The 66,021-nt window shown below is 33.1% G+C and overlaps 4 protein-coding genes across 5 annotated transcripts; 3 read left to right on the top strand and 1 right to left on the bottom strand.

Moving 5' to 3' along the window:
• Positions 1–22,023: 22,023 nt before the first annotated feature.
• LOC105331326 (AFG1-like ATPase) lies at positions 22,024–30,247 on the bottom strand. Its single transcript, XM_034477066.2, has 13 exons — positions 30,094–30,247; positions 29,598–29,833; positions 28,796–28,862; positions 28,260–28,361; positions 27,707–27,837; positions 27,253–27,352; positions 26,962–27,020; positions 26,525–26,607; positions 26,316–26,389; positions 25,796–25,896; positions 24,249–24,389; positions 23,655–23,771; positions 22,024–22,492 (listed from the first exon to the last, which is right to left on the bottom strand). Exons 1-13 carry the CDS (start codon positions 30,179–30,181, stop codon positions 22,352–22,354), a joined length of 1,440 nt encoding a protein of 479 aa, XP_034332957.2. The 5' UTR covers positions 30,182–30,247; the 3' UTR covers positions 22,024–22,351.
• A 203-nt stretch (positions 30,248–30,450) lies between these two features.
• Positions 30,451–35,605, top strand: LOC136271284 (sorting nexin-12-like). The gene is made up of 4 exons (XM_066070966.1): positions 30,451–30,678; positions 30,940–31,035; positions 32,468–32,592; positions 33,834–35,605. Exons 1-4 carry the CDS (start codon positions 30,508–30,510, stop codon positions 33,937–33,939), a joined length of 498 nt encoding a protein of 165 aa, XP_065927038.1. The 5' UTR covers positions 30,451–30,507; the 3' UTR covers positions 33,940–35,605.
• Positions 35,606–37,759: 2,154 nt separating this feature from the next.
• On the top strand, positions 37,760–51,732 carry LOC105331341 (recQ-mediated genome instability protein 1). Its single transcript, XM_011433485.4, has 14 exons — positions 37,760–37,966; positions 38,405–38,551; positions 38,767–38,871; positions 39,131–39,250; positions 39,779–39,912; positions 42,103–42,257; positions 42,537–42,598; positions 46,991–47,243; positions 47,428–48,072; positions 48,286–48,374; positions 48,826–48,939; positions 49,647–49,688; positions 51,058–51,108; positions 51,461–51,732. The coding sequence occupies exons 1-14, from the start codon at positions 37,856–37,858 to the stop codon at positions 51,629–51,631; spliced, it is 2,199 nt and encodes a 732-aa protein (XP_011431787.4). The 5' UTR covers positions 37,760–37,855; the 3' UTR covers positions 51,632–51,732.
• Positions 51,733–54,868: 3,136 nt separating this feature from the next.
• On the top strand, positions 54,869–63,073 carry LOC105331349 (pyruvate dehydrogenase E1 component subunit alpha, mitochondrial). Of its 2 annotated transcripts, none has more exons than XM_066072189.1 (9): positions 54,869–55,009; positions 55,727–55,789; positions 56,533–56,706; positions 58,789–58,915; positions 59,506–59,597; positions 60,172–60,420; positions 60,772–60,908; positions 61,397–61,505; positions 62,394–63,073. In XM_066072189.1, the coding sequence occupies exons 1-9, from the start codon at positions 54,959–54,961 to the stop codon at positions 62,556–62,558; spliced, it is 1,167 nt and encodes a 388-aa protein (XP_065928261.1). In that variant the 5' UTR covers positions 54,869–54,958; the 3' UTR covers positions 62,559–63,073. The 2 variants fall into 2 exon arrangements, with proteins under 2 accessions (XP_065928261.1, XP_065928260.1); XM_066072188.1 differs by lacking the exon at positions 58,789–58,915 and adding an exon at positions 57,944–58,070.
• The last annotated feature ends 2,948 nt before the right edge of the window (positions 63,074–66,021 follow it).

Raw genomic sequence — 66,021 nt, 5'->3', positions numbered from 1 at the left:
GTATCAGCCATTAGCTAATATTAATAGCCTGTATCAGCCCCGGGGGCTGACACAAGCTTTGTGATGTCTTCTTAATCATATATGCAAAAAACCTGTATTCATTACTAAGTATGTAATAAAGTATCATATAATACTATATTGTATTATATATTAAAATTTAGATATTATTATATCGTATTATGTGATTAAATACAATAATGTATAACACGATACAAAGTCATATTACATGTATATGTTGCAATATCATATTGCATAATTATATTATACAAACATTGACTGGGGTTGAGGGCAACATTGATTATCTCAGCTCCCGAGGGACAAAATACTTCCCGACGCGAAGCGGACGGCAATATATTCGTCCCAATAGGCTAGTATAATCAATTTTGCCCGAAATTACAGTCAACATTTGTTTTGTTATATGAAGAAACAAACCAATACACAAAACTGAATTTGAAAACAGATATTCGTAATTTTCTCAGCTCAACGTAAAATTCACGAATTTATTTAATTTTGCACAAAGTCCATTTCCAAAACATTGTCGTCATTAAATGGTCACTGTTGATCTTCCGCCGCCTATGAGCATTAAGCCACAGATGTTCTAGCTGATTTTCTTCACTAAATTTCAAAATCCTTATAATTATCCGTTATGAAAGCAAACCGTCGCATTGCGCGTCCGCTGTTTAGTTACCTTGACTGATGTCACATTGTTTTGAAGTCTCGAACATGTATTAACGTCACCGTGTACGAACCAACAAATCAGAAGCGATTAATTGAAATAGAAGGAATATTCCCTACACATTATTCCTAGCCAGTCAATATCAAAAAAATATTGACCGGTCAATATTTTCGGACGAGCTAATATTACAATTATTGACTATTCGTATATAAAGAATTATATAGTAAGAATAAACTACTAATTATTACAAATTAAAATATTATATTATACTACCGGTAAATGATATATATTGCTAGTATCATACGATGCAATACCATATTATACAGTTGTTGACTGGGGTCGAGGGCAACAGTTGATCTGTCGGACCGGCTCGCAAACAGGTCTAGGGCAACAGTTTGTGAGCCGGTCCGACAGATCAACTGTTGCCCGAGTCACATTCAACAACTGTTTTGTTATACCCCTTCTAATCAATAACTCGTTTTTTTCGGAATGTGACGTCACCGGTCAACAGTCTTTTTTAACAGTTCCAATCCAACAGTTCCAGTCCAACAGTCAAAATGCTGGACTTCTTTTCGTATAGAGTTATATAGTAAATGTTTTACAAGGGTATAACAATTTAAATTATTGTATTCATAAACATTGTATCTTATAATATTGTATGAAATGAACATATTATTATCATGGAATTTTTAAAATATGATATACGATATTGTGTTAAAACCTTATCAATGAATATCCAAGATAATCAACTATGAATTTTATATGATATGATAAAGGTTGTCTTATTAAGGTAATGCCTCATAAAGTTGATGCCTCGTCTCTGTGAGCTTTGTATTCTGTGATAACCTATGTTTTAGATAAAAGGAAATAGGACTTAGTGTTAATTGGTAATTTGCAGGGGGGAAAAATAACCAGCTACATTTTAATCCTCCAGAGCTACATGTAATTTGCCAAATCATTTTAGAAGTTGCTTAATTAGACTTATTATTGGTTACAAGTTCTGTGTATTCAATAAATAGGCAATACTGTGTTGTACACATTCAAATAACACTATTAATGAAATGAAAAGATTTGGATAAGAAGTAACTTTGATTTTTACAGGCGGCCTTGATCATGCAAGTGTTACAGTTGACTGCTCAGCAGATCGCCCTGTTACCAACAGACCTAGAGCGAGCATCCTTATTTTTAAGGAACTAATCTCAAAGAGTGCCGCTCAGTGAATCATGGCTTGGGGGAACTGTGGCATGACTTTCTTAAAACTAAAATTGTAATTGTCTATCATTTATGATTTAGTTAAAATTATTGGAGGTAACACCATTTATCATTTCATGTATTGTTGTTTTTCATTCAGGAATAAAACATTTATGTAGGACTGGTGTTCCTTCCTTAAAGCTATACACGCTATAAATTGCGTAAATTTTAAATGACAGTGAAAACGCATGTGTTTGTCTATTTATAAAAGTTATCCTTAATCTGTAAATTACAAGGGTGAATTCCATCTCGTTACAAAGATATCGATTTTTAATTGTTTATTTTCCTGCCAGGAAAATATACCTTTTCATGAATATTGATGAAGGAAGAGCAAACCGACCTCATTGCCCATGTCCGCGGAGAACTAGGTGGTCGTTATTGTTTGCCTAATTAAATATCCAATTTGATTTTTAATATGCTTAACAGTTGTTAATTTGAAATACATACATGTATAATGAGTAAAATACGCTTGCCATTCACGATACCCTTACTTCTGCATTAACACTTATAGGATCTATAAATAGCACATATGGGAAAAACACAGGTCTACGTCATTTTTTTTAAAGGAAGTATTCATATCTACTCACAGGCTTGTATTTTTTTCTTTTGTTTGTACTCGTATATCGGACAAATTTATGCTTTACTGAAAATATCCTTTCCTTTGTGAAACTATCACAATTATGAAGATGTTGACCCTTCACCAGTTTTGGTATGATAGGCTAAATTTAGCTGTCGATATCACGTGATAGATTGATATTCACGAGGAGGCATTACTTTCCTGGCAGGAAAATAAATATTTTTTATTGTTTAATATTTGATATATTTGTTACGTGATCGAATTGAGCATTATAATTAACAGAATAAAGGTAACTTTTATTAGTAATCAAACACATACATTTTCCCCTTTATTCAAAATTGACGCAAATTATAGCGTGTATAGCTTTAACATAATCGTTGATGCGTCAATATTGCTCAAATTGTACATTAGCAAACTAGTGAAAAAGATGAACAAAATGAAAACAATATTTTATTAATATGATTGGAAAAAGGCTAACAAAAGACTTTGTAGTCTGTCTTAAGATATCATCTATTCAAATGTTGCTTAGTTACTTGATATTTTTATATACCTCAGGGTTCAAACGATTTCCATTCAAATGTATGAAGAAAAAAAAAAATTATGTTCAATTGCCCCTTTTTGCTGATCAAGTTTCGATACCCGGCTAAACATTTTCATGCCTACAAGGATTTTGTATTGAAGCAGATCCGGATGATAACGTTGAAAAAAAATGTAAACATTCCCCATTATAAATCTCCATGGCAAATTTGTTTTCGTTCCTGTACTTTTTTTCGAGTGAAAAATGATAATATGTCGATAAAGATATTTAGGAATTTGATTTCAATTGCACTTTTTTCACAGGTATGTGTATTTTAATTAAAAATCTGCCAAATGCACTGCATAAATATATTTGGACAGACTATAATTTAAGATTGATTTTGGAATTAAAGATTGAGAACTTTGTTATTTTTTTTAGCATTGTTATTGTTATAATTTATAACAAATGTAAATATAAGTAGTAAGGTATCGTTTTTGGGTGTATATCGGGATATAAATAGGGGTTGGTCACGTAATCAAATCCCATAAAGCCTGAAGGGCTTTAAGGACGATTTGTACAAATTATAACTCAATAGCAATGGTCCATACTTCCTCTTGATTAAGATGACGTAACAAAAAATATTACAACAATGTTGCGAGTATTTGATTATGATGATAAATTAATAAGACACTACCTTTGGCAAGACAACACTTTTTTTTGAGAAAGTGCAACTGAAAAGAAAACTCACTAGTACAATTAAAAAAACGATTGAAGCCTGGCGGAATAGTAACACTTCTGTAGAAGTCGCAGAGCGGTTGGACATTTTAAAACAAAGCTATTGAAAGTTGAGTTAGTATCTACTTAGGCATTTTCAGGGGAAACTCTATCGCAAAATCGGATTCAAGAGCATACTGATTTTCCTCCAACATTAAAGAGGAAATTATAATTGATTTTAACTTCTAGTTTCTTTTTACGGAACAAAACGGACAGAGAAGCACAATTTAAGGAGTTAAATTTGACCGTGATCCGTGAATGGACTAAACACGAAAGGTCTGGGATATTGCGTTTGCGATTTTGATCGAGGCTTGTAATAAAGTCAGAAATGAATCGGTTACGATGTCGATCCATAAACATTATTCTGTTTACAGGCCTACTGTATCTTACATGAATCATTTATCACCCGCAATTAATGTTACATTTTGTAAGAAGATGAATGAATAAAACATTGTATAATAAAATACAGATACATTGTACGTTTATTTATTATGCCTAAATTATGTTTTCAGTACGATATCTAACAGGTGTGTAACAGCACAAGTCGGTTAGTTGGAGCACATAGAAAAGAAGGGACCTAGATTATTAATGCGCTACTTTGACCTCTTGACCCATAATAATGCTCAGTAGGAATAACAGCGGATTGCGAAAAACAGTGTTATATATGAGAAAACATTTGCAAGAGTAAATATTGGTGTATAAAGTGCATTCTTTTTTTATTTTATTTTTTTCTAATTTTAAACAACCATTGAACTGAATAAAATTTCCAATTCCATTTTTTTAAATCAATGATATTCAAATAATGTTTTTTTATCAAAAGCTTTGAGACTTTGTTTTTATGATTAATATATTTCATTATACTAATAGAACAGGACGACCATGATAAATAAAGCAATAACATAATGTGTCATATCAAAAATCACATTCACAATTCATCAGAGAAGATATAACAGTGTTTAGCATCCAAGCAAATTTAAATGTCTTCTATTATACATTCTCCTTATTTTTCTGTTTTCCTAAATATCTGTCTCGTCTGGATGTCGTTTTAAAATATTCGTAATTTGCAAAATGTATCGATCCATCTTGACAACCCAACCACAACCATCCAAAGGTATCCATAGCAATTCTACTTATTCCACTTAGTTCATCTTCTGCAGACATGATGATTCGTAAAAACTCTCCCTTAGGATCCAGAAGGTGGACTGTGTTGTCATGAGAATCAATGACGATAAAGTTACTATCAGGATCTGTGCATACATCCGCAGGAGAAAACGTCCCGGGGGGATAATCTCCTCTCCTTCCAGAATAAGAAAAAAAATCATTAAATGTAAACCCTTTCTTTACCGAAATCCTACGGCAATCAATTTCCACAAATGATGACAAACAAATCTTAAAACGACCAACATTTAAAAAAGGTGTTGAACAAGTTGGTTTTGAGAGGCATCCCATTTCATCAATAAAACGAATTGAACAGCTGTTAAAATCTGGAAGGGATTCTGTTTTAAATGAATCCCATGATTCACCAGGACGTGGTAGACTAGATCTGGTGAGAATGGTAAGATAATTTGCAGTGTCGTTTCCTATGCACAGAGGTTTTTCATTTCCACAGCTAAATAACAGCGTTCTTGTCCCATCTGTGGATGCTGGTTGTCTATATATCTTCAAGTCCTTATTATTATTATCAATTCTATCGGTATATATAATTTCATCAGTTTCGGCTACATATGTAAAATGTTTGGTGCGCATATCCAACCTGTTAACTTTTGTTTTGGATAGATGATAAAGATGACCTTTACAACCAATGATTTTTTTCTCGGGAGACATTAAAACAATGTTATTAAACTTTGACTTTGCAAACTTCTTTTTGTGCTGATGAGGTAAACTTTTATCGTTGATGTTTGTCTCATGCAGAATTGGAAATATTTCAATGTGTTCAGAATCTTCGTCAGATGATGAATGGTCATTAGATGATGAATGGTCATCAGATGATGAGTGGTCATAAGATGATGAGTGGTCATCAGTCAAGACGGATCCAACAAGTTCAGTAATTTTCTCAACCGTTAGATCGCAGGATTCGAATGAAAGTGGCACACAGTTATGGCCTCGTGCAACATATTTTCCTTGAAGTAATGTAAGTTCATAGTATAAGTAAACACTTTTAATAGATTCCTTATCGTTCTTTGTTTGGAATTTTTCACAAGCCTTAAAACTGTTTAGGATTTCTTCGTCAATCTTCATTGGGTTTTCGTTTTCAGTAGCAAGATGTTTTATTTTTTCAATCGTCTGTTTGCAAACATTTTTTACTTCCCTCATTATCTCACCTTCTCTTTCTGTGACACGTTGTATCATCTCCTCTACTTGACATTTTAATCTGTCTTGGTTATATTGTAGGTTTTCTTCAATTTTCTTCAAATCAAAACGCGCAGACTCATTACCCTCCATAGCATCGTTGAGCTGGTTGATTTTATCCTCTATGCACTCAGAAATTTTACACAGTTTATGTCCAGCATGGCTAGTGGTCACACAATCTACGCAAACTGGACAATCACAATCCTTACAAAGTAAAGGCAGCAATTTTTCTGCATGTACACGGCATCTGTACGTGATTTTTTCATCTCGACCTTTTTCCGTCGCCATTCTGGAAAGTCTATTCGTCTTCTTTTTAAACTTTGTCTTGACAAATCTTTAAACGTCCCTCTGGCGGACTTAAAAAAATTAAACTGATTTGAGTAGAATGAAAACTGCATAAGGAAACGTTAAGGTATGACACTGCAATTTAAATTATTGATTTTTACAACTTGCCCCTCATATTAGATTTTCAAAAGCTTTCATTTTTGTCCTTCAATTCATTTTTCGTCATGTGAAGTGTTTACTTAATATTTTCTTTGCAGTATAAATTCATTTCGTATATAGTCGTGAACTCATTTTAATAGACCAGAGAGCTTTCTTTTCATGTCCTTTAATTAATTCTCAATACATACATTTTTGAATGACTGTATAGATATTCAATGTGTGGATGTTTAAAAACGACATGTGTTTCACCGTTGGGATCCACGGGATTCTTTCCGTTACATTGCATATACTTAATACATTTTTATCACTTGATACGCAATTGTCCCTCGAAATTGTAATATTACCGTAGCATTGAGACATGATAGAGATAAAATGCTTAATTTTGTGTCAGAACCCTTCAAATTCATTACAATTAAAATGCAGAACGACAAAGGGCCGAAAAGATCAGAAAATTGTTACATTGTAAATTATGAATAAACTGGGTGGATGTAAACAAAAAATTTACAATTTGACACTTAAAGTTGTAATGTAGGCGTCTTTTTACAATTATCAAATCTTAAATATTTTAAGTGAAATTAATGCAAGAATTGTGAGCTAATGCAAGAAGTCTTGCTACCCTATAATTGACTTTCAATGTTTGGTTAATCATTATAAATGCATCCAAATCTCTGTAAATAGTAAAAATACAAATTAAAAATAAAATTTGACTTATATCGTGATAATGCATGTATTCCTTTAACCACAACATTTTCTTTTTCCTGCATGCAACGAAATTCAATCTATGGACTTCATTCAAGCATTGAAAAAAAGAGGAGCTTCATTTTTTATAAAGTTGTTTTCTTTTAATGTTTCTCCTTATCTTTAAATCTCTCTAAATATCTATCTCGTCTTGTTGTACTTTTGAATTGTTGGTTATTTACAAAATGAATCGTGCCATCATTACATCCCATACACAACAACTCTAAACTGTCAATGACGATGCGGTCAATGCCACCTAGCCCATCTTCAGCAGACATGAACATTGGTAGAAACGTATTTCCTTGTGGATCTAGAAGTGTACAGTGTTGTCATGAGAATCAGCGACGGGGAAGTTACCATGTGGGACTGTGCATACATTGGCACGAGAAAACGTCAAAGAAGGATCTCATCCTAAGCTTCCAGAATACAAAAAAACAATGCATCAAATTCATCAAATTCTAATCCATTTGTAAATAGGATGAAAGTATTGTCATGTATTCCCACAAAACTTTGATACAATAAACTGTCCTGTGTTCTCCTACTTTTTACGATAAACGTTTTTTAGTGTCAACAATTTTCACTATTGTGTGCAATACACAAAGCATTTTATCATTTAATAAGTAACACGTTTGGTTCATCCATTGACACTGCTCGTTTTTATATTGGCATTAAGTATAATAAAACATGTTTAAAGTCACATACCACAACATATAATTACGACAAAGCAAGACACATGTATATGAAGCATTAATCCCTGCAGCAATTTTATTAGTGTATTATATCATAAACCTTATTTTTCTGTTCCTCCAGATATCTGTTTCGTCTGGTTGTACTTTTAAAATGTTGGTAATTCGCAAAATGCACCCTGCCATTCTTGCACCCTATCCACAACCATCCAAATGTGTCTATAGCTATGTATTTAATGTCTCTCAGTCCATCATCAGTGGACATGATAATCCGTAGAAACTCTCCCTTCGGATTCAAAAGGTGTACCGTGTCGTCGTTAGAATCAATTACAAGAAAGTTACCGTCAACATCTGCGCAAACATCAGCAGGGCAAAATGGAAAAGAACGGTCATATCCATTTCTTCCAGAATACCGAAACCATTCATTAAATGTAAATCCCTTGTAAAAGGTACATTGTAATATTATGTGTACTTATTAGCACAAATGACGATCGGCAAATCTTGATACGATCATGCAAATATGGCTTGATGTTGTCTTTTCTATATGAACATATTGGCTTAGTAAGACATCCGATTTCATAAAAAATACGGACCTTACGTTCGATTTTAATATTATGTTTGTATCTAGGCCGAGTTTCAGAGAGTAAAACCAAATAATTTTCAGCATTGTGCTCTATACATAAAGCTTTTTCATCTCTAAGCTTGATAAACAATTTTTTCAGACCAAGTTCGTCGAAATATATTCAAGCCTTTCGACCTTTTCAAATCATATATAATTTCATCAGTTTCAGGTACATACGTAAAACTTTTAGTTGGAACTAATTCTTGAACACTACTTGTGTTTGATTGATGATAAGGATTTTCTTCACACAGAAGGATTTTTTTCTCATGCGACACTAGAACAATAGAATCAAAAGTTGACCTTCTAAACATTTTCTCATAATGATGAGGTATTCCTCCACCGTTGATGTTTTGTTCATGTAAAATTGGTAGTACCGGTATTTCGATGTTTTCTGAGTCTTCATCAGATGACGAGTCCTCATCATTTACGACGGATCCAACAAGTTGAACTATTTTTTCAACCGACAAATCCTGTGATTCCAATGAAAATGGTACGACATTTTGGATTCGTGCAACATATTTGTCGTGCAGTAATTTTAATTCATTGTAAAAGTACAGACATTTGATGAATTCTTCATCATTCTGCTTTTGGAATTTAGCACCTTCAAATCTTTGCAAGATTTCTTCATCATTTCTCATCGGTGTTTCGGTTTCCGTAGCTAGTTTTGTTATTTGTTCAATCGTCTGCTGGCAGACATTTTTCACCTCTTCTATTATTTTCTCTTCTCTTTCAGTAACACGTTGTACCATGTCCTCCGTATGACGTTTTAATCTGTCTTGGTTGTTTTGTAGATTTCCTTCAATTTGCTTCAAATTAAATCGTGCACACTTCTTTCCCAGAATTGCGTCATTTAGTTGCCTGAATGTGTCCTCCATACACTCAGATAGTTTGCCCATTTTATGCCCAACATGATTGGTGGTCAGACGATTCAAACAAACTGGACTATCACAATCCTTACAAAGTAAAGGCAGCAATTCATCGGCATGAATACGACATCTGTACGACATGTTTACATCTTGGACTATACCCGTTGCCATTCTGTTAAGTCTGTTTGAATTTTTCTTTCGACGTTTCAATTTTCAGGTTGTTGCACATACCTTTAAACGTCTCCCGGTTGGAATAAATAAAAGAAAAATGAGACTAGAATCAAATTCTAGAATTAAAATGCTGACGTAAATTGTAATGAACGGCAAATTATTGATTTTTACAACTTGCTCTTCATATAAACTTCCAAAAGATTTATTTGCCTGTACATGCATATTCATTTTTGTAGTTTGATAGTGCGTAACGTTTCATATGTTCTATTTATTTGGAGCATCTGCAACTTGTGCTTCATGTACAAATAGCTTTTTATGTAGTTAAATTTATTAAGTATATTAAATTTTACACAATTATTTCAAGGATTAATGTGTAATTAAGCATTCAATGTGTATAATATATTATCATATGTTTATGTCGATTAAACGAAAAATAAATAGTTTTCAGTACTGTGTAATATACGTTTTATGTTGACTTCGCCAAGGCAAAGAAACAACACTTCTTGTCGATAAATTATCACCGGCAGTCTAAATGTTTTGTTGTTTTATTTCGATAACTATCATTTTGGTTACAATGTATGACAAAGACCGGAACCCCTATGCATAGCGATGACAAAAACTAAAACTTACTAAATATTACATTATAACCATTACAGATATTTTGATAGTATCCTATTTCATTACCCCTACTGTATTGCTTCTTTAAATATATGTACCGTCTAGATGTAGTTTTGAATTATTGGTAATATGCAAAACGAATCGTCCCATCGTCACATCCTATCCACAACCACCCTAAATATCCATGGATATGCGTTCAACTCCACTCAGTCCATCTTCGGCAGACATAATGATTCGTACTACATTTGCCCGTTTTATCCAGAAGGTGCACTGAGTTGTCAAAGCAATCTATCACTTTAGAGTTGCCCATGTTATCTGCACATATTTTGTTTGGAATAAATGTCGATGAAGGTTTACATCTCCTGCTTCCACAATAAGAAAACAAGAAATAGTTTTGTGATGTTTGGTGAAACCCCTAGCGATTTGTAATGTCTAATGTTAAGAATTTAGATTAGCTGTTTTATTGTTTAGGACATCAAATTTAAAAGGTAAAGGTGAATAATGCAAATATCATGAAAAAGGACAAAATTATCGTGAACTGCGCTCAAATTGGACCACACCAATTAAACTTGATGGTTCCAGAGCAAACATGCGCTGCATTTTACGCAATTGGTTTTATGTTTTATAAGAAGTTAAAAGAAGGGAACCGATCAAACTGGGTCGTTTAAAAAACCACATTTCGAACACGCGCCCCATTCATTCAACAAATATAGTCATAGTCTATTTATAACTTACTCTGTTACAATTTTCGAGTCATGAAAACTTAAGCATGTTAAACAACATACGATAGTAGCAACGAGTTATAAAAACTGACGTAAGTTTAGATAAAATAAACGTAGTGAAATTATATATAGCTTTATCCTTTTACAATACTACTACAACATAATTTTTTTTATTTATTTCTCTAAACGTTGTCTTTTAAGAAAACAATTGAAAATCAATTTAGTGTTTTTGAATTAAATGTGTAGAGTATATTTTTGAAGCATCAAATAATAAGTTACATAATTATATTATAAAACAGCGTAAATCTTAATCAATCAATTCAAACACACTCGTTTCAGTTTTAGATTTACATTCTCAAGGGAATAACTATTAAGTTCTGAAAAACGAAAGAAATGGAAGAAAAAAACTTTATCTTTATAAAAACCACATTAAACTTAACATTTGTGTTTCAAATTAAAGAAACATTTTCATAAAATATTTTGAAAAACAAAAATGGCTTGCCTAAAGCGAATGGTATTTCTATCAAAGAAAAATACGTATGGCGGATGACAATGCTTATAATCTCAAATCACTTTTAAGTATTTGCCCTAAACGTATCTGGACTGTTTCGTGTCATCTTCCCAGCTTGTTCGTGTGACTTAGTATGTTATCCAGAACGCAAATGTTGTTTTAAATGAGTCCTTAGAACTGTGGAAAAATGTGTGGTCACATAGATGTAAAGGCATTTTCTCAATTTTATAATCCAGATAGCGTTATGGGTTTTGTTTTTATATTAATTCACGTGACTTTAATTCGACTTCAATGAAACATAAATTAATTTACAAGTAAATCCTAAATGTTGAATCTTGATTTGATATGTGCATATCAAGTGATAATATATACATATGTTTTAGAGGAGATCCTATCCATGTACTACTAGTATAGGTGACTTACACACGTTTATAAAGAAAAACACAAACAAAGCAAAAAACATTCATGGCATCTTTTAAAACATCCTTAGAAAATTGACTTATTGTCTTTGACGCAATAAGTTCTTGGCAGATGGTTAACTCAAAATTAAGGTTCTGCAATGGCTAGCATAAAATATCGTGAAATTATGTGCTAATAAAATTATAACAAAGGTCAGGGCAAGAAAATACAATTTATTACTCTGGATACAAAAGAAATCCTGAGAAGCTGCTCTCCCATCCTATGAGCGTCCCGCTTTCCGCTGTCCTTACTCTCACCCAGACGCTATCCCCAGCGTTAACGTGGACGACGGCCATTCCTCCTCCATTAGAATAGTATGTTGATTGAGCCATGTAGTGCGTACCCATAACAACACCTTCTACCATTAATTCCGTGTATAATATATGTCCAGGAGAAGAAATCATGTGCACATAGAATACGTAAACACCCGAGACGTTCGGAATGAAATTTCCGGTGGTATGGTGATAGCAGTTGCCTTTGTTAGTTATTGTATTTCCGAAATTCAAAATTTGATGAGCACCAAGATTGGTGTAATCCGTAATTTTGTTGGCATAAAAAGCAATTTTTGCAAGGTTTCCTATAACGACAATTCCAGAATTGCATTAATTCTAATACAAAAGCAGTATTATATGAATTTAATCCACAAAATATGGTAGGAAAACAAAAGAAGAATAAGCAAGATAGCTGTGCTCACTAGTGATACCCCTGTCTGATGTGAATATGCAAAATAAGCAAAGCCGACTTTTAACAGGAAGTTGATGTCCGATTGGTACAAAAATATATCCCACGATATGACATGCCTTAACAAATTATATGCTAAAATTTCAAGTATCTTCGATAATTAGTTGCTGAGGAAATTGGACAGAAAATTTTTGTTACGGACAGACATACAGACAGAAGAAGGGTAAAACAATATACCCCTTCTACTTCGGAGCGGGGGTATAATTATGGAGGATATTCAATTAAAGTGGGTAACATGCCTACATCAGGACAAATAAGACACAATATGCAAAATAAAAATATCAACATATTAGATAATTCTTTCAATGAAGGATATCTGTTTTTAAAAGATAACATCGATCTGTCACCCTTAAAAAGTACAATGATTGAAATGGGGTTTGCATTTCACCATCTTCAAATAGTGTCACTTTTAAGAATTGTTCTGCCTTTTATTTTTTGGAGTTGGTATGTGCTCCATATGTCTGTATTAGTCTAATTAAGATCCAATGGAAAACGAACCAAATCCAGTTAATAAAAACTTGAGGAGGTATGGTCCACTTTACATTAAAAATATTATGTTGTATCCAAGTAATTGGAAGTTTTAGGGAAATAAAAAGAAGCCTGTAAAATCGTGGCCAAAATAAGATACAGCTTAATATGTATAGCAATAGACTTGAATGTGACTGAAATGGTTGAGTGGTAAGAGTACTAGATCTTTATATAACCTTACTAAACAGGGCTTTATAGAGGGTTGAGAGTTTGACACCTCCAAATTTGAATGCAATTAATGTTTTTCTTTTTAATATATTTAAAGTGGGTATAGTAAGAAATCGTACTTTTGCAAAGTATCATATCGTTAAAATTTTAAAAGGAAAAAGTGAATTTGAAGTCATATTTTATGATTTAAAAAAATTGGCATTTGCGTTATCTTATTTGCCCATATTTTTTACGTTCAATGATTATTAATGCAGTTTCTTGTGTATCTAGAGGATACATTTCACACCTCTGAGTGCATGAAGATGGGACTTTTTTGGCAGGTCTGATATATATCAAAATCATAGAGTTCTGATTTTTGCACTTTGTATTCCAACCCAATGGAAACAAAGTGCAAAAGCCAGGACACTGCAATTTTCAACGATATATTTTAATGAATTGCAACTCAATGTCAACATACTAAAAAAGGTTAGATCATAAAAATCATAGAAATTGCTGATAAATACAATTGTCGTATTTAGGATCGAGAAATTTAGTTTTTGTTTTATTGAGTGTGTGTTTTAAATTTATTTATTGCCGAATACATTTACACTTGTGTTTATTGATTTAACATGTAATGGAATAATTATATAATAAGTAAGAAATATTTTACTATTTATATTTCATTCCTCGTATTTAAAGATATAAACAATTTAAGACCGTTTATGTTATTATCCTTGGAGTTGTGTTTTTAAAATATCCTAAAGGTCAGAAGTTTATTTTAGGAATTAATTTGAATGAACTATAATGGGATATTTTCGTTTAGCAAAATATAACGAACAATGAAAAAAAAAACTACAATACCTGGTGATGATGTGTTCATTGTTGGATGTACGAGAAGCCGTTCTTGTCTTGACTTTTCTCGCTGTGGATTGTTCAAGTACATCAGTGCTTGGTCTTTGCCAGAAAGTATGTCCTGTTTACGATTCGGATTTAAAGGTTTAACGACTTCTTGTTTAAGTAGTTTGATCTCCTGTTCCTGGAGAACAAACTTTTGTTTCAAAGTGTTCAGTTCATGGCGAAGAGCAAGAATGTCTTCTGCGAAAGCTTCATTCTTTTCATCGTTTGCAGAAATTCCCAGTGTTACCAGACTTACACAACAAAGGAGTATCGTGGACTTTATATGAACCATAATGATCGAGTGTCTAAAGATCTTTCTAACACAAGATATATACAACAATGTCACCTATACTATAATAACGTAGAGCTTTGAGACACTTGAGATAAGAATAATAGGTCACTGAAACCAGTATGTTACCTGAATACTGTAGATTGGCAAATAATCACGATGATTTTAATTTCACTATGTTCGCGATTTATCGTTTTTCCGCTAAAATAAACCCATCGTAAATATTAACATATTAAGGTTTTTTTTAAAACGTATTATTGCTTATACTTTGATCAATTGGTTTTCTTGGAGCTTGAAATCAAAACCATCGCGATTGGTACTTTTTGAGAATTCGTGAAATTTTAACACCGTGGAATAAAAACGACTTACAGTATTTCATATTACATGATATATGTGGTTTTTAAAAAATCAGCCAAATATTTGTGTAATTCAATACATAAGACATAGACGACAGCCATATATATTTTTCTCTAATTTTTAAAGACATAAATATTTAGAATTCTGCTTTATCTTAAGCAACGGAAATTTAAATTGTCTTGAAATAATTTTAATTCCAATTGCCTGATTTAAGGGGGGTGTGCGGCCATCTTGTATATTTAAGGATAAGAATGTAAAACATTTCTTGAACAGGCTTGCTTCTGCCCGTAAGTGCCCAAAACTGTTGCCAAAAGATATAAAAGCAATACATATGATAATCTGCATGTTATTTAATCTGCAAATTATGCATAAAGAAACAGAAAAATGCCTATTTAATCACTAAAACCAGTTGTCGAACTGCGCAGCTGCAGACTTATTTTAAAGATTTAGAAATCTGAAAACAAATATGAAGGGGGTGCATTGGTGTGCTCTCTACAACCATTGTCATCACATCAAACGCTTGTAATCGAATAGCAAAAATTTGTGATAAAAGTCTGTTTAATTCTAGCTCTAAATAACACAATAATTCTCATAGACAAGGCGTCTGGACGAGTAAGATACTTTGGAACAATGCATGTTACGCATTGATTATCTGGAAAAAAAAATGAGAAAGGCAACCTGGCCCCCTTATTTGCTGCAACAAAGTAACGTTGATGTCTTGTTAACGGAGAAATGAACAAATTTAGGACATCGTGTCTTATAAAATTAGTATACATTTAAAATATTTACAAATGTTCTCGGACTGGGTATTTGTTTACAACAAAGTTTAAATACGGTTTAAAGGAGCAATAAAAGATCATTCTTACAAATTAAGATGGTGCATTGATGAAAATGTATGTTTATAAATATATTTCAGAATCATGAACAATAATTTCTATGTTCTTAAACTTTCTACATTTTGAAAAAGCTTATGACCCATAAGATTATTAAATTATGTTTAGGAATTAAAAAATAACAACAATATGTTGATAAATTTACCTCAAAGATGTTTATCATTAAACATTAAATAACAATTTTAAACAAGAGACCCATGGGCCACATCGCTCACATGAGGAACAATAGGAATGATAAAATCAGCTTAATGGAGTCATAATACAAAATATCTGGACAATTTACAATAATACATGTAGATCCTGTATAAATAAAATCCATTTTTCCCCCTGGATATTCTTATGTTTATAATCATTGGTCCCTTTTCTAACAGGATGATTTTATAGTCATATCACTTGTTGAGTATTGCAGTTTTCAAAACGATCCTTAACAATTGTTTACATATGGGATATAAAGCTACATCAAACTCCGAACCTTCTTATGAGGCCGAAGAATTGTCCTGGAGCCAAAGTCTTTTAAAACAAGTATAAAGAATCATCTGGCTGATAAGTTTCTGAGAAGAAGATTTTTAAAGATTTACTCTATATATTCATATAATAAGTTAAATATTTTATAAAACCGCGTAAATCTTAACCAATCAATTCAAACACACTCGTTTCAGTTTCAGATTTACATTCTTAAGGGGATAACTATTAAGTTCTGAAAAACGAAAGCAATGGAAAAAAGACTTTATCTTTATTTAAAAAAAACATATTAAACTTTGCGTTTCAAATTAAAGAAACATTTTCATAAAATATTTTGAAAAACAAAAATGACTTGCCTAAAGCGAGTTAATGGTATTCCTATCAAAGAAAAATATCTATGGCGGATGACAATGCTTATAATCTCAAATCACTTTGAAGTATTCGCCCAAAACGTATCTGGACTGTTTCTTGTCATCTTCCCAGCTTGTTCGTGTGACTTAGAATGTCAGGATTTCAGGGGTCATTCTTCAACAGGGGGTCACTTTTCTTCCTGTAGAGTGTGCTCATTTTTATGAAAACACTTATTCTTCAGGAAAAATGGTCATTATTCTACGTTGAAAAATGACCCGCTCATTATTCTATGGTGGTCATTATTCTACTTTACACCGGAAAATGTTTCGTTGAAAGTCGCCGGGAAATTCATTGACAAAAAATTTTAAACTGCACTGTCTTGAGCCTTTTTGCTCAGCTTGTTATGTTGTTGATTTGCTCTTCTGTTTTCAGCCTCTGGGTATTTGACACATTGGTCTTAAAAGAAAACAAGCTGTATATTTTTACAACTTTAATAAGATGTATGTATAAATTTATTACAGAAGAACTTGGTCCGACTACAAATTTGTAATCATAGATAAAGTACATGTTGGTAGTCTTTCAATATTGACCAGCTCGAATACACAATTGTAGACAAAGATCAAGCAAGAAGTTGACAATATCTCAACAATGACCAACAAGTTACCTAACGTTTGACCTTGCACATCGACAAATCAATTTATACCATAAATGTATAATAAAAATGAAATTAACATAAAACTTCTATATACAGTTTATTACTCAAAACAAATTTATTTCTAATTACTCCAACCTTTTGTGGCACAAATTTTATCTTAACGCAACCTGTCTATGCTATTTTGTGACAACCTTTGTAAAACATTCGTTTTAAAATTTTATATCCTTGTGTTGAAATAGTTAACTAAAGATTAAATGGTGCATTATATCGAAGTGCAAGTGATACCACCAAACGTTTAGATCAATTAACCTCCATAGGTAAGGATAAAAACATTGTATCCTTTTATATTCACATATGATAATTTAATGACCATTACTGTACAAAAGTTGGCAAACAAAGGATAAATGGTATTGAAGTCAAATAAAACAAAAACAAAACAAGTTTTAAAACATAATATTACATGAAAAAAATCACAAAGATGTCCCACTTCGCAAAGGCAGACAGATGTTGACAAATGAATTCACCATGACATCATCGCCTCCCCATAATCAACGAAATGCAAAAGTCTATGGACTTTTCAATTTAATCATTGAATATTAAAGGATTCAAATTTGATCAAATTTTTTTCTTTTATACTTTTTCCTTATCTTTTAGTTTCTCCAAATATCTATCTCGTCTTGTTGTATTTTTGAAATGTTGGTAATTTGCAAAATGCATCGTTCCATCATCACATCCAATCCAGAACCAACCTAAACTGTCCATCGCTATGCGTTCAATTCCACTCAGTCCATCTTCAGCGGACATGATGATCCGTAAAAAATCTCCCTTTGGATCTAAGAGGTGCACCGTGTCGTCGTGAGAATCGATGACAAGGAAGTTACCATCTGGATCTGTGCATACATCGACCGGGGAAAATGTAGACGAAGGGTCACATCCAATGCTACCAGAATAAGAAAACAAGTCACCATCAAATTCGAATCCATTGGTCATTGTGATCTTATGGGCACGGGTATCTATTATCATTACTGATGACTGTATAATTTTGAAACGGGGAGGCATATAACATGACGAGGTGCTTCTTTCTTTAATTGAACGAACTGGTTTCATAAGACCTCCCATTTCATTGATGAAACGAATTTTAAGTTCGAAAATATATTCCAAGGATTTTGACTCTTTTTCAGATACAGTGAGAGTTATCAAATAGTTTTCGGCATAGTGCTCTATACCTACGGCTTCTTCATCGCCAAGACTTATTAATAACATTTCCTCGCCTTCTATAGACACCGGACGTCGGAATATTTCTGAAGCTTGACTTTTCAAAACATAAATTATTTCATCAGTTTCGGGTACATATGCAAAATATTTAACGCGTTCAACCAATTCATTACTATCTGTTTTGGATAGATGATAAAGATTTTCGTCAATGCAAAGGAACTTTTTATCGGTCGACACTAAATTAATGTCAATAAACCTTGCATCTGGAAAGTTTTTCTTATATTGATGCGGCAGGCTTTCAACGTTTATGTTTGTTTCATGCAGAAGTGGTAATATTTCGACGTTTTCCAAGTCTTCATCTGATGATGAGTGTTCATCAGTCAAGACGGATCCAACAAGCTCAACGATTTTGTCAACCGATATATCGCTAGTTTCAAAAGTAAATGGGACATCGTTTTGGTCTCGAGCAACATATTTTTCTTGCAGCAATTTCAGTCCATTGTAGAAGTAGAGACATTTTATGAATTCTTCATCGTTCTCATTTTGGAATTCGTCACAGGCCATAAAACATGTCAGTATTTCCTTGTCATTCTTCATTGGATTTTCGATTTCCATCGCAAGTTCCTTTATTTGTTTGATTGTCTTCTGGCAGACATTTTTCACCTCTTTCTGGATCTCGCCTTCTTTCTCTGAGACACGTTGTACCATTTCTTTCACTTGGTCTTTTAATCTGTTGTGGTTCTTTTGTAGATTTTCTTTAATTTGCTTCAAACTAAAACGTGCCGATTTTTTCCCCTGAATGGTATCATTGAGTTGATTAAATGTGTCTTCTGTGCACTCAGATGGTTTGCACATTTTATGTCCAACATGGTTAGTGGTCAGACAGTCCAAGCAAACCGGACCATCACAGTCTCTACAAAGTAAAGGCAGTAAACCCTTGGCATGAACGAGACATTTGTAAGGCATTTTTTCGCCTTTAAGCTGTTTCGTCTCCATGCTTTTTGCTCAGTGCATGGAAGCTCTACTTTTCGAACCTAGATTAAATTTGTCTGATAAAGAAATTTAATCATTCTTTGGTAGTCAAGATGGAAACACGAATTGTACAGAATAAAACATGATAGGGTGTGCATATTATTGATTTTTACATTGTGGCATTTATTGGACTGACAACTTTTTTTTCAATTTGATTAGACTCTCTTTGCATTTGAGTTTCCTATTCAAAATCAAAATGCTACTTAAACTAAGGCAGCCTTAGATAAACGGATATGTTTGTATACGTAAACTTCACACAAATGGATAATCATTTCATGTTAAAATTATTTTTTTTTAAAACACGAACACATAAATTGCCCAACTAGCAAGTGACAATTGAATATACTGGAGTTGACATTGGTACACAAGGTCATTCGATCTAAACTGAATTTCAACTTATTATGAAACATAGTTAATTATTATACTTTCATGTAAAATACTGAAATCTGACTTGTTTAGACGCAGTTGTAATAATCCGTTCTATTACCCTAAGCGTTAGCAACACACTTAGCAACGGGTAACACAACGAATTGTTACATGCGCGTAAATTATGCGCGTACAGTTCGCCGTAGAATTCACGTCATTTCTATATAAATGCAATATAAAAAATTCTCTAAAATTAAGACATTCAGTATAAAAAAATAAATAGTGCCTGTTTGAGAGGATAACAGTTGAAATTGACACCCCTCGAAAACCATTGTCAACCTCCGCTTCGCGTCGGTTGACAATGGTTTCCTCGGGGTGTCAATTTCAACTGTTACCCTCCCAAACAGTCACTATTTATATAATGGTCTCACATTCTCTATCTCTCTTTTGATTATTATTAAAATCTTGTTTATCACACCTTTGTTATAATAGAATAGTTGTGCACATACATATTGTTACCATTTACTTTTCATCCATAATTCATAATATTTCATTATATTTTTTCATAAACTTTTGCAATATCTGCAGAGATTTAACTGATTATTTCAATAGTATTATTTTTCGTTACAAAACTCGGACAAAAAAGTATCAGACACATGTTTGTTTTAATGTCATCTAAGATTAATTTTACCAAATGTATAAACATTAACATATTTATGACATGTATGCATGCTTGATCTTAATTAAAATTTGTTGCGAAGTTAATATATAAATTTCAAAAATGCATTGGTTTTAAAACAATTTTTGAACATAAATTTAATAAGATTGCATAAAAGTGAAGCACTAATCAAACAATTAATACATCTAATTAAGATAAACATGTAACAGAATAGATGAGTGCTCTTATCGTAAACAAAACCATTTTAAATGTGTACTTTATGTACTGTAATACATAAGCAACCACGTGTAACATGTTCAATTATAAATCATTGAAATGCAGACAATATTAAGTTTAACATAATACATTACATTTAAAAATATTTCTTCAATCAATAACTTTTTATAACCAATATTTTCTCCAAAGATAGTTTACATATTGGAGAGATATCGATTCATACACTACGTGGTATAAATGGATGAAGTCATTAATATAAACCCAAATCTTAAGCAAATTTGGAGGAAATTTTTTAATTGTCTCAAACAAAACTCAACTTAAAGTCTTTAAAAAGAAAGACCCCCCCAAAAAAAAAATTTAAAAAAAATTATGTTTCTCATCAAAACAAAAGATGTTCCATGTGGCCTTCAAAAAAAGTTCCCTGAATACAAAAAAATAATGATATTTAACAATAAGTTAAGTCATTGAAATGTACATGTGTTTGCTAAATTTATATTAGTTGCAGATCTTTAGCTCAGCAAGAATAGACAAATTTTGGTTGAAATCAACCATTAACTTGAATTTTATCAGAGAGCTAATGATCTGCAGCTAAATCTATAAATTAATGTACATGTATCTACATTCAATGAATCCCTGATAAGATCTACCTTGTGGTATCCAAAGGATAAGCAAAAGCAACGATATGTGTGTCAACAATTAAAACTCTTCATTTTTCTGATGAAGTTTTCTGGAAACAGTTTTTATAATTTATGATGTAAAATATTGTAATATTGGTGAATCAGGATGCTTTATCATCCTGGACAATTTGGTTGAATCAGAATATGAAGGTGCCCTAAGTAAGAAAACTCCCATGTATAGCTTTTGTCTTAAAAATCCATCTATCAAACAATTGCACCAAAATAAAATCAAAATTCTTTAATTGTAAAAATTAAAAATATTGCTTGCAAAGTGTCCCATTCACTAACACTTATCTCCCCTCCTCTTAAGTATATATTGAAGACTTAACATTAAAATCTCAAAGTATACCATGCCAACTTATATGCATCTAAAGCAACAGTTTTGAAAAAAAAATGTTTCCATTGAAATTATACATACTGCGTGGTAGTAGTTCACTGTTACTTCTCCCACCTAAGGCAGGACATACTGATCACATCAATCATTTATCATAGGTTTTCTTTTGAGCAAAATGAGAAATGGTTTATATATAAATGAAACTGTACAGGCAAAAAAAATCAGGAGAATTACTACTTTTGAATATAATTATACTTGTGTAGAGTGTATATCGGGTATCATTAGTTCATAATTTGTTTAAAATATTGACGTTGTCAAATACCAGCTCATATTTCATTGATATGGACTTGATGCAAGTATTCTCTAGCATCAGTCGATGCATATTGCATAGTTCACCAAAATCTAGATTCACAAAATAAATGGGGTAAATTAAAAACAGCCTCTTGTACATGAATATGTACAAAATAATCACAGACTTTTAATTGGGGTACTCTGTTGAATAAATATAAAGTTTCCTAAGTTGACACATCATCAGCTGCCAGAGTTTCCCGCTGAGCTCCGGAGGTTCCAGTATTCCTCGGTCTGCATCTCCGTCAGCCTGGACACGGTCCTCTCAAACGCAAACAGCTCCTCTTCTCCAGTAAATATACTGGACTGGGCAAGGTCCGATTTCTGTATAAAGGATGAAGATGTAATGTGATAGTCAATCTGAATAAAATCAGATCTTTGATCTGCTCCAACAAATTCGATGTCGCTACACATTCTGATTAAAATCAGATCTTGGTGTAGGGACATCAACTTTGTCGGAGCGGATCAAAGATCTGAGTGTAGTGACATTGAATTTGTAAGAGCGCATCAAAGATCTGATTTTAATCAGATCGAGTGATAGTTATCACAATGTCACAAAATAAAGTGGGGAATAACACAGATACATGTACATGTAAACTATCAAAGAGTGTAAAATATACTGGACTTGGCAAGGTCTGACTTCTGCAACACATAAATGAGGTGAGTACATACGTGATGTGTGTGTATGTTTAGGGATAATTATCACAATTGCTCAAAACAAAAGGAGAAGAAATCTGATTGCATTAGCATATCAAACAACAATGGAGAATGTAACATGTATTATTATACTTTCATGTTAAATACTAAAATCTGATTGGTATAGATGCAGTTAATAATCTGTTCTATTACCCTCAGCGTTAGCAACACACTTGGCAATGGGTACCACAACGAATTGTTACATGCGCGTAAATTATGCACATACGGTTCACCGTAGAATTCACGTCATTATTGTATAAAAGCAGTTGAATGTTCTCTAAAATTAAGACATTCAGTATAATAAAATATTAAATATTGTCTGTTTGGGAGGGTAGCAGTTGAAATTGACACGCCTCGAAAACCATTGTCAACCTCTGCTTAGCTTCAGTTGACAGTGGTATTCTCGAGGTGTCAATTTCAACTGTTACCCTCCCAAACAGGCACTATTTATATGATATGAATACGGAAACATAAAATTACAGACCTCAGACATTTAGGTCATACTAAATTATCTTAGTTTCTTAGGCCATCCATTATAGAATAAAATGATTCAGTCAGGAATTTTATGTTCATATTTGTTGCAATACATGTATGGGAAACTGGGAGTATGGCAATTTCCTTTCTGAAAACCCAAAATAGTAACTTGAGTTGCTTCCATTTCATTTAATAATATGTCAGCTTTTAATATAATGTGGTATTGTCTGAGTTACTGACACCAAAACTTTACTTTTTTGTCCCAATGTTGCATATGTTGCATTGATTATAATTTTGATACATCTTTCTCCCTCACCTCTTGAATCCCTAAGTCATCCATCAGATTCCTGTTGTCGTCATAATTCTTCTGACTGATGTCTCCAGCACCAAACAAGTCCTTAGGTTTGGCTGCGGCTGAACAAACCAACCGCACCTGTGAAAAAATATTCCACAAATGATAAAATCATAGAAGATTTAAACATACAAAATACAGGAACATTAAAATGATAATAAGGATATAATGGAGATATTAATTCAACTTTTGCCTATTAATGAAAATACAGTTGAACTTCAATATCTCAAACACTGATATCTAGAATACAATGGATATGTCAAAGTGATTTGTGAATCCCACCCACTTATTTTTTAAATATTTTACCGCCAATATCTCAAAAACTTGAATATCTCAAAGTTTTTATACATTCCAATCTAGTTTGAGATAACAAAATTTGACTGCATATTAACGCTACTAGACATTTGATAAAGGGTTAAAATATTTTCATTGTAATGATATTGCTTTTCCTTATAATTACAGAAATTTCCATTGTTCTTACAATCATTTTTTACAAGAAACAGTCCCTCTAAATTTTGGATACTCTAGAAATATAAGAAAAAATGAATTGACACAAACCTTGTTATCGTAGAAAGTATCCACCAGTGTGATGAACCGCCGAGCCTCCGTCTTGTTGAACAGAGTCATTTTGGGGATGTTCTCTAGGATTACTGTGTGAAACTCCTTGCTGATTTCTAAATAATCAATAGCTCCACGTGCCTTAAAAGATTCATAATTATAAAGAAAAAGACTTAACATCAGCATTAATTAACAGAAATACAGGTAAAGTCAAACGCCGAATGGAAAACGGTACATATACAGTAACCAGCCTAAAGAAGTGTATAAATTACAGTAAACCTGGATTATTCGTGAAGATAATGTGGGAAGGTTTAATTTCTGTGATATATATATATATATATAGGCTATATATATATATATATATATATATATATATATATATATATATATATATATATATATATATATATATATATATATATATATATATATATATATATATATAGCCTACTCCGGATATATTGAAATTCAGGGGACCATGCAAATTATTTCAATATATCCGTATTTCAATATAAGCGAAATTGACTGACGTGAAGCCGCCGATTTTGTAAGTTCAATCCCGATGTAAGCATAGAAAACCAAACCCGAACAAATTATTTGGTCATCATTTATTTATTACAGTGAACAGATTATATGGAATATTAGTCGTTGAAAGTTTGATTAAAATTATATCCGTAAGTTTTGTAAGTTTCATTTTGTTACTATCTTTAACCTCATCACAATCTCCAGTCACATTCTTTAACGTTTTAGAGAAAAATCATCAGACTCAAACGCTTCAAATACTGCTGAACGCTGCTTGATATCATCGTAATTGTACTCGCGATAATCTCAAAATCCTTAGCTATTTTGAATTTAGGCTTTGTCCTTTTATCAATAGCCATAACCAGCTCATATTTAGTGCCCGAAGATAAGTTTTTTTCTTTTCCGTCGGGTTTCCATATTACGTCTAGCCTCAATACCTCCGTATACGTAAAAAAAAAATCAACGGTGAATAAATTTCACTATTTAAAAGAATTTTAAAAACACTCATGATGAGAACTTATCAATTCACACCTTTGTATATCAACCGGTCAGTCTGGCATAATTACTGTCATCAACCGTGACGACAGCTGCCAGGGATCACTTCAATATAACCGTTATAAAAACAACTAATTATCACCTATGGGGACCGATTAGTGGCTTCAATATAAGCGATATTTCAAAATAGCCGATTTCATTATATCCGTTAAATCAATGTAAAGAAAATGAGAGGCAAAAACTGGGGATTTATTTCTATTTCAAAATAAGCGGAATTTCAAAATAAGCGATTTCAATATAAGTGGAGTAAGCTGTATATATATATGGTTTCAAAGAGTCAAAGAGATGATACATGTATATGTATGTTGGCAAGTTTGTGTAAAAGTGAAAATTTGTGGGGGGGGGAAATCCTCCTTTTATAGTGCCACTGCTTAATCCGTATTTCCACGCTTATAGATTTTAGGGAGTTAAAGTTGGAGCACTTGAGAGCATTGCAATTAATGAAAGTGAATAGAACAAATTTAACACACCTGCTTACACATAAAATCAAAGTCTGTCTTCAGTATAGCACCACATGTCTCTGGTAACAGAACCTTTCTCCCTAGTACATCCAGAACTCGAGACCCAATTACTGAAAGAACAAAAAAAGAAATGGATTTGAAGAATGTATTAATTTATTTATTAAATTTCAATAATGTATCAAAAGTCTTTTGAGTCACTAAAATTCAGGAGTCTACAGTGACAAAGATTTTTGTTGTTGTTGAGGACACCTCCCTTGAGGCATTATATGTGATGAGGACACCTCTTCTGAGGCATTATCTATGATGAGGACACCTCCCCTGGGGCATTATCTATGATGAGGACACCTCCCCTGTGGCATTATCTATGATGAGGACACCTCCCCTGTGGCATTATCTATGATGAGGACACCTCCCCTGTGGCATTATCTATGATGAGGACACCTCCCCTGTGGCATTATCTATGATGAGGATATCTCTCTTGACATTATTTGTGATAAGCACACTTTTCTTATCAATCAGAGTGTCTTACCTTGCTCTTCCTGTTCTGCAATGAGGGCTTGGAAAATCTCATCTATCTTCTCCTCAGCCTTACCATCCCCCGTCCTGATCAGTGAAAAAAAAATCATTTGTTTGATACATTGAAGAGCTCAGAAACAGGATTCAATTAAAATGATATTAAGTATTTTGAAGTACATCTAAAGTAACTGTTTTAATAGTTTGTGAAATATTGTGACTTACAGGAAGTAGATTTTCCCCTCGGCTGGCAGAGTGTTCATTCTATAATCCACACCAGTGTTTAGACTCACAACATCACAATTTTTCTAAATTGATAAAAAAAAGAAAATCAATATGTCTTGTCAGCAAGCAAGTCCTCCATTAGAATGAAAACATCAACAGGCATACATGTACATTTCAAAGAAATCTCAATTTAAAACAAACTGCTTGAATTAAACTTTGCATCTGATGAATATTCTTGAGTTTGACTGATAATCATAAATACTACATTTTTTTCCATTTCATTTTCTTACAACACTGTGACAGGTAAATAAACAAAATTTGTTTCAATTCTTAATCAACTTAATTAATATTTTCTTATTTAGATATAAAGCATACACACAAACTTGAAAGATCTTTTATTTAATGTTGAATCTAACATATTTTCTGAAAGATCTTACCTTTAATTCCCCAATGAAAGGCACAAAATTGCCTCGCTGCAGACCATTTTTGTACAAATCTGACAATAAAAAAAGCCAAAACCAGAACATTAAAGGAAGAATCTCTTAAAAATTCATGGAATCGATAACAAAATACATTGTGGAAGAGTTATTTCCCTTTACCAAGATTTTTGAAATTTTGTGTTATCATAGATTCATAGTTCATCATTCTGTATTTTACATTGTGCTGTTGATTAAGAAAAATAATAAGCTTTCAAAATTGAAACTAATGTTTATCAAAATACCACTTACCATCAGGTGGTCGATTTGAAGTGGCTACCACAACCACTCCACAGTTAAATAATTCTGTAAAGAGCTTCTTTAGTATTACAGCATCTGCAATATCTGTCACCTAAATAAATGAAATTACTTCAAATTTAGTTTTATAACATATTTTTATTTGAATTCTTTGAAATTGTCATCCCCCTTTAGTAAACTGAACTTTGGGATGAAGAAAACACTTTTTGGCAAATAAAAAAAGAGATACCCGGTACATGTTTGCCTAACTTTAATAACTTGCATTTTTTAACTATAATTTCAAAAGGATACAAAAGATTAATATTTAGATTTTTGGGAACACTATATTGAGATATTTAAAATTTAATTCGTGATGACATTCAAAAGAAAAATTCATTTTGAAATTTTCATTTTCAAACTTATGTACATGAAGGTGTGCTCTAGAAGACAAGAGAGAAAATTCAGGTACCTGAAATTCATCAAAACACAGGAGCCAGGCCTCATTACTGATCTCCTTTGCAACGGGTGGAATTGGGTCAAACGACTGTGTTTTCCTGACATTGTACTGTCTGGGCACCGACTGCTTCAAAATGTGCACTCCTGGAAATAATCAGGAACAAAATAATTCATTGATCTTTTTCACTATAATACATAAATATATACAAATGTATGCAGAACACTTATTAAGTAATGTAGTGATATATCCAAATACATGTATATTGTCTTCACTTGATTTTTGAAAATAATCAGGTAACTATATACATGTCTGGGGTTTTTTTTCGCTTATCTTTGTGAGTTTAAGAAATGTTTATAAAAATTATTTATTGCAAAGAATGAAAACTGAAGGTGAATAACTTTTTAGTCTTAGATTTATGTTGACTTCTCTCACCGCAATATTAACATAATGTGTCCAAAGACTTTTGCACCATATATTTGTGTATACTCTAATCAAAACAGAAAAGAAATTGGAATGTACAGACTACTCCATGCTGCCCAAGAACAGTGTCATTACTGGTACCTACTTTTATGTACATCCAGCATGAATTTGTGGAAATGAACACGCTGTTTTCTTCTCACTTTACAATGTTGATAAAACATGTCCATTAGCATCGTCTTCCCAGTACCTGAAATAACGTCCACAGCAGTAAGCACTGGTGGTTTAAATTTTTTTGCTTAAACATGTACTGGGTAATATATTAATGCTCTAGGTAAGTAAAAGCATAAACTGGTTTGCAATGGCTAATTTGTGCAACCAAGGTAATTTTCTACTTGAATATATTTTTGTTTTGAAATCATAAGTTTGTCAGGCTTCATGTAATTGTATTATAGTATCATACATCATCTAGTAACTAATGAATGGGCACAAGATGTAAATTCCCATGAATACATCACTGATTTAAAAAAAAAAAGAGTTAATTCAAAATTCTAATGTTATTTCAATAAACCACACCATACCTGTAGTCTTGAGTCAAAATTTTGTGTGTTGTGTGAGTGGAGGATAATTTGGGATTGAGGGATTATTTTGGGATTGATTGCATTATTATCTGTAAATGCATACCAACATGTCCATGGAGATATAGACCCTGTGGTTTGTCTTCAACATTCTTTGCTCCAAATCCAAATGTCTACAAATTACAATGTGACCAGTTTAACAATTGTTCATAATTCACATGGCAAGTACTATAATGTCTGTTCCAAGATATTTTGATGATTTTTTATAAAAATACACATACCTGTGAAAGAAGTGCAATTAACATTGATGAAAGGTAAAATATCCAAGATATAATTCATAAATTTTTCTGATCGGAAAAATTCACATGAACAAAAGCAGATTTCTTACAGAGATTTATAAAGGAAAATGGCGACATCTTTTCAGATGATACTAGGAATACCTCATACAATTTTTTAACGTTAACATCTGGGTATACTTTCATGTCTGTTGCAATGCAAAATCCCATTAGACTTTTATTTTTAGCCCTGTATTAAAACCTGATATGCTAGAGAGGGCATTTCAAAGGAGAATTAAATTATGGGATTTTTTTTTTTACTATTTAATGAACTTTGTTTGAATTCTGAGGTATTTATAAATATTGAATGATTTAAGAAAATTTGCTGCATAAATATCTTGTGACAGACAATAGTACATTTATTGTAATCTCAGCGAGATTCGTCGAGACTGAAAATTTTTTGACGGACGTCGGAAGAGACGTCCGTCAAAAATTTTTCAGTCTCGACGAATCTCGCTGAGATTACATTTATTGCTGCAGCAGGTAATTAACATACATATTTACATGTACATGTACTAACATCAGCAACATTGTAAAAAAACAATTTTTCGACATATATTCTATTAAAACCACCTTGGATATCCAGTTGACAGTTCCTGATGGAGGTTCATAGCTGTCAATTTTATTATAGAGACCTTGGAGCCGCTCTACAACAGTCATTTGGTAATCATCTCGTTGTAGCTGTCCTAGGGCAATGCGCTTTTTATATGCAGTGATTGGACTGTCAGATTCAATCTCTGTGGTGATGGGTGAAGAGGTGCTAGAAGTGGAGTTCTGGCTAACATTTTCTTGAGCAAATGTTGAAGCATCTTTAAAAAATAATTTTTATAACGTGTAAATATTCAATTAAATTTTACAAAATGAAGATATGTGAGGGATAACAAATATATGTCCACACTATCTAACATAGTAATTATTATCATTTTGTTGCAATAATCACCCTTTGCATCCATTCAATACTATCTATGTTTGCCCTTGGAACACCAATACCTTATATAGGTCACAGTGATTTCATGATAAATTTTGTGAAATTCGTTCTTAAGCAATGAGGACATGAATGAAAAATTACCTGTTGAATACTGTTTCACAAATCCATTTACATTGGTGGCACTAAAGGCCCTTCTCTGAACAAAAAATACAGATTTTATAGTTTTCATAACGTGTAAGTTTTTTACCTAACGAGTTCTCTTGTGTACTGTGTAAAACGTCACACAACTAGGGAGTGAGTAATAGTTAAAATATTTTCAGGAACACGGTAAAATCCCGGATTAAAATATTTTTTGTAATAATTTCTTTTGCTTTTAGATCAGTCATTTGCAATCTTGCACAGTCAATGAAATGTGATTCAGAATTGCTTAAAAACAATCACGTAACAAAGAAGAATCTATCACCAGTTTAATTAGCATCGGGCTCGAGCTTGCACTTTTTGTTGTTGACGTCATCAGTTCATGCGTTGTAGGAGTTGCATTGAAGTCAAGAGAAAATGAGTACGAACAACCAGCCAGCGACGTCTCGGATTCCGCCAAAGAAACAAACGTTAGAGGACGCATACTCTCCTCCCGCTAACTTTCTTGAAATAGACATCACAGACCCCCAAACGCATGGACTGCCAAAATCAAAAGGAAGATATACAGACTATGCTGTCAAAATGAAGGTACTGTACATCAGTTTTATTTTAAGCCTTATCCGGAAGTTTTCAGTAATCATAGATCAAAATTGTATCCTCACATCTATACAACTCAATTGAAGATTATTGACACTGGAGATATAGATCGTCTGTGTTATTTGAAACAGGGAGCAGATTATCTGGTTATCCAATTAACTTGAATTTCCTCTTTCTTTGTATTAATGTAATGCATGTACAGTCCAACTCTTTTGTTTTATAGTGTTTCAAGCTATTTTCTGTTATCTTCAGACAAATTTACCAGTATTCAAAGTAAAAGAGTCAACAGTAAGGAGGAGGTACAGTGATTTTGAATGGCTGCGAAACGAATTAGAAAGAGATAGTAAGGTAAACATAGTAAAGCAGAGGCAAACTTGTTTATACTACAACAAGTTACTGTAAACCAACTTTTACGAAAAACATCTTTATTTTGCACTTCATTTGTGATGCAGTGGTTTGTTGCAATTTATTTTCTTCAGTAGAATGTTGGGCTGGGACAACCTGTACTTGGCCGATTCAGTACATATCACGATACATGATATGCGATACAATACATATCACGATACATTGCAACTAAATGAAAATATGAATAAGGATTTAAAATTTATTCAATCTGTCGACGTATTACTGCATGTCCAAAGTTGTTTTATTATATTTAAAATTGCACAATTTACAAATTACTTAAGTCTCGTATACACTACTTTTTCATAAACAAGTAATCCAAAAGTTTTCCACACTCCAGATTTTGCTTCCTAACAGTTTTGACACAACTTTACGAGGTATTCGGCCATTTTTGTCATGTTTGTACTTTCATATTAGGCGCGCAGACTAAAAATATACGATATATGAAGCTTGGTTATTTTTGGAAAATAAGAAAAAGGTCGCTTAAGTTTCGTTGTATAAATGGTATATGTATCGATCCAAATATCGTCAAAATAAATACCATGATGCACCGGTGCATCAGTTGATAGTCCCATCCCTAGTAGAATGGTTAATGGCCAGTAGTATTTTTTTATAAATTTGAAATTTTCGGTAACTTAATGCAAGAATTTTTGCATAGTAATCTTGAACACTGATATCTCAAATACAATGGATATGTTTAAGTGATTTGTCAGTCCCAACCACTTAATATACTTAAGTATTTTATCCTTGATATCCAGAATACTGGGATATCTCAAAGTTTTTAACCAGTTCCATCTAGTTTGAGATAACAAGGTTTGGCTGTAGTTGGTTTACAGTATCTTTGAGATTACTGGTCAAGTTGATGAGTGGAAAAACAGCATTAAAACAAATGACATCACAAATTATATCAATTGCTGAGACTCGGCTCTGCTTGATATTTGGCATACACCACTATCCAGATATTAACTTCAAAGAGACCTTCGTTTTGGCCAGGTTTTCAAAAACAAAATATTAAAGACGGTTTAAAGATTTGGTGATGGTGTTATTTCAAATATCATGGTGAAGCAGAGCCAAGTCTTAGTCAAGATTACTTCCTTCCTACAATTTAAGTTTTAATCATGATAAACTGTAAATATATAATCATAATGTTTTTATTTCTTGTAAAATCGAGCTATTGAATTTATAACACAGGATGTTTTTCTTAGCAAAACTTTACATTTATTTTTAAATTAAATAATGGTTCCTGTTCACCTACACACAACATTCATTGAAACAACATTTTTTTTTTTGGCAGGCTTCAGACTTTGAGTCCAAATTCCTTCGTTTTAACAACATTTATTTCATTATTTTTAATTTAAAATCTTGTTTTGAAAAATAGATTGTTGTTCCCCCACTTCCTGGGAAAGCTTGGAAAAGACAGCTACCATTTAGAAGCGATGAAGGGATATTTGATGATGATTTCATTGAAGATCGAAGAAAAGGACTAGAGCAATTTATCAACAGGTACATTATCTCTTACATGGGATGTTAAGTCAAAGCTTTTGCTGTATCTTTTCGAAATGTTTATCATTTGTCATAGAACTTTGTGACATATGTTCTTATAAATACTAAGTCTATTGAGTTTATCTGTAGTGGACAAATTTATTTTACCCAGTTGGTAATATCAAATTATAATTTGTTAAAATTGGTATCAAATTATTATTAATACTCACTTATCATTGTTTTGTTAGTGTTCTAGGCATATATTTGGGGGTCAGCAATTGCATTTATATAGTTTAAACATTTCCTTGAAAAGCTAATGAATAATACACAGAAGGTTGGATATAGAATTGGAAATACAAAATATTTTATTTAATTTTGCTTTCAAAGAAGATTTTGGATTGCCAAAACTAGCATTATCATGAGGCATAGGTACTTTAATACATTATAGTATGACTGCGAGTCAATTTAGTACAATATTGGTAGCATGAATGTTAAACTTCCTTGTAATTCACTAGTATAACAATACGCTCTTTAAATGAGAGGGGAAATAATATTCTGTCACTAGATGAGTGAGAATAGTTTTATATTTAAATGTATGAATTTTTCATGTTAAAATGTTAATCTTAATATTATTTTTTATCACTTTGTGATCAAAAGATAGATGTTATATTGTTTTTCATCTGGGTGTCTTTAAATTTAACTTTTGTCTCTAGGAAAGTTACCTTTAAAGGTATTTAATGTAGTAGCACATGTAGTAAATAACACAGACTTTGATCTTCAGCCAGTACGTTTTGGATTTAAGCAGATGCTATGTGAAGAGCATTTGCACATTGTGCCAATTAAACATTAAGTCTTTTCCAAATGAAGATATTGATCTAGAGATTCTGCAATTATCAATTTACCCCAAAATTTTATGTTGAAAGCCCAAGTGAGCAGTGAATTATGAAAATAATTCTTGTTCTTTTTAGGGCTCAATTATTTTGAATGCTAATCTTACAATTTACTGTATACCGAGTTATTTTCGCTCCATGATATTTATGTCCTTCTTTACTAAATAACGGTTTCGCCTTGTCTTGAATTCATCCAGACAAAATTGTGTTTAAAGAGAGATAATTTGAGACAAAGGAATCTGCCCAGTCTTAAATTTGCTTGCTGACAACAAGGGCAAAATGGGCGAAAATAAAACAGGGGTAAATATTTCCTGTACACAGTATGTCCAAAAAAAAACGTATATTTTTTGATAATTTTTTTTTCTTTTGCAGAGTGGCAGGACACCCTCTTGCACAGAATGAGAAGTGTCTCCATATGTTCCTACAAGAAACAAATATTGACAAGAATTATGTGCCAGGGAAAATTCGTACCACATGAGTGGACTCTTAACTCTATCTCTCCCCCCACCATCGTCTGATAGCAAGGACAGAGTATTTTATGTGACAGGCATTTTATATTGTTTTTCTGCAGGGTTTAGATGTGAAAATTCTTCTTTTTTTTCTTGATGGACGATAGGGGCTACAGGCCTGCAATGTTAAACTGTAAAAAAAATTCTTTCATCAGACCTGTTGAAATTTTGACTCCATGTGCTTATTTGTATATATATACAAGTACATGTATATCATAGTCATAGGTTTGTTTTTTTTATCGAAATCATGAATGTTGGGAGAGTCACATCAATAATTTAGGACTTGATTTTATTTATGACTGGTTAATCAAGTCCACATTTTTGTTGAGTAGAGTTTATAGTTATTTATGGCCTGTTGAAGTGTGAACAAATTTGAGAATTTGTGTAGAATATGAATTTTGTTTGAAGCAATACAGCAAAAAGTTTGTTGAATTAGTTTTAATGTACATGTATGTAACGGTTTATGCACAAACAAACTTGCTTACTGTCAGACTCATATAGGAATTAAAGTACAGGACTTGTAGAGTAATTGATTACCATTGTCACAAGAGTTTTTTTTTTATCCCTATAAAACTTTGTGTGGTGCAATAAGCATGATAAGGGTTGTTCTACTTTCAAAGTAGCACGCTTCTCTGTGATTCATTTGGTCAATTCGCAAAGGTTCTGTCTTTGATCTTTGAAATATTAATGTGAAAAAAGTAGAAAACTTAATTTTTTTAATTGCATAATTTTTAAATCATTCAAAAGAAAAAAGAAAAAGAAGACAACTACCGGTATGTAAGAGTACAAATGTATGAGTTCAAAATGTTGGTAATTTTTGTTTTCTTTTAGACAATATCTCTTTAATAGAATTAAACACAACTTTTTGTAAGCTTTGGTATATGTATCATTACAGTACATACCTACTTGCACATAGCGCATTGTTAAAAATACCCCCATCAACTTTGAAACATCATTTTTCTGTAATGAATTAAAGACTATGATGAACTGACAGTAACATTATATATACAACCAAAAAGTTTGTACTTGACACACACACATTTCTTTTTACTTAGTTGGCACACTATGATATGTATATATGCATTTATGTGTTTAATAGATAAACTTAATTACAGACACAAAAAACTGTCTAAAACATTCCAGAAAAATAAAATCCTCTGTACTTAAGGGTTATTGGAATTGTTATAACAATACCATGTTTTCCTTCTGTTGCATATAGATGATTGTGAATAATTTACATGGTATTTGCATGTACATTTGATTTTTACGACAAGAATTAATTAAATGGTTTTATTTTTATTCAACTATAAAAAGTCTTAGCAACTGAGCACCATACTCTCCCAACACCAGGTTGTATGAAAACATTTTTTTTTAGAAGCCCCTTTGAGATAGTATAGGAGAGATTAACAGAAGCAAAATGACATACGTGTAAATATTGTTATGGCCCAATGATAGACTTTGTCGAGATTGACTTACAGCCAACTCGTTTGTGATAACTTTTCAATATGTGTGTATAGCTGTTCATGTGTATCGTGTTGTCTCTTTGATATCATCATATTTCCTCACAAAAGACAATTGGAAAAAAAATCTTATTAATATCATAACTGTAAAAATAAACTGTATATATATACACAAGTTTTTGTTTTCTCTTTTATTCAATGGATTGCTATGTGTGCTTTAATTGAGTTTACTGATATATATGTATAGCATATTTAACTGCTAATCTTTCCTGCTAACTAATTGTCATTAACGTAGTGTATGAAAATTATAAATTTAACTACATGAAGTGTTATAAGAATTATAGCCATCAGAAAAAAAACTATAGTACCTTTCTCCATGAACAGAGAACTGATGACGTTAGCGGTCATTGGAGAAAAAATTACAGAACGTAACGCTGCAGGTACGTAGCATTAGAGGGAGCTTACCTCCCCCTTTTTTTTTTTGGTGAGCATGTAAACAATTTTAAAAGACTTAGAGTGATAGGTACAAAATTAACTGTAAAATTTGAAGTAGAAGTTAAATATACAGAGTTCAGTACGCTCTGTCCCGCCCCCCCCCCCCCCCCCCACTCACGAATTAGGATTTTTACGACTTCTGAAAAGTCTTAAATACCCCCCCCCCCCCTTTTTTTTTTTTGGTCGAGAATTTTTGGATGATTCCCCTACCCCCAACTTTCAAAAACGATGCTACGTACCTGCGCTAACGCGAGTTACATGTATGTATTTTTGTGATTTGTCTCCATGATTCATAGCCCGCATGAATCACCAAAGAAAGCATTTTATTGTTTGGATTAATTAAGAAAATTTGATTAACGTCATTATCATCATGATTATATTTCATGCAGTTTTTTCTGGAGCTATATTAATTGCTGCAACAGTAGAACACTTTCTTCGATATGTATGCAGGTGGCGACGTTGCAGAAAAAATACATAACCCTGAAATTTTTTCTGCAATGATCCGGTACCTTTATAACCCGAATCTTCAAAGAAATCATATTATATTTTATATAAACATCTTTCTTTTTACAGATTATCTGATTGTAAAAGTGTAAGTAAAATTCCCTAAATTACAGTTAATGTACGTACATCAGTACGTTAGCTAAGAAAACAGCCAAATCGGCTCCTATGGCAACTGAGTCTGACACCATCATGATAATTTCGTGAAGTCCGTGATTTTTCTTAGGTCGCTGTAGGTTTCGACCAATCGACAAACGCCGGGGGCGTGTAGATATGATATCCGTAAAATATAGATGGAATCATACTTGGATGTAATTACAAAAAAATAATAATAAAATAAATAATTTTTTTAAATAAAATTATTATACTGTAGTATCATAGAAAATGTTCTATGATACTCATGTAGTAATATTCTTATAGCCTAAAAGATGATTATTTTAAACGCCACTGTGCTGCGGTTTACAAAAGAACTTACGACCAAATTAATGAATGTTTATTAATCGCAAACTAATCAACGTTTCATTGTTTATATCTGTAAAATATACTAATGAAAATCAAAATAGTTGTAAATAAATGGTTTGGTAGAAATGTTGTTCATGACAATACGGTGAACTTGTGGGATTAAATTTTCACGGACTAGATTTTTTAGATGACAAGTTGCAGCATAACTATTTTTCGAGCAATTTTATACCTAGAATATTTGTCTTGTAAAGGGAATAAAAGTTTTGATTTACGGCTACCATATAAGCCATGTAATGCAAACGCGTATTTCTTATAAACATTATAAATTTTGAATTTTCAAATCGTATACCGTGACTATGGCAATTTACCTTCCCATTTAATAGGTCAAAGTAACCTTCATTTTTTGGAGGGGTTATATTTTTTCCCTCCGAATTTGGAGGACCGATGCTAACAGTACTCTGAAAAAAAAAGAGAAAGAAGCGCCGCTTCTTTTCATTTGGATACGGATTGATCAGTTGTAAAGACATGCGCGGATCTAGAGGGGGGGTCGGGGGGGTCCCGACCCCCCTGGAAAATGAAAATATATTGAATTTAAATAGTAAAATTATCGCGAAAATATGCCTCGGACCCCCCCCCCTGGCAAACACAATTATCCTTCGGACCCCCCCCCCCTGGAAAAATTTTCTGGATCCGCGCATGAAAGAAATGCATTTTTCCGTAGAACAAATCACTTTTAACATGATGTACGAACAATAGCTACTTTAAAATTTTAGAACCATTAAAAAAAAGGTGAAAGGGGGTGGGTAAAAATCCGGAACTTATATTACCCGGGTTCGGATTTTACTATTTTTGTTTACAAAATTTCCCGCCTAAACACCAACATGGCGATATGCAGAAGAAATTAAAGCAGCAGAAATTAAAGCAGCTAACTTACCAAGCAGTGTGCCTCAGATGAGTTTGTAATAGCATGACTCAAACTTCGGTGTCTGCAACTAATTCCTGGCTAAAATCCCGACATATCCTTGTACCCGGAGACTGGCTTGAAGCTTGTGTTGAATGGATCATAGAGGAAAACCAGGTCGACTTTTTATAAACATTGCCCGCTCACAAAGCTGTAAACCTTATACAATGTTTGCAGGGGCCTAGTGTGCTTTAGATGTTAATGTTTTTACAAAAGGCTACCTTGTTTAGAAAAAAATACGAATGCGTTTAGTCCATGCTGATTGCAACATATGGACTGATCGATCAGCTGATCATGCTGATAGAGGTTTGACATTGCACCTGTAGGTTGCGTTTATGTCATGGTTTGCAAAGACAACTTTTTTTACCAAATGAATTAACTTTTGAATAGCTTATGATTTGGCTGTTGTATTTTTATAGCTCTTGAATTCTTTTTAAAGGTATGTACATATATATAGGCTAGCAAGACAAGGGACTAGCAGTTCTGCTCATACATGTAGTTAAAACTTATTGCTGATTAAAACGAATCCTGATGTAATTTTTAATCTCTTTTTAGGGGATAAGGCTTTCTCAAACACAACTGAATGGACTTGTATTTGAGCAGTGGCTTCTCGCCGACTTGAGAGAAATTGGTTCAAAATGCCTGCCAGATCAAATTGCATCTACCCAAAAATTTCAGCTCAATGGGGTATTTGCCTTACAGGTATGAACATGCTGGTAAAAGGATTATTTATGAAAGTTTGTTGCTCCATGCAGGTGTGTAGCTTCCAGGTCCCCCCCCCCCCCCCCCCAAAAAAAAAAAAGAAAAGAAAAAGAAAGATGGACGACGTTAGAGCTACATATCCGCACATGTTAATTTGCAATTTGTATCAATATATCCTCAGATCTTTTTATATATTTTTAATAATTTTCTGACAGGTGGACTCAATGGTAGATGTAGGAAAGCCATATTATGGTCAACTACAGAAAGTGCAGGGGTCAGAGAGCAGAAATGTGGAGGTCACTGCTGAGCCAGCTCCACCGGTAAACAGTTTATCCATCATTCTTGTTACAAGCGGTCACCCTACCTGACCATATCAGAATTTCACAATTTTAAAATGGTTGGTGAATAGCCTTTTTAAATCGCAGGTAAACACATTATCCTTTTCACAAAATATTTTTTATAACTTTGAAACTATGCAAAGGAAAAATTCAAATATGATTTATGAACTACATATTGTTGCTTTTGAAATGATAAGAGTAGATGTCCAATCCGATAAAAAGATATAACTGTATCTTTTAGTGGGAACCCAAGCCGACACGGATGATGATGTTGACGATGACGGACGGTGAAATAACGGTGCAGGGAATGGAGTACAAACCAATCTCCTGTCTGAGCGGCCAGATGAAACCAGGCTGTAAGGTATGAAAAAAACTGTTTTGTAAGGTACATTGTATATTGTATAGAAAGACTGGTTTTAGTTTTTATAGTTCATTCAGACAGGTTGGGTATTACCAGTAGTGTTTCATGATTAAAATGTCAATTATTGGCAAGCTCTTCATGTGAGAAGTCACTGCTGTAGATATTCCCTTGTGAGGGGATATAGCATTGATTTGTATATATGTAGGTATGTTAGTGTCTTACTGTGTTTGTGTACAAAGTTTTAACTTTGCATATTTCTTTAAAAACCATTGTAAATTGTCAAACCCTTTACAGTGTCTAAGTTTTTAGTGCATTATTTCACAAATTATATTTAATATGATTGAGTTTAACATTATGTACATGATTATACAACATTACTTAAATTTCATGTTAGTGAGAACAGTAGAACACGACAAACAAAAGAGGTGTAATGATTTTGAACACATTCAAAAATACAAGGGGGTGCTCCACTTTGTAAAACTCTTGTAAGATTAAGATTTAAAATAAATTTGCTCCGGTTTTCATCAGGTCCTGGTGAAGGGAAGTGTTCTGTGTCGCCGCGGGATCCTGATGTTGACGGCGGACAATGTGACTGTGCTGGGCGGAGAAGTGGATGCCCTCGTGGAGACCAACACTCCCGTCAATTCATTGAAACAGGCAATGTACGCTTAACGCTGAGTTTAGTGGCTTGTAATGGAAGAGTATGTTGTAAATATATAATCGTAACAGGAGATTGGTCCAAAATTCAGATCATGTCTTGTTGCTAGGCGCAATTCATCAGATCAAACTTAACAAAATGCATTTTGTTTGAACTGATGATCTGCTTTTGACAGCCTAATGTGATTTAATCATTTTGTATTATGTTACTTTTACAATTACATATTTACCAGGATTATTTTTCAAAAGTTGGTGAGGCTCAATTTGACCCATGATGTATTATGAATAAATCAAGTTTGTACAAAATATGAAGGTATTTGGACAAAGTCAGGCCAAAAAAATTAATGATTTGTTTCTCAGGCACCGCCGCATCAGTAAAATTATCGCCGCATCAAACTTTTTTATTGTTATTTTTCCGGATTTTTCATATCTTATCATTATCGGTTTTCTCTATTATGGAATCAATGTAAACAAACGCTGAGAATAAATGCTTGTCTCTGTCAGTGAAAACGTTATTTTATCTGACACATCTACCCAGTGACAAACCTAGGGGGGCTACTTGGGCTAAATACAAGTCTATGTAAATATAAGCACTCGCTTTGTGGTCGGTAACTTCGCCAGAATTTCCTCAGAAAGTAGGGTTGAAGTTGCCCTGTGTTCTGATTTCACGATTAATCCCAATGCAATAAAATGATAATTATCTAATTCAAAAGACATTTTCATAGGCTAAGTTAACCCCTATTGTGATTAATAACTAGCGACTGTCTTATCTTTAGAGGTTAGGCTATAAATAAGGTTGATGCAACCACTTAGGTCCCTACTGTGCACTGAAAATTAGAACCGATGTTTATAAATTTAGGTGCTAATATTATAATTAGTTGGTTACTTGTAATTAGTTAACAACTTTGCCAAGTTAATGCTAAAATAATCATAAAACCGTTTGTCTACAGTTATCTTTAAAGTTAAACAGATCCAACTATATGACGGTTGTAATTGGGTCAAAGGGTTGGACTAATACCTCCAAAATACACTGAAACACATAGACTGGTTTTATTTGTCATTTAGCCAACACAATTACGAAACATTTCATCTACAAAATGTATGAATACACCTAATAAATTAAATTTAAAAAATTGGATAAGATTTTCATTTTTTTTAGGAGTTATTTTTATATTTAATTGACTTGCTTCTAATCCAATTTAAATTAAGGTTGAATCTGTGTATACAAATATTATCTTTAGCATTATGCCATTGTCAAAGAATGGAAGTCTACCTAATTTCTCAAGCTTCTCCCTATCTTTCTGTGAGGGAAAATTTCAGAAGTGAAGTCTCCATAAACTAAATTTGCCCTATGTTGGTCCCTGTTAACACTACCACTGAAATTTCTGTTATCTTCAGAAATTGAAGCCTCTGTGATATTGCCTAGTAGCAGGAATAAAGGACAATTCTATTGTTTGAAAATTTTTGGATGACTTATTTACTTTTCCTTGATTTCGGTCCTCAAGGCAATGAAGATTAATAAGAATGCTTTATTTGATAAATTTTTATATGGCAAATTAAGCTAGTGAAATGCCATAAGAAGACTCCCATACTTCAGTTCAGACTTGTGTTATTACTGTGGAGGGGAAAGATGGGCTGCAAAATGAAGCAGGGACACACACCATTTGTCATTGTTGTTCATCTGCAAAAACTTAACCTTTGAAAAGGAAACAGAGACAGTTTAAACTAAAAAGAACAAATTAAAAGAAATATTTAAACTTAGCCAATGTATCAGCTTGATGAATAAATCATAAAATATGAGTTACCATCACTGTAAATTTTGTTCTTAAAAAAAAAAAAAAAAAACCTGCCTGCCTCATCAAAATTTCAAAATTTTGGCCCGAGAAACTAATGATTAATTTTTTTTGGCCTAAATGGTAGGCTGAATTATTAAGTTGGTCAGCAGAATCATAAAAATTTGCCATGGCAAGTACAAGTACATGTATTAATCTGAATTGTGAAAATGGGGAGTGGGGGGGGGGGGGGGGGCGGGTTAGAAAATTAAAATTAATATGAATGTGTAATACATGTAACTGTACATTTAGTCTTGTAATTTCTGTTATAAAAGTACATCGCTCAAACTCTAGACGATATATATTGATGTGATTCTGAAGTGTAGTGTCACTGTTTACATTCATCACATGATGTTTCCAAAGGGAACAAAGTCTTCAGTTTTCTGGAAAAGACTACCACCAGGAGTTCTCCGGTGACGGCATCGTGACCTCAAAAAATAAGAAACTGAAGACAGAGTTTCAGTCTCAGAAAATAAAGACAGAGGTGCCCTCCCAGCCCCAACAGAACAGACCACTGGGTCAGTACCCGTACTTAAATGTTATGATTTCTAGATTCTGGATTAAACTAATGCATTTTTATAGCAAACGCAATTACCCGGTACGTGTACATGTACATAAGGTATTCACATTTGCAGCAAAAGTCATTATCATTTCCGTTATTATCAAAGAATTGTAATTTATTAAATTGATTGGATTTAACAAATTCTAGTAATAATTATTCAAACTCATTTGTGCCTGTTTCGCCCTATGTATATTTCCCCGTTTTATAGAGTGCTTGTTGTCCTTGGTTATTACAGCTGTACCAAGACCCACGAATGGACCAGCTCCCAAACAGGAGGCCATCAAAGTAGAAGATGAGGTATATCTATACTTTAACAGCTTACTTTGAAGGGTAGTGAAGGTAGTAATTTTAATGTATCATACATAATAATCAGTAATGCAATTATTATAAATAGTTATTATAACCCCTTCAAACAAAGTTTAGGGGGGTAAATATAGGAATCACCTTGTCTGTCAGTCTGTCTGTGAAATCATGACTTGAAGCTTTGAAATATATCACTTTAATATGCCACAAGTAGGAGTCTTAAACTTTTATGATGCCTATGAACAAATATGCTGCGTTTGTGAATCTAAAAATTAAAAACAAAAGATAAGACTTATTTAGTAATGGAGGTAGGGATGGGACGATCCACCGATGCACCGGTGCATCGCGGTATTTATTTTGACAATATTTGGATCGATACATTTACCATTAATACAACGATACCTTACCGAACTTTTTATGGCGTCGAGCGAAGCTCGAAAGCCATCTAGGGATCGTACGTCCGGAAGTTACATTTTTAGGAGCTAAACAACTCAAATGAGTGCAAAGTTTTCGTATGTGTTTGAAGAAAAATAGATGACATACTTCAATTTCGAGCAGAACTGTACGTCAACAAAACAAGTTTGCAGATTCGAAATGGTTGCCGTCTTTAAAAATGTTCACATTTTATTGAAAACAACATGTCTCGGTTTCAGCGGATGAATACATTAGCACCGAGACACATGCGATAGCTGGGCTTACATACTCAATTTGGTTATGAAATGTACTAGCCTGCAAAATAGATTATTTTGTATCCATATCGAAAATTGACAATGCACAAATGTTTGATCTTGTAGAAACAAAACTTCCTAATCGAGCGATAAGTACATCTACAACCAAAAGTTATTTTAAACCAACTAGTGAACTACTTTCACTTTGTAAACAATGTGAATGGCTGCTTTCTTTTATCTACCCCTGATCTTTTCGGACCGTGTCATTTGGACCCTTGTGAATTTTAGATGAAATTGATGATAAGAGACAGAGTGGTTATCAGCAGTATACAATATATAGAATTAAACACAATAATAATTTTAATATTTATTTCCATATAAATAGAGAAAAAAAATCTAAAAGTTTTTTAACTCCTAAGAAATTTCTATATTAAACTTCAATTTTCAATTGAAATTCAAAACTTTTAAAGAATTAGGTGAGCAAATTTTTAATGAATTGTAATTAGGGCCCCGCAAGGATTTGCGGGTGCCCTATAGTAATCACTCTGTCCGTCCGTCCTTCTGTCCGTCCGTCTGTCACTCTTCCGTCCACAAATTTCGTGTTTTTTTCTTATAACTTTTTTTATGGTTGCCCAATCAAGTTCAAATTTGGTATGGTACTTCAGTAGGCAGAAATACATATTTTGATGCTAAGTTTGGTTCTCTATGTCTTCTGGTTTGGAGCTGGGGTGGTGGGGTAGATTCCTAACTATGCATAAGAATGAATGGGCAAAGAGAGATAACTGCTGAGAATGAATGGGCAAAGAGAGATAACTGCTGAGAATGTTACCATTGTATACATGGAAGGCTGTGCAATATTTGTCCTTTCGGATTAATTAACCTTTCACACTATTTTATTTTTGAATTTTTTTTTTTTTTTTTTTGCCTTAATGCTGTTAATTTTAACAGGTAATCAGATAAAAACCCCATTCTGTCATTTCTGAAAAAAAATCTTATTGTAAATTTAAAGAAGAAAAGGATGAGAGAGCAGAACAATTAATCCCCTGGGATTAATTATCTTGCCTGCTGCAGAAAATTCAGAGGCTTATCTCTATCTGTCATATCAAGATTAATGAACACCTTTGTCTGCACTGATGTTTGTTTTGAAGCAAATCCATGAGCTGCACCCTAATATTTTTACCCCTCAGTTTAAAGGATGGTATTTGATAAAGAATATATTTCATTCTAGTCCAAATACTTATATTCTGTAAAATAAGAAAAAATATATGAATTACAATAAATTTAATATCAATTTTTTTATTCTTTTTCTTTTCTTTTTTGATGGATGTTTTGGTGTTGTTGTTGTTTTTGGTTGCTATGTTTATATTAAAGGAAACTTAAGAATAGGACCTGAAAATGTTCCTTCTATAAGCCCTGATTAAATTCAATAAATGGATGAGAGCAAGATAATTAAACCCCTGAAATAATTATCTTGCCTGTTTCAGAAAATCTAAGGTCTGTCTGTATCTGTTATATGTATTACCGTACACACATGTCTGCAAGTGATGTTTGTTTGAAGTTGAGGCAAAGCCTAGGTATCATTGCATTGCTATCAATTCTTTGGTTTTTTTTAACAAATTTTATTTCATCCCATGTTAACCCCCTTTATCCCATGGATATGACTCATTGAATATTTTTTTGATATCCCACAGTTGTGACTTTACAACGGGATTTGCGTAGGCATAATGAAGTAAAATAATGTGGAGTTTTCTAAACAGTGTAAACATTGATTGTGGTGTATAAAACATGGGATAAATAGAATCTCATATGATTTGTAGTATAATATGATTTTTATCCAACTTGTGTGTTTTATCCCCTCACTAAGGCTCAAGAAAAAAACACTTTAATTGTTGGATGAAAATCCAACTACAAATCATGAGATCTTGCAGTTCTTTACATCTTATGACGGGCATTTATTTTTCATCATTGTTAATATAAAGAGGATGGAATTCAAAGTTTTTTTCACTTCCCTATATTAATTGTCATAGCGGGGCCCTTCCTGACTGGTCAGTTTTCTAGTTTCATTAGTTATGTGATAAATAACATTTTTTATTTTTTTTAAAGTTGCTAATGTATTTTTTTTTTATTTTCTATAATTTATGAAAAAAAATATCAGCTTTGGTCATTTTTTGGCAAAATATTGCATATAGGGTACCCTCATTGTACGGAAAAGTCCTCCTACAGTTTTCAAAATAGGAAGTTGTTCTTTTGCAGATCAATTATACATATATCAGAGGTATGCATATTGCTAGGATTTTGATTTTCGATAATTTATGAAAAAAATACCAGCTTTTAAACTTGGTCATTTTTTGGCAAAATATTGCATATAGGGTACCCTCATTGTACGGATAAGTCCTCCTACAGTTTTCAAAATAGGAAGTTGTTCTTTTGCAGATCAATTATACATATATCAGAGGTATGCATATTGCTAGGATTTTGATTTTCGATAATTTATGAAAAAAATACCAGCTTTTGAACTTGGTCATTTTTTGGCAAAATATTGCATATAGGGTACCCTCGTTGTACGGAAAACTCCTCCTACAGTTCTCATGATAGGAAATTTTTCTTTTGCAGATCAGTTATACATATATCAGAGGTGTGCTTATTGCTAGGATTTTGGTAACTGATAATTTATGAAAAAAATACCAGCTTTTGAATTTAGTCATTTTTTGGCAAAATATTGCATATAGCGTACCCTCATTGTACGGATAACTCCTCTTACAGTTTTCAAGATAAGAAGTTGTTCTTTTGCAGATCAATTATACATATATCAGAGGTGTGCATATTGCTAGGATTTTGATTACTGATAATTTATGAAAAAAATACCAGCTTTTGAAGTTAGTCAATTTTTAGCAAAATATTGCATATAGGGTAACCTCATTGTACGGATAATTATTCCTACAGTTTTATAGATAAAAAGTTGTTCTTTTGCAGATCAATTGTACATTTATCAGAGGTGTGCATATTGCTAGGATTTTAATTTCTGATTATTTATGAAAAAAATACTAGCTTTTGAACTTAGTCTTTTTTAGCAAAATATTGCATATGGGGTACTTTATTTCACTGGATATGGGTTGACATGTATTATGGATACAGTTCACATATAAAAAGAAAACCCGGTTAGCTGTCACATTGACAGCTTTTCACTTGTTTAAAAAATTATTTAGGTTTTTACTCTTCAAATTAACTTTAACTCGACGCCATTGTGGCCCTTCAGGCCTTTGATTTTATTTTTCAAAAATATCCGAGCTTCATATATCGGCTATTTTTAGTCCGCGCGCCTAATATGAAAGTACACAGATGGCGGAAAACCTCGTAAAGTTGTCAAAACTGTTAGGAAGCAAATATGGAGTGTGGAAAACTTTTGGAGTACTTGTTTATGAAAAACTAGTGTACACGAGACTAAAGTAATTTGTAAGTTGTGCAACGCTCATTATGAATATAACAAAATAACTTTGGACTTGCGCTAATACATCGGCAGGTTGAATAAATTTTAAACTTTTATTCATGTTTTCATTTAATTGCAATGCATCGTGATATGTATCGTATCGCATCTCATGTATCGTGATATGTACCGAATCGGCTCAGTACAGTATCGTCCCAGCCCTAAATGGAGGTTTGTTGCAATGAAGAAAGTTTTGATGAATGTCATTAATTTCTGTCAATTTACACATTGCAGTGGGAAGATGACATCATTGGATTGGAAGGATTGATGGAAGACATGGATGATTTTGAGATGGACTCAGTTCCCCCTCCTCCACCCCCTCCTAACTTCTCAGCCCCACAAACTTCCAGACAACCCAAACCTGTCTCTCATTCCTCCGGACCGCTGCCAACAAAAACTGCTTCTTCTGCGGCCCAGCAATCTTTTGTTAATTCAAGGTCCAGTTTGGGTGTGGGCCCACAGTCCATAAAGTCTTCCTCTATATCTGGTAGTGTATTAAACTGTTTCTAGAGGAACATTAACTTTAGTGAATATTCCAGATTCTGGAAAGAGGGCAAGCTTATGTTTGCTATTTTTTCTGTAAATATATATGAATAAATGATAAATTGCTTTTATTTGTGTTTTGGGTAAGCTGTGTTCACTATGATATTATTTGATTTTTTTTTTTGTAGGAAAAGCAAAATCTTCCCTAGAAAATGAAAATCGGAAAACAAAAGGTTCTGTCGATCTTCCTAGTGGTTTTCAGAGTGCAAAGCAAAAACATTCAGAGAATGCAGCAGGCACGCTCAATAATGGTGCTGGGCAAATTGCAGCCACGTCTTGTCAAAGTAAACTAAAGACGAAACTAGGATTGGAGAAGAAATCTTTACCAAAAGTTGACACAAATGATAAACAATTTAGTGATGAGGAGTTTTTAGATGACTTGGATGATTTCGATCTTTCTGCTGTTGATGATGGAGTTGAAAAACAGTCTCTATTGTGTGGGTCTTCAAATTCTGGAAGAGCAAAGGAAGATACATGTATACAAAATGATGTCAGCAAAACTCAAAACCCTCTGTTGCCTGTCCAGAAAAAGAAACTGTTTATGAGTCCTAAAAGCTCAGAAGGGCTTGTGAAGAAGGAAATGAGTGAATCTATATTGATAAACACAAGTCAAGAACAACCCAGTAGCTCTGTGCTTCAGACACATATAAGAAAGCCGCTGGAGAAGAAGAAGCCTTTAGAGAGTAAAGGGAGTGGAGAACCTGTGGTGATAGCCATTACAAGTCCACTGAAATCTGCTGCCACTTCAGCTGAAAGGAGCACAAAAATCACAGGTATGAAATACAGTCAAACTTTGTCATTTCAAACTAGATGGGACTGTTAAAAAACTTATAAGAAGATATTCAAGATGTTGAGGGTAAAATACTTAAAAAATAAGTGGTTGGGACTTGCAAATCACTTTGACATATCCATTGTATTCAAGATACGTGTATGTTGTGGGTTTTTGACTTTTTGTGTTGTTGAGCAGATGGTATTGTGTATTGTAGAACTTTCGCCAGAGTCCGAGCCTTTTACTTACCTGGCCTTTGTGAAGAAAAAGATGCCCGTCAGTCAGCCAATCAGATTCCATACAAAAGTATGTATAATGTAGTAGTTTTATGCAGGTGTTAACATAAAGCTTAGCTACCTACATAAATATTGCCATTTTGTTTGCAATAAAATATTGTTGATGGACTAATTGTTGTCCAATTAATGTCCTCAGACTCTTATCAATTTTTATTAAACAAGTTGGCCTTGCAAGCCATGACAAGACTATAGCAGCAATATTATGCTTTCTTTGTTGGTTCATGCTAGTATGAAAGTAGCAAATATTGCAGAAGAAATACAATTACCCTCACGGTCACCAACTGTGAAATCTTGTGTTTTGGTCATAAGGTTTGCAAAGTCTTTGCATTTGAATAAGAAATGTCCTTCTCAGCCATAAACAATAGGGTACATACAATCATTTCTTGTCAATATTATTTTTAACATACCGTAAGTCTAGACTTTAGAATTGCTACTTTATACTCTATTTTTTGCATTGACAGGCTTATGTGTCCACTCTCACTGACAAGCTTCGTAGGATCGGAGGCGTTAGGTGGCAGCTGCCTTGTAAGATCAACGACGGCTCAGAAGTCATGGATGTCAATCTCTCCAATCAGGTGAGTTCGAAACTACAATAACATGTCACGTCATGCATTGAAAGTATATGCAGAATTTTCATAAGTTAACTATTTTTCCTTGTAACTCTAATGTGTAATCATTTGAATATTAAAAGCGAATGGTGTTATTAAGGAATTTTTTGCATGCCAACTTCATAGAAACCTTTTTTCGCGAATGCTTGAATTTTTTTGATCAGATTATTTTTCCTGATAGGCAGTCTTTCAAACTAAAGTGCTATATAAATTAAAATCTCATATCTCTTACAGATTTATATTGAAAAATCCGTCCGTCCGTCACACTTTTTTGTAAGTGCTCTCATGCCTACAAATTTTGACGGATTTTCATTAAATTTATACCAAATGTTTATACCACTATTACCTTGGTCAAGTTCGAAAATCAGCATTGGTCGATACTTTTTGTTGGAGTTATGGGACTTTGACCACAATAATGACTCAGTTTTATCCAAAAATTGACCTTGTAAGCGCTCTTATGCCTACAAATTTTGACGGATTTTCATTAAATTTATACCAAATGTTTATACCACTAATACTTTGGTCAAGTTCGAAAATCAGCATTGGTCGATACTAGTATACTGCTTGACCGGCGGGGGACCCAGGAATTCTATTCTTGTTCTGTGTTGTCTTGATGGAAAGCCTTTCATTTGTTTGTAGATAATAATTTAAAGAATATGAATTTCACCTTGCAGGTTCTTACCAAACTGATTGGATTCTCAGTTCCAGAAACAATGGTAAGAGTCTGGTGATCAGAAATGTATCCTATCTATATACAGCATGTGCCTCGTCATATAACATGTACATGTTAAAAGGAAAGAAATAAGATATGATGTGTATTGCTACTGGCAACATTTAGAGTATACACAAATTAAGAGCTGAATACTACTCATATAAGGTATTGTCCTGTATTTTCGCTTTCATCATCATTGTCCTTACAACCCCTATAAAAGCTGCAGACCTGTTTGCAGTTGAAGATATTTCGCTGTAGAGGTATCACCAGTGTGGATGTACGTCTTACATCTCCTTGTTACTTGGTTGTGATGAAATAATAATATTTTTACACACTTATTCTAACTCGGGAGAATACAAACATCAAATATACAAGTTAATGCATAATATACAAACAGAATATGATCATAAAATCAAAGGCTATGGAAGGAATACTACATATTGCTCATGGCTTTCAGGTGTACAGTCAGGTTTAACAAAATTAAAGGATGTTTATTTATATATCGGTCGAAGGTCCTAAAATCAACAGGGTCCAAATTTAGACAGTGTTTATCTTTTGTTTACTTCTCGTTCGTTTTTGCAGGAATAAGAGCAATTTTGTATGCATATGATACTATGATAGACTAGCAATCAACTAGCCTAGTCTTTATCAAAATGCACTTCAAACAAGTAAGAAATTAATTTATGAATTTTTCCTAACAAAAAACAGCAAATTTTGTTAATCCACCATTACCCTGAATTTAAATCATCGTAACACAAAAATATAAACACTATGATGAAACATGTGGTGTATCGTCTGCAAGGACCGAAGATTCATCAATGAAAAACAAGTGATGTTGTGAGGATGAATTTAACTGACAAGACAATGTAGAGCAATCGTCGAATTTAGGACACAGTAATGGCGGCCCCCGTAATTTTGTTGTTGAATTTATACTTTGTATATTGAAATAACAAAATGTAAAAAGGTTAATCAAATTATGTAAACACAGCAAACTATGATTGATATTCATGATAAATGTCTTAGCTTTCAAAATTATTGCTCATTTTATCTGAAAAGAGAACCTTTTGATTAAAACTGTCGAAATATAGGCACACAAGGATACCTGTGTGACCATGATGCCTATTTACGAGCTTTTAAGGAGGCTGAGTGGTCAACATATTGATCATCAGATCTTCCTGAAATTTTTAGATATGTTGTTCTTAGCTATAAACTATCATAAAACACCAAAATAAACCCCATATGATCGTGATATTCTAGATTTGAAATTTTCTATATGTTTATACAGAGCTCTACTGTTTAAGGAGGTTAATATCGGTGTAAGAATGGTAATAATCATCTAGCCCTCTTAATGTGATTTCCCTTTTGTGATGTAGGAGATGAGACACCTAAAGCCAGACAGTTTCCTTATGAAGAAACTTAACAAGGTGATGGACTTGAGCTTCAACATTAAATTTGTTTTACTCTTTTTCTGTTGATCTTCACAATTTTTTTTAAAACTTGCATTTTGAAATCCAAGAATATCCATGACAATTTGTTGTAAGGTATAAGTATTAGTTTATCCGTTTATCTAGTTAATTTTCACTTTGCTCCAGTTTTCGTGTTCACTTTTATAACAATATATTGTCATGTAAGTTAAAGAATACTTTTTGGTATTCACAAAAAATAACTTGCCAAAATTATAAAGGTTGCCAATTAACTATATATCTTCATATTTTGTAACGTGAAAAAATGAATACACCATAAATTGAATTTTGGTTATTTGTGTGTGTACTTTAGGGTATCAAGGACTGCCAACAGTCGCTCATCAACCTACTGGCCGTGATGGAGCTAGTTGTTTCCCCTGGGGCGGAGAAGCCGGAGATCCTCAGTCTAAGGGATGTCAGTGACCAGGACATCTTGTTGCTACAGTCCAGAGTGTCCAGGGCTCTCTCTCAAATTGACTCCTAACACATGTTAATGAATTTCAAGTTTTATTCTATCATCTACAAGCGTTCTGGCTTGAAATGATTCTAGCTGTAATTTATGATTAAATGAATTGTCACTGCTAATCTAGTTAATTAAGGTCTTCCGTTTTCAACGGAAGACCTTATAGTGATTGTAGTGTTTTTTCTTTGTTTCTTTCTTTTTTTTTTCCCTTCTTTTGTCGGCAGAATTTCTCAAAGATGGCTTGATAGATTTCCCTGAGCCGTTTTTTTGATTTTTTAAAAATTCATTTCCGGTCGTCCGTTTCCTGTCCCGCGTCAAAAAACCTTGTTCCCTCGAGATCTCAGAATCGGCAAGCACTTGGACATCCAAACTTTGTTTGATGATAGACCTATAGTTGTAGATGTGTTTAAACTATTTTGTTTTGTTCGGCGTAACTTCCGGTCGTCACCGGAAGCACTTTAAAAATAATTATTTTTAAGCATTAAATTACTTTTCCATATAATAAAAATATAAGTACTAATCTATAAATAGGTTATCTATGCGATATTATATCAACAAAAAAATTCTACTTCCGGTGAGATAACTCAATTATCTCAGGTAGCTTTTTTAAACCACATTTTGTACCAACGAGATCTCAGAAACTAAAAGTGATCAAAGCAAGAAACTTTCATGGATGATAGACATTTGATTGAAGATGTGTTTAACCAGATTCATTTTGTCTTCCGTCATTTCCGGTCCACACGGGAACAGTTCAAACAAATCAAGTTGTTTTTCAGTTTAACTGTTTTCATTCGATAGTTTCAGTTACTTTGATAAATAATAATCTGAGATAGGCAAGTAAACAAGAAATAATAAATTAAAATTTCATTGAGCACTTCCGTTTGTCCGTTTCCTGTCCCGAGACTAATTAAAATCCTTATTTCGACGAGATCTCTTAAACGGTGACGACTTGAACAACCAAACTTTGTAGGATGATAGACTTATGTTTGTACATGTGTTAACGCTATTTTGTTTTATCCGGCGTAACTTCCGGTCGACACAGGAAGTACACCCAATTTTAATTTTTTTAAAATCTGTTAGTTATTTAGCATAGGATAACGTTTTAGCTATAAAAATACAAAAGTCATCCATAGATGGTAAAAAAAAAATTTTACTTCCAGTGAGAACTCTTAAATATCTCAGGTAGCCTTCTTTTTAAAAAACAAAGTATCCCGACGAGATCTCTTAAATGGTGACGACTTGAACAACCAAACTTTTCAGGATGATAGACTTATGTTTGTACATGTGTTAACGCTATTTTGTTTTATCCGGCGTAACTTCCGGTCGACACAGGAAGTACACCCAATTTTAATTTTTTTGAAATCTGTTAGTTATTTAGCATAGGATAACGTTTTAGCTATAAAAATACAAGTCATCCACAGATGGTAAAAAAAATTTTTACTTCCGGTGAGAACTCTTAAATATCTCAGGTAGCCTTCTTTTTAAAAAACAAAGTATCCACAAGAGCTCAGAGAGATATCAAGACAAAAAACTTGTATGGATAATGGACAATTGAACATGTGTTCAAGAGGTTTCATTTAGTCGTATGTCACTTCCGGTTCTCACTACGTAGCGTTCAAGCAACAGAAGTTTTTATCTTTAACTTTAGATTTTTTTAAACATTTTACTCAATGTGATGAACAGTAAAATATCGTAGGTAAATGTACTAAAATATGTACTTTCAATTTCTTTAATTACTTCCATTTGTTCATTTCCGGTCCCGAGACAAAAACCTTTTCTCAACGAGATATTAACAACAAATTATCAAAAACTTGAACATACAAACTTTGAGGAAAGACAAAACAATGTATGAAGATATGTTTACTATGTTCTGTATGATCCGGCCTAACTTCCGGTCGTCATAGAAAGTACTCCAAAATTGACATTTTGTCTTTTTGTTTTGTTTATTTTTTGGGGAATCCCTGTACAGTCGATATTATATCCATTTTCTGTTTACAAGATAAATGGATGTTTTGTACAGATTAATACTTGAGGAACGGAAGACCTTTTTGTTGCTATAGCAACAAGAGTCTAGTTTTTTTTTATTATTTGTGTTTGTTGATTGACTTTATACACTGAGATAGAGGTATTTAAATGTCCAAGTTAAAAAAGAACTTGAATACGCTAGAAGTGCATTTAAAAATTAAGTTGATTATTTTTGGTCTGGAATATTAGAAATGCATTGAATATCAAAAGGCTTTATATGAGAAAATAAAGTATTGAAGGACAAGAATTTTTTTTGTCAAAAAAGTTTATCTTCTAATTTCATTTTAAACAGTTTTATCTATATAATGCTATAAAAATGTTCACTAAGTCGTTTATCACATCTGTTCATTTTAAAAAAGGGGGAAAAGAGTGGGCGTTTTAAATATTGAGTTTGCTCCCTTTGTTAATCAAATTATTATAAATATACATATATATATTAGACCAATCCACACTTTACAAAAGTTATCTCCCTTGGCCGCCATCTTTGGGGAAAAACCCATATATTTCTCACAGTAGCCTTTGTAGTTTAGAGGATTGTAACTTCGTCATTTGACATTAGAAATCGGTTTCCTTTGTGAATTTTGATTGCCCCAAGTTGGGGCAAACCACACATCAAAGGAATAAATTAAATCCTAAGAGATTTCTTCACAGGACGCCCAAATATTTGGTTGCATAAAGAAGGGAAAAGTTGTTTTTTCCCTTTTGACCTTTGGGTTGACCCTGCAAAGGGGAACAACTTTTGCAAAGTGTGGATTGGACTATAAAAACTGAGAAAAATCATTAAGTCTTTTTATAAATGTTTACCAGGCTTGCTTTTTTATGTTAAAAAATATATGGCAGAAAGGAGTATCATTTTAAACATTGAATAGTGTTGTTTTATTTTGAAAAAATGAGCAGCATGCAATGATCAAAAATAGCTTTTGTTGCTTTATTGAGAAAACGGTGGCATAGTATTTATATAGTGCACAACAAGGCAAATTAATGCACACAGTTTTCATCAGAGCAAGTGAAAAAAAAAAGATTCTGGATCTACATTTAATAGAAAGAGTTATTTTGCCAGAAAATTGTACATGCAGATAGCAAACTATGTACATATAGTGATTTGATATCAGTCTCATATATTGATCAGAATGCTTGAATGTTGTAAACAATAGTTTTGTACCGAATTTTGCAGTTTATTATTTATTTTATCGGATGGCAGATTAAATTAGATAATTCCGGAAAAGTTATTATCAACTGGAATAGGTTCGTTAAGTAGTATCGGCCAATAACCTTCACATTGGGTCTTGGTGCGCAAGTCACCTTACCAGAATTTACTCAATAATGTTTTCGCTAACACTGAGGCAGATTTCTAGAAATTCGTTTGTCGGAGCGGTGAGATATTTTACATTTTCAGTAATGAAACTCTCATAAGTTAAATCATTTTCTTTCTTAAGTTCGTAATTGGTTGGAGCTGATCGGATAATGAACTGTTAAAACTGGTTGACAAGTTCTATCCTGGATCCTTATATTGCATGTACTGTGTGTAATTATATTGAGTGCACATTCATTAATTCGTCAAAACATATTCTTGTTATACATGGATGATCTCGTTTAAAGTAAATGTTATGTGGAAAAGCTAGTTTAGCAACTTCTGTTCGATAGGAACGGAATGGGGTGGTGGTGGTGGTGGGGGGGGGGGGGGGGGGGGTTGTTGTTAAAGGATATGTATTTTGAGTCCTAACTTATAATTACCCGAAATAATACAGTGGTTACTTTTAATGTGTCTTAAATTTTTACATGTATGATATTGTATCAGCTAATATTGTGCATGTCTATACTGATAGTTTTAATGATAGAGAAAGTCGGTTGTTCCAAGCCATATACACATTATGACAAGGTCAGGAGTTGTGAGAACACAACTTTATTCAGAACCCCAGACATTGTGACAATAAGTTAAACATAAAGTTACAACTTGCAACTAAAAGAATAAATTAAAAATAATGTATGTGTATGTGGTTCTTTGGACTGTTCAAGTCTATGTTATTAATTAATTATGCCTTTTCATTATTTTATGTGTAGCTTAATCTTGTTCTTTACTTTCTCCCACAGAATGTTTCCGCATTCAATGTCAGTAAATACTCAACGGTACCTGAGGCCACCCTAGATATACAGGTTTGTCATGAACTATTAAACTGTACAGCTACGGCATATTTGTAATTTTTGAAAATGCCAGCTTTAGGATGAAATGTACACGTTTGACTGGTATGTCAGATAAATTGAATAGCCAGCATGTACTGGGTATTCAATTTTCTTGTGATTTATGTAAAAGTTATGTAGAAAAGAGAAAGGGATTCGAAAAATTTTATCAGACTTCATGGTTTTAAATAGTCTGGAAAACTGAACAAATCATGGATATAAAACATAATTATCCTATCCTTCTCTGCCACCTAATGTTAAGTTGACATGCACATGTCATCATCCATATATATGTGCTGGTTGACATTACTGCGACAGAATACTGTGGTTTCATCAATATTCGTTGAATACCAATTTTCGTGGATTTCGTTGTTGAGTTGATCCACGAAATTAAATGTTCACTGTAGTTCAATTTTAACTAACATTTTGTATTGATAGGATCATTGGCCACGAAATTACGTACCCTAAGACTTGAAACTGTGGTTTTCAGAAAATCCACGAAAATTGATACCCACGAAAATTAATGAAACCACAGTATCAATTTCATGTAAACTTCAAAGTGTGAAAGAATATCCCTTTTATTCAATGGATAAATTACAGTATTTCAGTGTTGAAAATGTAATATACTAATAGACATATTTTCTTCGAAATGGGTTTCATACAAACATAATGCTACACTATTGAAATCCTGTATACTATTAAACTATTAAATTTTGCAGAAGTGCACACTTCACAAACTAGAGCATGGTCCCCCGACCCAGGCGACCGTTACCCGGGAGGATGCGATCCGATTTTACCGGGACATGAGGACAGTACGCCGGATGGAGACGATGGCCGGCAATCTGTACAAAGCCAAACAAATCCGAGGCTTCTGTCATTTATACTCTGGACAGGTACTCAAATAATGGGTTTCTTATAAAAGCACATTTATTTATCAATTATTCAATCGACAGGGGTTTTCCATGGTAGTTTTTGGGTCTTATGGTACCTGACCCATTAAATAAATAATGAAAGGTATTGTTTTTTTTATTTTTGGCTCTTTTTGTTTATAAAGTATGTCTGAATAGATTCTGAAGGATAATCAAATCAAGTTACGAACCGTACGCGCATAATTTTCGCGCATGTAACAATTTTTAATGTTACCCGTTGCTAAGTGCGTTGCTAACGCTGAAAGTCCTTAATTTCAAAATAGCTTGTCCTTTGTATCTAAATCTGAATACTTGATGCATTGAAATTCCCTTTTCCTTAAAAGTTAAGACATAGGCCATAGTCTGAAAACTCAGGAAAACCTCTGTTTACTGAACAGTATTTGACGTGTAAATTGATTTAATATTGACTTTTCAACTGATATACATGATGAAAATTAATATGATATAATATATGCCATGTATACCGGGTTATTTTACATAATTAATCTAAGTAAAATTCTAATTCCATGTATAAACCATTGGTTGATAATTGGTTATTATTAGTTTGAAAAATTATTGAGTAAAAATGTCATTGGCATGCATACCGGTATATGAAAAATCTCTAAAATTGTTTAAGCTTATGTCTTTGTTTGATTTGGAAAGCACAAATAGCCCAGTCCTTGTAGTTCCAAACTGCTTTGTTCATGTTAGAGATACTTTTTGCTCTGAAATGGCTTTTCTCGCTCTGTTTTGCAATGACTGAATGTTCCCATGCACCCTTTTTTACCACTGCATGATAGCAAGCGTTCCTGTTTTTCTTTTAGAATCAATCTAGTTGAATGTATAGTTTGGATATTCTAAAAGAGATGAAAGTTTATACATGTATAATGCTTGATCCTTGTCCGATTTTTGTCAACTTAAAAAATATGTAGTCACTAGATCTATTTTCATGTAGATTTTGGACAATATATTTTTTCATTTAATTAGGAAAACAAATCAGAAAAAATGGATGAAATATTATTCTTTACGTACATGTAGTAGGCGACAATTACCTCTCATCGTGGTATACAATGTAGTTAAAACTTCTAAAAAATGAAGATTATTAAGAAATCAAAATAGAGGACTATCATTAAAAAATTATAAAACCGTTTAGCTTTGAAAAGAAAGGAACTGTGGTAGGAAATTTATAGAAGTAATGGTTGTGTCCGCTGTATAAATACAGGAAGCATGTTGTGTTGGCATGGAGGCCGCCATTACCCGAGACGATGCCGTCATTACTGCGTATCGCGCCCACGGCTGGACGTACGTCCGGGGCATCAGCGTTCTCGGGGTCCTAGCGGAACTGACAGGTAGTACAGGGGAGATCACTCTTGGTTCCCCCTTCTACAGTCTGGGTTGCGGTTCTTTGTGTTCATACATGTAACAGCGTAACTGGAGTGTGTATAATCATAGATCATTCTAACATTGTGTGTATAGATTTCACTCTTTTGTGATATAGGCCTTATAGTTTATATTAACTATGCATGCTTGTAGTGTGTGGGGTGAAATCATTCATGTTATTGTTTGGAATTTGTGCAAATGAATTTTGAAAAGTTGCAGTGTGTTGCACTTAGAATTAATATCCTAGCTTCTTAATACCACTGCTTTGTTTCTAACATGTACAGCATAGCTACTGCACTATATTCACAGGTAACATATACATTCTTTCATCTATACTGCATCATTCATATTAAACTATATTTTTTTGGAAAGAAAACATACCGGTAGTATTACACAAACTGGTCTGATAATAAAAAGGAATGAGTGGAAAGGGAGAGGGGACACAGAATTAGTAGAAGGGGTAGGTAGTGCTATGGTCAAACAATTCCGGGAGGGGAGGTAGAATTGTAAAAAGACAGTTATGGATGCTATATTTTTCCTCTCCAAGCTCTATACTGTACATGTTTCCCGCAAATTCCCTATAGCATGCAGTCCCTAACCTTCTCTGGCTTAAAGCGGCATCTTGCAGCACCATCTAGTTTCTTCGACTCCAGTGTACATGGTTTTTGGGAATTGTTTTTACTGTAGGAGGCTGTCTGTGTAGGGATGGAGTCGAGCATTACGAAAGACGACGCTGTGATCACAGCTTACAGAGCTCACGGCTGGACCTACGTAAGGGGCGTGGCTCCACACGCGATCCTGGGGGAGTTGACAGGTAGAAATATTGCTGTGTCCTCCCAATGAGATGGCGGGTAAACTGCATGCCCTGAAAATGTGACCTACATTGTAGTGACAGAAGGATTATAAGAGATGTTCCAATTTTCCCTACCAGATTTGTCTTCTCTATCTCTATTTTGATTTTCTTTTTGAGATTTTTTTTCTAAATTTGACATTTTTTTTTTCAGTTTTGATGATTTTTTTTTATTGTGGATTAAAATTTAACCATCTTCATTCTTATTGATGCACTGGCATTATATTAAAATCATCATTACCAGTATTTTATTTAAACAAAGTTACTAACCACAACTAAAACATGTATAAGATATTGCACAATACTAATACGGTAATTCTTTCACGGCAGTAATGTGAAATGATGAAAGCATTTTAATACTTTTCATCTATTGATGTACATTTTTGAATTTCAACCAGATCATTGTATCTTCCATTAATTTTACTGAAGCAATAAATATAACTTAAACTCAAATTTTCTTGTATTGGGACTAATAATCCAAACTTCAATTTTCACTTCATCTACCTGGTATTTTACTTCTATCTGACAGTGTGTTATTTTTTGTTCTCCTTTAGGTCGAGCATCCGGTTGTGCTAAAGGCAAAGGTGGCTCCATGCACATGTATACCAAGAACTTCTATGGAGGCAATGGAATTGTGGGGGCCCAGGTCTGTTTTTATGTTGCCTCTCTCTTACAGTATACTGTCAACAGAGTATTATAATATACATGTATGTTGATACAGATTGATGTATCATCAAGTTCATGTTCCCAGTTATAAAAAAAAAAATTTGGCCAAATAAATGATGTTGAAAAGCAGTACCTGTTGAATTCATTAACCTCCTTTTTTTTTGTCTTTTTTTTAAATTTTATGCTTTTAAATTAAAAGAATTGAATTTCAGAACTTTGTCAAATGAATAATGTGCTCCCATCCATTCAGAATTGTTGAACACATGCATAAACTGTGGCTTCATCAATATTTGTTGAATACAATATTTCATAGATTTCATTGTTGAGGTGATTAAGGATATTAAATTGTTATCATGCCATATCAAATAACATGTTGTACATGTATTGATCATTGATTAATTGGCCACAAATTCAAATACATGTATATGAATCCTTGAATTTCAAACTGCAGCCAATGAGTAAACTACAGTACTGTGTTCACCCCCCCCCCCCCCCAACCCCTAAGAAAATACCAAATGAATATGTAATATATATATTTCATTTCTCTGGGACAGGTGCCCCTTGGAGCAGGCATTGCATTTGGGCTGAAATACGAGAACAAGCCCAACATCTGTGTGACCCTGTACGGTGACGGGGCCGCTAACCAGGGTCAGCTGTTCGAGGCCTACAACATGGCCAAGCTGTGGAACCTGCCCTGTGTGTTCGTCTGTGAGAACAACGGATACGGAATGGGAACCAGCGTAGAGAGGGCGTCCGCCAGCACCGACTATTACACCCGCGGGGACTACATACCAGGAATGAGGGTAAAGGCTTTTTTCAATTTTTGAGATGTTCTGTTAAAACTGTCTTTAGTAAAAAAAGAAGGTGATTTTTATGGTTTCAGAAAAATTGAAATTCTATTGAAACTTAATTAAATCAGTACATTGTAATATGGTTGATAATTGCTATGGATTTCAATACTTGCATTTCCAACTTTAAAAAACAAATACACTCTTGTAACAGTTAATGTTATGTGTCATTCATGATTTTATTATGAAGATATTATGGTGACATCTAACAAAATTAGCAGGAATTGATCCCCAGTTACTGGTAATTAAAATTCACTGTATGCGAGCCATTGACATGAAACCATAACTGTTAATGTCGTTTGTTAGATTGATGGTATGGATGTTCTGGCTGTCAGGGAAGCCACAAAATTTGCCAGAGAGTACGCCCTGAACAATGGACCCATCCTTATTGAGGCAGCTACCTACCGTTACCATGGACACAGTATGAGTGACCCAGGAACAAGGTATTGTCAATTTTTAAAGTATTTGAATCAGAAGAAGACCAAACAAAATTTTAATGTTTTGTTCCTAAGTTGCTTCAAGTAAATTTTTGCTGCATCTTTTAAATTTAATTATTGCCAGATTAAAAACAAAAAAACTCAATTTTCATGTTTTTAAGTCAAGATTGACATGAATATGTTTTTTAGGATTTTTTTTAATCCACAGTACCTAAGCGTGTGATTTATTAAGGGAGAAACATTAAATAACACAAATAAAAAAAATTGATTTGCAATTTTTATTTGGTGGAGATTATTTATTACAACTTTTTAAAAAAATTGTTCAGGTGTTTACTCTTCAAATTATCTTCAACTTTGATGCCATGTGGCCCTTCAGGCCTTAGATTTCAAATCATTTATGTACCTTTATCGTCTTATATTTTCCATATCCACATGTGTGCTGGTTTACATCACTTGCTGTAGTTTAAGTTGATGATTTATTTTTGCTTGATCAGCTATCGAGCCCGGGAAGAGATCAAGGAGATGAGAGAGACCAGGGACCCAATCACCGTCTTCAGGCGCAAGATTTTGGAGTGCAGTCTGGTGACTCCCGAAGAGTTGAAGGTAGGTTATTTCCTTGAAGGCAGTATACAGTGGAGTTACTTATTTCAGTTTAATGTTTACTTATATTCTGATAGTTCAAAAAGTACTTACCGTATTACAGAAAATGACACTTTTCACTAGACTAGTACAGATAAAAGGGGTTTATCAGTAAAATTTATTTCTGAAGGAATACAGATTTCTATGCACATTTTGTAGAGAGAATTTCACATATAACCTTTCTTGTTTTAAGTTTGTAAGCCTCGACATTTATCTACTATGCCCACAATTGCATAATTCATATTATTTTGACACTTTTCTTAAAAGTATAAAATCATTTTTTTCCAAAAGAAATTTAATATGATTAACAAAAAGTCAGATGAGAGAAAAGTTTCATGTACATTTCATGTTTGTTTATATAAATTTGTATATTTTAGAGTTTTTGACACCCCGTGACAACATGGCAATTTAATTTACTCTGAAATTGTTTGTCACTACTCATAGCACAATGGGTATAGCTTCGGTCTACTAACCCACAGGTCCTGAGTTCGAATATAGCTGGGACCTCTGTTTTTATGAAAAGCAATACATTTTTGAGAAAGTGACTTTTTTCTGTAATTTTTAAGTCGAATTCATGAATGAATTTCATATCTTAAAGGAATATCAAAAAGTAAATTTTTATTTTAAACTTGTCCAGAGGGTGTAGAAGACCCTTAAATTGGATATTAAATAGAGTACATTTAGATATATATACTGGTATGTACTTCTGATCAAGTGATAGAGAATATCTCTCTCTCTCTCTCTCTCTCTCTCTCTCTCTCTCTCTCTCTCTCTCTCTCTCTCTCTCTCTCTCTCTCTCTCTCACAGAAGGCCTTGCTTATAGTTTAAGGTTTGTTTTGTCCTTTTTTATAGAAAGTAGATATAGAGGTTGACAAAGAGATAGACAAGGCAGCAGACCAGGCCAAGAAAGACCCAGAAATCCCCCTGGGGGAGCTGTACAACAATATCTACATCCACCCTGACCCAGACTATACCGTCCGGGGCTGTGACCCCAGCATCAGGGTCATTTCCCACTGAGGTCAGGGGGTCAGCGAGAGAGGTCACAGGTCAAAGGGAAGAAAGATCTATATAACTTAATCATCTGGTGTTGTGATAGAGTTGACAGTGTCGGAAAAACAGATTGTTGTTATCTTTGTTTTGTTTTTGAATCCATATTGGAATGATAATACTCCATTATAACAAGAGATCTTTTAATATCAATTATAGAGGTTTTATGATGTCAATATTGAATTTAAGAATTAACATATCTCCACATGACTAGCTCTACACAGTAACCATTACTGTGAATATTAACCGGTAGTTAAAAATTTTGAAGCATTTTACTACAGTAATACTGTTCCGTTTGCTAGGATTTTGTAGTCACAGTTTTAATTTATACAAATTGCAACATGAAGCAATTATTTCTTTATGCTATGTAAATGACTACATGTACATGTACTTTGCTTTGATTTCAATTATTTGAAGTTATTTCATTCCTTCTGTAATTATATAAAGTATTTAAAGAAAAATAAAAAAATAAATGAAAAATCAAATGAGTTTGCTGGGATTTTTTCATTGCATGATAAAAATACAATTAATTAAAGTGTTTAAAACTTTATTATATGCATGTACTAAGTCGAAATTTTCTTATGTTCACGCCTGGAATTTTCCAAAAAAGAAAAGGGAGACAAACAATTCTAATGCATGCAATTGACTAACTTTTGAATCAGAATGTTAGAAGTGAAGTTATAAGAGGGATACAGAGGTAAAATTGCATTGGTTTATAAAAAATCTTCAGTCTTATAATTGTTTACAAATAATATATTGAGGTATGGACTTACTATTTCTTTGACAAAATGACTTGTAGCAAACAAGGTAAACTGATTCAATGTGTTTATAAAAAATATTATGAACAGAAGGAAACAACATTTGATTAAAACATTTAAATAAAACATGTTAATATGCAATAAAAAGTCTCGAGCTTTGTTTACAAAACAATAATTTCAAACTCTGTTTCTTGCTTTTAATCATTATGACTTTTATGTAATATTTTCACGTTACTTGGTTTAATTCACAGGTACCTGATGTCAAAATATCTTATATCAATTTTCCTCAAACTCTTGCTGTGTCAAAGGTCATTTGGATATCTAAGAAATAATGAGCTTTCATATCCCATTTGTTAACTGTGGTATAGAAAATCTTTTTAATAGATTTCTTGAGGCATTTTAAATATAGCCCTCACCCTTTGAAATAATTACAGTCATTATTACGAGCTCGAGTGTGGGATAGTGTAATTCCACTGAGGGGACAATATTCAAAGTCTAGGACGAGACTCTGTCGAGTCCTTGGGCTCGAGGTGGAATTTCATTATCCCCCACACGAGTTCTGTTTCACCGGGAACAACGATTTATTTCTATAGATACAGGGATGAAGTAATATAAAACATCCAAGATTGTACAAAATTTTCAGAAACAGCTTTTCATTACTGGTAGTATTTTAATCAAAGTATGCCGAGTCTTCCCGCGAAATTAATTGAACATAGTTCGTAGTTTTGCTATACATGACACGTTAGTATAATGTGCGACTTATACAAAAAATTTCTGCATGGTTACTCAGTGTGAAACATTCCTTAATGCCTACTGCATGATCGACGAATTTTGGCCGCCATTATTTTAATTATTTTTTCCAGTAAGTTTCCGCCCGCGTTGTCTTTCAGTTTCTCAATTCCATATCTCAATTCATAAATGATCGCATTTCAAAAATATTTTGAAATGCCCGTACTCTCGGACTCTTTGAAATTTGTTTTGGTTACTCTCAACATCCAAAGAAATTTTAACAGTCTTGCACTTTAAAACGCCGTGTGGCAACGTACTTTGAAAAAAAAAAATCAACGTGCGTTAAATGGACAAAATCAACGCACTTTGAAGTTTTTTTTTTCAAAGTGTGTTAAGTTTTGAACCAAGTTAACCCACTTTGAAATTTTTTTTCAAAGTGCGTTATGAAGAGACATCAACATTTTTTAGTACCGAGACACTAAACGTAGTTTGAAAAAATATGTCTAATCACAAATTCTGCAATTTAATTCCTAATTTGTTGATAGTATGATGATTTTTTAACACTAATGAATCTAATTTACCGTCTTAAAAAACGGGGATAGGGGTGGGGGGGGGGGGCGGTAACTAAAAATACAGGTCAAATACCAGTGCTTCATTTCATTGATTACAGAAAGAAGGTCCCCCACCCCTTATTTTCCCTTCCAAAACATATGTGATATTCAGCAACTTAGAGTAAATAATTAATGTATAAAATCGAAAAAAGAAATACGCCTTGTTGTAAATTAGTACAGTGATATTGAAAAAAAGAGCTGGTCAAACAATCATTACTCCAATTGTACATGTATGTTAATGAATCTATTAGTGTTTCAACAAAAACCCTCTTTTCAAATTCTAATCATATATATCACTTCATTAAAAAAAAAAAAAAACTCCATGTACATTGAAAAACATTAAATTATTAAAAATTTAAAAACTGATCCTCTAAATGATCATGTTGTATTTGATAACCATAACAAACGTATCCTTTTTTTCACATCATGCATATTTGTTTATAAGCACATGCAATTAAAGACAGTTGAAATATGTTGTACATGTACATTATCTCCATTATCAATAAATAAATTTAATGCATTACGTTTCTTGCACAGCACAATGTACCAGATAATTAGTAAGTTGCTGCATACACAAAAAAGGAAAATGCAGTTGCTAAGCGATGCGTTTACACATATTTGGAGAATTCAAATCTCCCGAGTTGTTCTTTATGTAAATTGTCAAAATACGTAAGCTTATGAGAAAAGGAAAAAAATTCTAATCAAGAAACTGTTTATCAAGTTAGCTGAGAATGCAATGAGTTCTTTCTAAAATATATTCCATAAAGCTACACAAGGTTAAAACAATTATTCATTGTATCTAATATTAAATATTAAACCCTGAACAATTTTTTTTAAAAGTGCGTTAATATCGACGATATCAACATATTTTTTCAAAGTGCGTTGACTTGGTCTCAAAATTTACGCAGTTTGAAAATTGTTTCCAAAGTGCGTAATTTTTCAAAGTGCGTTGTAACAACGCTGTAAAGCTACACCAATATACATGTAGGATATGTAGGTAACGGATAAATAATAACGCCTCGGCTTTTATATTTCGATTCTGACATTCACGAAAACTTCATTTACATATAAATATACTGTACATGCAGTTATTGTGAACATACAATGATATTCCTGTATATTCATTGGGCCTTTGCCAATTATTGTAATTTTGTTTGTGCCAATAAAGTATTTGTATTTATAATTTATAATTTTAATCAGTTGTACGACTTAATATTTTTAAAACTAATTTATGAACTGCATTATTGAACTATACATTACAAATTCGATTCGTAGTGTTTTACAGAGAAATATACCGAAAAATGCAAATATTAAAATAATGTAAAAATAGCAAGA

This window comes from Magallana gigas, chromosome 9 (assembly GCF_963853765.1).
Source record: "Magallana gigas chromosome 9, xbMagGiga1.1, whole genome shotgun sequence".
NCBI classification, from domain to species: domain Eukaryota; kingdom Metazoa; phylum Mollusca; class Bivalvia; order Ostreida; family Ostreidae; genus Magallana; species Magallana gigas.
Note: the sequence above shows the minus strand (reverse complement) of the source record. Positions and strands in the feature narration are given on the sequence as shown.

Bases quoted from the DNA above. Each gene is read 5' to 3' on its own strand.
- LOC136271284 (XM_066070966.1), top strand. From the start codon at position 30,508: ATGAGTACGAACAACCAGCCAGCGACGTCTCGGATTCCGCCAAAGAAA. The intron at 30,679-30,939 runs GTACTGTACATC...TGTTATCTTCAG, and splicing joins ACTATGCTGTCAAAATGAAG to ACAAATTTACCAGTATTCAA. The intron at 31,036-32,467 runs GTAAACATAGTA...TTTGAAAAATAG, and splicing joins AATTAGAAAGAGATAGTAAG to ATTGTTGTTCCCCCACTTCC.
- LOC105331349 (XM_066072189.1), top strand. From the start codon at position 54,959: ATGTTTTCGCTAACACTGAGGCAGATTTCTAGAAATTCGTTTGTCGGA. The intron at 58,916-59,505 runs GTAGAAATATTG...GTTCTCCTTTAG, and splicing joins GATCCTGGGGGAGTTGACAG to GTCGAGCATCCGGTTGTGCT. The intron at 60,909-61,396 runs GTATTGTCAATT...TTGCTTGATCAG, and splicing joins ATGAGTGACCCAGGAACAAG to CTATCGAGCCCGGGAAGAGA.
- LOC105331326 (XM_034477066.2), bottom strand. From the start codon at position 30,181: ATGAAAACTATAAAATCTGTATTTTTTGTTCAGAGAAGGGCCTTTAGT. The intron at 28,362-28,795 runs GTATGCATTTAC...ACGTTATTTCAG, and splicing joins ATATCTCCATGGACATGTTG to GTACTGGGAAGACGATGCTA. The intron at 25,897-26,315 runs GTAAGACACTCT...TTGTTCTTTCAG, and splicing joins TGCAGAACAGGAAGAGCAAG to TAATTGGGTCTCGAGTTCTG.
- LOC105331341 (XM_011433485.4), top strand. From the start codon at position 37,856: ATGACTCAAACTTCGGTGTCTGCAACTAATTCCTGGCTAAAATCCCGA. The intron at 42,599-46,990 runs GTATATCTATAC...TACACATTGCAG, and splicing joins CCATCAAAGTAGAAGATGAG to TGGGAAGATGACATCATTGG. The intron at 48,375-48,825 runs GTATGTATAATG...TTGCATTGACAG, and splicing joins CAATCAGATTCCATACAAAA to GCTTATGTGTCCACTCTCAC.